Source organism: Lathyrus oleraceus, chromosome 2 (assembly GCF_024323335.1).
Source record: "Lathyrus oleraceus cultivar Zhongwan6 chromosome 2, CAAS_Psat_ZW6_1.0, whole genome shotgun sequence".
Classification (NCBI taxonomy): Eukaryota; Viridiplantae; Streptophyta; class Magnoliopsida; order Fabales; family Fabaceae; genus Lathyrus; species Lathyrus oleraceus.
Window position 1 is genome coordinate 62,717,339 of NC_066580.1, and position 60,948 is coordinate 62,778,286.

At 40.3% G+C, this 60,948-nt stretch overlaps 1 long non-coding RNA gene across 4 annotated transcripts; it reads right to left on the reverse strand.

The window, feature by feature from the left end:
• Positions 1 to 30,964: 30,964 nt before the first annotated feature.
• LOC127118098 (uncharacterized) lies at positions 30,965 to 59,176 on the reverse strand. Of its 4 annotated transcripts, none has more exons than XR_007802102.1 (4): positions 58,700 to 59,176; positions 31,645 to 31,755; positions 31,180 to 31,364; positions 30,965 to 31,103 (listed from the first exon to the last, which is right to left on the reverse strand). It is a non-coding gene; the product is annotated as an uncharacterized LOC127118098 (long non-coding RNA). The 4 variants fall into 4 exon arrangements; XR_007802104.1 differs by having other exon boundaries at positions 31,180 to 31,352; positions 31,629 to 31,755; XR_007802101.1 differs by having other exon boundaries at positions 31,629 to 31,755.
• Between the last annotated feature and the right edge of the window lie 1,772 nt (positions 59,177 to 60,948).

Genomic DNA, 60,948 nt, shown 5'->3' on the forward strand with positions numbered 1-60,948 from the left:
AGAGGAGGTCAAATGTGACTTGTTGGAAAAAACCCCACCAAATTTGGCCAAATGGTTTGAGAGATATGGCCTTTTGAAGTTCAAGAATTTCTGAAAATGATTTGATCATAACTTGCCAACCATACATGGGAATTGGGTGTTCTTGGACTTTTTGGAAATGGGAGAACAAGATCTTCAACTTTCATGTTGGGCAAAAATTCATTTGAAGCTTGTATCATGATGTAAGTTTGAGGATCAAGACTTTCCATTTTTGGCAGGTTTCAATTACAGGTCCAATTTCTATTTTTGGAAATTTCTGATCTGGCTTCAAATTCTTCAATGATGATGTTTGCCATGATATATGAGGCCTATATGGACATGAATGAGACCTCTCAAACCAATTTCCATCATCAAAACCATAAAATCAACCACAGTTGACCAAGTTTGACTTTTTAGGGTTTCTGACTGACTGTGCATTGACTGATGACTTCTGAACATCCAATCCTTGACCAAAACACTTCAAATGGATCCCTAAGTCATGTGAACATGTTGGACCAACCCTAAGGCCTTGGCTCCTTGAGAAATGCACTTGCTTGCTTGACTGACTGATCTCCTGACCAGTTTGACCTAATTCTCTTGATTGGCTTGCACTTGAGGCAAATAGGACAATGCAATGTTATGCAGTGGACCATGTTATGTTATGACCTAATATGAAAATGTGGGTACAATGATAGGTGCAAATTTGAGGTGCTACAGCTGCCCCTATTCAATCAGCTGGGAACCCGAATGGATGAGAGCAACGGCTGTCAGACTTTCAGGGTAAACAGGGATTGAATACCAAAGAACCGTAGAAATTTGCACTCTGCCGGATATGACACAAGGAGAACCACGTCATTTACCGATGACGCCTGCAATTGATAACTTCAGAAAGGCGAAACCATTTTACCGATGGTTAGAAACTGGAAACTCGATATTTACCGATATCAACTTCAGCAAGACCATTTACCGATGGCTGCTGGGAAACAACTTCTGATGTAAAAGGAAGCAAAACCATTTACCGATGGTGGCTTCAAAGAAACTTGACATTTACCGATATCAACTTCAACCCGACCATTTACCGATGGCTACTGCAACTGGGGATCTGATATTTACCGATATCGAAGAAAACGGGGCCATTTACCGATGGCGTCTCCACTTGGGGGGGAACAAAATCTTTGTGGTGTAATCGGACAAGACGTTTACCGACGACTTCTGGGGATCTTGATTTTATCAACAAGGAAACAAAGCATGACCAGACATTTACCGATGACTGGGATGAGACTCGACGTTTATCGACATCGAAAGATGATGTTTACCGACATCAAAACAAACGACCAGACATTTACCGATGACCGGGGAACACTTTACTAAGGGAAAAAACGAATATTTGCAACTGGAAACCAGATAGGACATTTACCGATGACTCTAATGGGGATCTCTAGCTGGGGATTATCAGACATTTACCGATGACTGCAGACAAGACTCGATGTTTACCGACATCGAAAGATGATGTTTACCGACATCAAAAAATGACCAGACATTTACCGATGACTGGGGAGAATAACCCGATGTTTACAGACACCGAAACAATGGTGTTTACCGACACCAAAAATGATGACCAGACATTTACTGATGACTGGAGAGAATACCCGATGTTTACAGACACCGAAACAATGGTGTTTACCGACACCAAAAATGATGACCAGACATTTACTGATGACTGGGGAGAATACCCGATGTTTACAGACACCGAAACAATGGTGTTTATCGACACCAAAAATGATGACCAGACATTTACTGATGACTGGGGAGAATACCCGATGTTTACAGACACCGAAACAATGGTGTTTACCGACACCAAACAAAGAAACACACGCGGGTGCTAGTATGACACTTACCGGTATCACAAGAACGACATCTTAGATATGTCAAGGCAAGGTTGACCACTTGCTGGGGGTCTCACTGGGGAGAAACAAACTTTCTGTCACCAACGGGTGAGGAAATAAACCTCTGTGGGGATATCAATCCTGAATGCTGTCAAGAGCAACTGTAGCAGACTTGCTGTGCTGATGTTGAATGAAATGATCCGCCTCTGCCGGGGATACGGTCTGGTGAGGTTAACATATGAATGCATATGTTTGAATTTTTCTATGGCGTAATGCTCCATATTGAATGGGAATGCTACGCAGTTTGAGGATGCAATGATTACTAAAATGCAAAAATGCAAAAAAAATGATGAAAAACTCCGGCCGGGGAGCCAAAACTGATTGGGTACTCCAACTCTGCGGGGAGACTCTGCAAGAAGAGCAACGACTTCTCACTCATGTTGGAGAATAGCACTGCTGCTGGGGGAGGGTAAACTCCGTTGGGGATATCCTTCAGTCCACAGATAGGATAAATGCTGGAGATAAATTTCAATGAAACTGCCTCACTCGGGGAGGAAATCGGCAAATACAGGCCTGCTGGGGATAGGCAATCCTTAGATCTGTTGGGGAATAGAAGGCACTATCCACAGACGTCTCCGCAGGGGAACATAGCTCTGATAGCTTCCAAACTTGCTTGGGGAAAATATCTGTTGAGGAAACGTCCTCACAGATGCCAATCCTGAAAAACAGCACAACAAAATGCCCCCAGGGGATACATGGACAAGATACGCTCAAGTGTCCTCAACATTCAAAATGATTTTCAAATGTTTCATCATCCTGCAAGTTATTGTTTAGCCTTCATGTTTTTATATGCAATGCTTATCAAAAATTCGGACATTTTTGCAAACAAAACAGTAAAAATAAAAACAAAAGAGCCATTTATCTGAATAACGACTTTTATTGATTGAAAATGCGCCTGAAAAGGCAAATACATTGGGAGGCAATTCCTAGAAAGAGGTAATTGCGCACAAAAGGAAAAATCTATCCTAATGGCAACGTGAACACGGCATCCACTATTTCCCAATTCTGTTATAACTCACAGATCATCAGTTTTCCTCCCAACTCCTTGCTTTCTGAGAAGAATGACTGGACGGATCACATCTTTCGAGATGGCAGATGACAAAGCTTGATGAAGTACAGACAACTCAGACTGTAGTCTTCGCTTTAATCCCTCTTTTGGCTGGATCGCCCTTTCGGGTTTTCAATCCACCGGGATACCCATTTTTGCCTAAGCCGCCCTTGCGGGTTTTCGACTTACCGGGTGTACAAATTCTTTTCATTTTATCCCTAATTTTTGCCCGAACCTTTTCTTTTCTGTTTTTTGGTTCGCCGGGATGCCCCTTTTTGCCTGGACTCTTTTTCTTTTTGTCCAGCGGGTCAATTTATGCGAAGTATTTTTTGACTACATCTGAGTTAACAGGAGACGGAAAATCTTCACCATCCATAGTTGTAAGCATCAAGGCTCCACCGGAGAATACCTTTTTCACAACATACGGACCTTCATAATTAGGAGTCCACTTGCCCCTGTTATCTGTACCGGGAGGGAGGATCCTCTTCAAAACTAGATCACCGATCTGATAGCTTCGAGGACGCACTTTCTGATCAAAGGCTCGCTTCATCCTTCGCTGATACAACTGTCCATGGCATACAGCTGCTAGCCGTCTCTCTTCGATAAGGCTCAACTCGTTAAACCTTGTTCGAATCCACTCGGCTTCGTCCAGCTTGACATCCAATAAAACTCTCAGAGAAGGAATCTCCACTTCAACAGGTAGGACAGCTTCCATACCATACACAAGGGAGTAAGGGGTTGCCCCGGTCGACGTACGTACTGAGGTACGGTACCCATGCAAAGCGAAAGGCAGCATCTCATGCCAATCCTTGTACGTAACGACCATCTTCTGCACAATCTTCTTGATATTCTTGTTCGCCGCTTCTACAGCACCATTCATCTTCGGTCTGTAAGGAGAAGAATTGTGATGTTCAATCTTGAAATCTTTACAAAGCTCTTTCATCATCTTGTTATTGAGATTCGAACCATTGTCAGTGATGATTCTCTCAGGAACTCCATAACGACATATGATTTCTTTCTTGATGAACCGGGTAACCACTTGTTTGGTAACGTTAGCATAGGAAGCTGCTTCCACCCATTTGGTGAAATAGTCAATCGCAACCAAGATGAAGCGATGTCCATTCGAAGCAGTAGGCTCAATCTTCCCAATCATATCAATGCCCCACATGGCAAACGGCCAAGGCGAATTCATGACATTCAGAGGGCTTGGTGGTACATGCACCTTATCAGCATAGATTTGACACTTATGGCACTTCCGAGCATACTTGAAACAATCGGATTCCATAGTCATCCAGTAATAACCCGCTCTCAACAATTTCTTAGCCATTGCATGTCCGCCGGCATGAGTACCGAAGGAACCTTCATGAACTTCCTGCATTAACATGTCCGCCTCGGGTCTGTCCACGCATCTGAGCAAGACCATGTCAAAGTTTCTCTTATACAGCACATCATCCTGATTCAAATAGAAGCTTCCAGCTAGCCTTCTCAGGGTTTTCTTGTCATTCTTCGACGCACCTTCAGGATACTCCTGAGTCTTGAGGAAGTTCTTGATGTCATAATACCACGGCTTCTCATCAATCACAACAGACTCGGCTGCAAACACATACGCAGGCCTCTCAAGTCGATTCACCGCAACATGTGGCACATGATTCCACCAATGAACTTTGATCATAGACGACAAAGTAGCCAAGGCATCAGCCATTTGATTCTCATCCCGGGGGACATGATACAACTTCACCTTCTTGAAGAACGTCAGTATTCTTCTGGTGTAATCTCTATACGGAATCAAATGCGGCTGATTCGTATTCCAATCTCCATTGACTTGATTGACCACTAGAGCGGAATCTCCAAATATATCAAGAGTTTTGATCCTCAGATCAATGGCTTCTTCTATCCCCATGATACAAGCCTCATACTCAGCTTCGTTGTTGGTGACGTCAAACGTCAATCTGGCAGAAAAAGGTATATGAGCACCTTTAGGATTGATCAATACTGCCCCAACACCGTTACCGTTCATATTCACAGCCCCATCAAACATCAGTGTCCATTTGTCATCCGGATCCGGTCCTTCCTCAACAAGAGGCTCTTCGCAATCTTTCATTTTAAGATACATGATGTCTTCATCAGGGAATTCAAACATCATAGGCTGATAATCTTCAATCGGTTGCTCGGCGAGGTAGTCTGACAGAACACTACCTTTGATGGCCTTTTGTGACGTGTACTGAATATCATATTCTGTTAGAATCATCTGCCAACGAGCAACGCGTCCGGTGAGAGCCGGTTTCTCAAAGATGTACTTCACTGGATCCATCTTAGAAATCAATAAGGTAGTATGGTTCAACATATACTGCCTCAGTCGGCGAGCAGCCCAGGCCAAAGCACAGCAAGTTTTCTTGAGCAGTGAATATCTTGTTTCACAGTCGGTAAACTTTTTGCTAAGGTAGTATATGGCATGCTCTTTTCAACCAGACTCGTCATGTTGTCCCAATACACACCCCATCGAGTTCTCAGTCACTGACAGGTACATTATCAGTGGTCTTCCTGGAACTGGAGGAATCAGAATTGGAGGTTTCTGTAAATACTCTTTAATCTTGTCAAAAGCTTTCTGACAATCATCATTCCACTTGATCGCCTGATTCTTTCTAAGCAGTTTGAAAATTGGTTCGCACGTGGCTGTTAGATGAGATATGAACCTTGCAATGTAGTTCAACCTCCCTAAAAACCCACGGACTTGCTTCTCCGTTTTTGGTTCAGGCATCTCTTGAATAGCTTTGACTTTCGCTGGATCGACCTCAATCCCTTTCTCACTGACAATGAAGCCTAAAAGCTTCCCTGATCTCACTCCAAACGTACACTTGTTCGGATTCAACCTCAGCTTGAACTTTCTCAACCGGTCAAACAGCTTCTGCAAATTAACCAGGTGCTCCTCTTCTGTCTGCGACTTCGCAATCATATCATCTACGTATACTTCAATTTCTTTGTGCATCATGTCATGAAAGAGAGTCGTCATTGCCCTTTGATAGGTAGCACCAGCATTCTTTAACCCAAATGGCATCACCTTATAGCAGAATGTGCCCCAAGGTGTAATGAATGTCGTCTTTTCCATGTCCTCTGGCGCCATCTTGATCTGATTATATCCGGAGAAACCATCCATGAAAGAGAATACCGAGGATTGAGCCGTATTATCAACCAATACATCAATGTGAGGTAATGGGAAATCATCTTTCGGACTCGCTCTATTCAAATCCCGGTAATCGACACACATTCTGACTTTGCCATCCTTCTTCGGCACAGGAACGATGTTGGCCACCCATGGGGGATAACTTGTAATAGCCAAAAAACCCGCATCCCACTGCTTCTGAACCTCTTCCTTGATCTTAGTTGCCATATCAGGACTCGTTCTACGAAGCTTCTGCTTGACCGAAGGACATCCTTCTCTAAGAGGTAATCGATGCACCACAATGTCTGTATCTAACCCAGGCATATCCTGATATGACCAGGCGAATATCTCCACATATTCTCTCAGCATCTCAATCAGCCTCCTCTTGACAGAGTCCTCTAAAGCAGCCCCAATATTGATTTCTCTTTTGGCGTCCTCAGTACCCAAATTAACAACCTCCAACTCCTCCTGATGAGGTTGGATGACCCTTTCCTCCTGCTTCAACAATCTGACCAATTCTGCAGGGAGTTCACAGTCTTCCTCACTCTCCTCTTCAGCTTGGTAGATGGGATTGTCGAAATCATACTGAGCCATAACAGAACTGTTCATAGTGAATGCCATAAGATCGCTTCTGCATGTTTAATGCTTTGTTTTAGAAAAAAGAGTTCAATAAAGTCACAAAAAACAAAAACATTGCCATTTTTATTGTTTTTGCAAAAGGATGAAAACAAAAAAAATAGAAAGACAGGGATCACAAAGTTTGATTTCAAAAAATGTCCTTCATTAATGATAATCATTAAAACATGATGAGGCCCTACAATGAATCACTACGCCTTGGGCAGAACGTAGGATTTTCATGCAAAATGACAAAACAACAGAAAATTACTCTGTCAGAAGAGTAACTTGAACCACTTCTTCAGCCGTCCAGTTGTTGATAGACCCCCCTGGTGCACACGGGCGAACCCAGTTGTCCAGATCACAATCACTGTCACAGTCTTCACTACCGGTCGCAGAGACGTCGCCATGATTCATCAGCCCAGCGCTGGTAAAGGTACTCGGACCCGCTTGACCATTCTGCTCTGCTTGGAGAGGCTCATAACCAACGCCAAATTTGTCTTCTTTGACAGGCAAATCCACCATCTTGCCCCAGCCTTCAGCTTTGCCAGAATCAACAACCTCCTTAGCCTGCTTGTAAGAAGTAATTGAAGCACCTGGCTTCCTCTGCTCAGCGTACGCCACTTTCTCAAGAGCCACAGTCTCAAACGCCTGACATAAGGTTTCGTGGATCTCGCCATCCACCTCAACATACTTGAACGAGGATAGATGACTCACCAGAATCTCTTCTTCACCGCACACAGTCACAATCTGACCGTTCCAAACATACTTGAGCTTTTGATGGAGAGTCGACGAGACTGCCCCTGCTGCATGAATCCATGGACGCCCCAATAAACAACTATAGGCGGGCTGGATGTCCATAACATAGAAGATGATATCGAATACCTCCGGACCTATCTTCACAGGCAAGGTAACTTCCCCACACACAGAACGTTTGGATCCGTCGAAAGCACGAACGATCAGGTCACTGGGAGTAAGCACAAACCCTTCCACATCAATCTTCTTCAGAATCTGCTTAGGCAGCACATTCAGCGACGACCCGGTGTCTACCAATACGTGAGACAACACTGCCCCCTTGCACTCCATGGTGATGTGCAAGGCTTTGTTATGGTTCCGCCCTTCAGGCGGTAAGTCCAGGTTGGTGAATCCTACACCATGCCTGGTGCTCACATTGGCCATCACACCCTCCAGTTGATTGACAGAAATCTCCTGAGGCACGTAAGCCAGATTCAACATCTTCAGCAAGGCATTACGGTGTGCCTCAGAGCACATCAACAGTGAAAGTATAGAAATCTTGGACGGAGTTTGATTCAACTGATCTACAATCTTGTAGTCACTCTTCTTGATTATCTTCATAAACCCCTCCACGTCCTTCTCAAATGTCCCCTCGGGCGCTTCCTTCTGGACAGGTTCTTCCTCAACCACAGCTTGCTTACCCTTTGCTTTGGCGAGAGCCTCAGCATTATTGTCCCTCAAAGGCTGCGGTGCGAACAGACGACCGCTTCTGGTAAAACCTCCTGGACCCCCTACATTATCCACAGCCGGACCAACAGTTGCAGGAACTCTATTCGGTAAACCAATTGTCACTGGAGCTTGATTCACTGGTCTCGTCTGACTTTCAGCCCTTCTGTAACTGCGGTGAGCATTATCATACTTCCACGGCACGGCTCTACTATTCTCAACAGCCCTTCTTCCAGACGCAACGATAGTAGTTGGAGCACTGATGGTTACAGGCACGGAAATGGTAACTGGGGTACCATTTGTTGTAGGTGCACTAACGACCCTTTGTCCACGTCCTTCAGACGGTTTAAAGTAAATGGTGATAGTTGACACTGTCCCACGATCTTTTACAGCCCTACTGAATTGCAAATAACCCTCATCCATCATACCCTGGATACCGGCCCTTAACTGGTCGCAACCATCCTCAGATTCTGCACAGCCCAAACAATCCTCATCACAGCCCGAGTAGACACCCCCATTCAGCAGACGGCCCTTCACAACTAGCAGAGAAGTCTGAACATCATCAATATTAACAACCAGATCCTCAGCTTCTTTCCCCTCAATATTGTTCACTCTATGCCCACTATGCTGAGGCATAGGGTTGTTTACGACGTTAGGCACTGGAGCGAAGTTGATCGCCTTGGCATCGATCAAATCTTGGACCTTGTGCTGGAGAGCCCGACACTTCTCAGTATGATGCCCTGGTGCCCCAGAGTGAAAGTCACAACGGACGTTGGCGTCGTACCCAGGAGGCAATACTGTAGGCGGAGCCATTGTACGCAACTCAACCATCCCCAACCTGAGTAGTTCAGGCAGCAGTTCGGCGTACGACATGGGTAGCGAATCAAAACGTCGATCAGGCATCCTTTGTCTGGGCTGATACGGACGTTGCTGTTGTTGTTGTTGTTGCGGTTGTTGAACTCTTTGTTGTTGTTGTTGACGAGGCTGAGGTGCCGGAATGGTCACTGCAGCAGCTTGACGGTATTCACCTCTGTTCTGATCTCTGCGGTGTTGAACAGCATTAGTTTCACCCTCTCTTCGACGAGGTGCCCCAGCAAACGGCTTCTTAGAAGAAGAGGAACCAGCATCTTGGATCTTCCCAGTTTTAATCAAGCTCTCAGTCCTCTCTCCACAAATGACAACATCAGAAAAACTACCGAATGGGCAGCTCCCCATCCGGTCCATAAACACACCCTGAAGAGTACCGATAAACATGTCTGTCAACTCCCTCTCCAGCATAGGGGGTTGAACTCTAGCAGCCAGTTCACGCCACCTCTGGGCGTACTCCTTGAAGCTCTCATTGGATTTCTGACAAAGACTCTGCAGCTGAGTCCGGCTCGGTGCCATGTCCATGTTGTGTTTGTATTGCCTCAAGAAGGCCTCACCCAGATCCCTCCAGCATCGGATCGAATCTCTCTTCAATTCCATGTACCAGTCCAAAGAAGCCCCAGATAGACTATCTTGGAAAAAATACATCCACATCTTTTCATCATCGGTATACGCAGAGATTTTTCGATAATAAGCCTGCACATGGGTGCGAGGGCAAGAAGTACCGTTGTATTTATCGAAGGACGGTGCTTTGAACTTGTAAGGGATTCTCAAACCTTCCACCAATCCCATATTGGTAACATCAAAACCGAGAGAATTCTGACATTCCATAGCTCGGATCTTCTCAGCAAGGGCATCAACTTTACGATCCCTCTCATCAACCCTTCCCAGAACACCTTCGTCTTCACTGAGCAGAGAGAACATATCCTCTTGTCTGTCAACAATCGGAACAGGATTACGGGCCGGGGCACGGACTGCTCTGGCATTAGCGGCATCTGGAACAATAGGTTGACCGTTGATTCGAATACCCCCCAACTCATCACCTGTAGCATAGTTGTTGATGGGTACAGCAGCAGCAACATTATTATCATTGACCGGGCCTCCCTCTGGTGGAGCATGGTTGACCGGTGGAATTGCAGCCTCTTGTCTCTGAACCATGGCTCGAAGTTCTTCTTGACCTTGTGCAACCCCTTGCATCATATTCATAAACTGGGCCATGTTAGCCTTCATCTCAGCCAACTCAGCTTGAACTTGATCCATACCTCTCTGTTGATTCAGTCTTGTTGAGTAGCGGTGCGGACGTTGATCAGCTATCCTGCCTGAACAGGAACCAAGAGTGAGAAGTCACGACCAAGAACACCTGTTATGCAAAATGATATGAGTATGGTGCTAATGATGCGTATGATGCACATGATATGTTCATTCCTCAGGCATTCAAAGAGCCTGAGTCATCCTCAAAAGATGGCAACCTGCAGCAAGAACAACATAGAAGCACAGAAACAACATACGCAAGAGTGATGAGTACAAGGTGAAACCAACAACCTCATCTATATGAGTAACAGGATCATACAACAAAGTCGACAAAGAAAGTCTAAACAATCGGAGTACAACAATGAATCCCATCCAACAAGCCTGGAGGTGATTCTCAACATACATATCAAAGATACAAGCTAAGACAAACGGCCTCCCGGAATGAGAGTCTTCAAGTACTGACACTGGTCTATCAACAGGTCACATTCTGAACATTCTGGCAAAAGAGTGATCTTCTCCTTCAGTTGTCGTCTAAGCTCTACCACTTCTCCTCCAAGGTGGTTCTCTGATGCCTGTCTCAAGTCTACTTCCTTCTTCAACTGGATGTCTTTATCTCTGAGTTGCTTCTCCAAGTCTCTGATCTTCTTCTGATAGCTGGCCTCAACCCTCTGCAGCCTCAAGCACTCCCGGTGTTCTGCATCTAACATGCTCTCCACCTCCTCGTAGGATCTCTTCTTGTTTCTCAGTCTGCTAGCATCTTCTTCTCGCACTCCTCTGAGTTGATGAGCCAAATTCAACCTATCAGCTTTGGCCTTGTACAGCTCCATCTAGGTATCTTGCTCCTTCTCTCTCAAACGGCGATTCTCCATCAAGGCTTGCTTGTAGTGCTCCGCAGGCACACTCTCAGCAAGGATCAAAGGTGGTTGCTCGTGCAACGGCTCCATCCTATCGTAGGGTAACAACAAAGTTTCTACTCTCTCCTTGACCCAATCAGTGTAATCGGGCATAGCAACGGCAAACTTCTTCCCTAAGACAGATCCATCCTTCACACCAATAGACCTCCAAGCTTTCCCTATCTGCTCCAATCTAGCCGGGTCACTCTGCTTCTCAAAATACACACTTTCAGCTACCTCAGCCTCAAGTGGTCTTCCCTTCATCACAAACCCCAACTGGCGAAAAGAAAGAACCGGGTTGTAATTGATGCAACCCCTAGTCCCTACGAGTGGCACATTACGGAATCCTCCACAGCTCATAATGACGTTACGCACATCCATCCGGTAAGATTGCCACCTGATATCATAGGAGGTAAGAGACATAACCCTCTGAGTCCACTTATGCGTGCTCTGAGCATCCACAAAAGGTCCACTGACTGGCAGAAGAGACAAGAACCATCTGAGCAAAAGCGGGAGACAACACTTGATAGCCCCACCCTTACCATGCCTACTGTGAATAGCATAGTAAGTGTCAGCTAAAAGAGTAGGAACTGGATTTCCTCCAATGAAAATACTGACTGCAGCATAGTCAACGAAATTTGGCATACTCGGAAACAAGACGATCCCATAGATCATGACGGCCAACTGAGCATGAAAGGCTTCCCAACTTCCCTTCTCTGCTTCTTCTCTAGCTACCCTCAACAGAAACTTCAAAGGCAATCCTACGACATCCCCACTGGACTTCCAACTATCACTGACTTCCTTGATACCCAAATGGAGAGCTCTGGCAACAACTCTGAAATCAACCTCCTTGGGCACATCCAAGAAAGGAACCTGATACCGGACCGGGACACTCAGCAGAATGGAGTACTCCTCAAGAGTAGGCGCCAACTGATAATCTTGAAAGGTGAAACAATGAAGCTCTGGGTCGTAGAACTGTAGAAGAGTCTGCAACGGTACCGGATCGACTACCATCTTCAACAGTGTCAGAATATCTCCATGCTGGTCAACAAACCCCTTCTGTTTACCACTGGTCATAAGGTTGCTCAACTCAATCAGAGACGTCAAAGGTTCACGGTGAAAGCTGTAGGAACAAGTCTTCCGCTTCAACTCTGGGACTGTTGCCATCTCTATCAGTGAACAAGCTCTGGAATGTACCTGAGAAATGATATGCATGCAGGGATTAGTTTTTTTTCTTTTCTTTTTCCCTTTTTTTTTTTTTTTTTTTTTTTTTTTTTGCGTTTCTTTTGAAAAATAAATATGCTATGATGCAAATGATGCAGACTGGACTGGTTGGCTGGGTCTCTCAGAACACAGGATCAAAACTTCGGCTTGAACTCGGAACCACAAATTCATCTGAAACCCAAAGTCATCTGAGACCCCAAAATTCTGAACCAATAGTCACCAACAGGATCACAAGTCACCAACAAGTCACCAACAAGTACCTGTAATAATGATCATTCCCTCCCCACTCACGGGTGTCATCTAGGCCAGGGTAAGGTCGAGAGAAACGCAGCATAAATAACCTTTCGCAGAACATCATCATATACACACCCGAAGTATGTAACGATAATATCCCACCAGGGTCTGAACTGCTCGTGATATCAATGTTCCGCTAAGTGGCGCAATACCACCCGCTTCCCATGAATCACTCTATTCCTAAGTATCCTAGATTTCACTCATGGCCTGGGTATTGGGCCTTTTACCTCATGTAACTCCCACCCCAACAGAGAGAAACAGACAACCAGCCAGATGAATAATGAATGTGAATGAATGCAAACATAAGTGCAAACATGAATGCAAACAATGAATAAATGAATGCAATAAATAACAGCAAAAGCAACCAAACCCTATCCTAGAGAGCGCTAGGAGAGACTCACTTAGGGAAGATGGACCAGCATAGGTCAACTTCTCTTATCTCCCCAGCAGAGTCGCCAGCTGTCGCATTACGCGAAAAACCGGCGGGAAACAAAGAACAACAGAGCCGCCACCGTGCGTTATTTATCCCAAAAGAGGGAAAGGAAACACTCAGAGTAAACCTGGAAAGAACATGGTCTCGCGACCAAAGAGAATGGGATCGGGAGTCGGTTATGCGAAGGGAAGGTATTAGCACCCCTACGCATCCGTCGTACTCGACGGGATCCACGCACAATAGGAAGGAAAATGGTTGCTAAAACACTGCTTAAACACACACACACTGGCTGAAAGAGACACAAGAAAACAGACAAGGCTGACTCGGCAGGATATCGTATCCTGGGCCTACTTAGTCTATCAGGCATAGACATCAGAGTCGAAGTAGTTCGGACTGGGGAAACGACACATGCTTGCTAGGATGTCGCATCCTATGCATACGTATCTTCTTGGACGAAGAAGAATCAGAGCATTCGTAGCTCGGCTGACACGCACACAAACAAACACAGGCAAAGGCAAACGTGGAGCCTGAATGCCAATCACTGGACTTACATCAGCATCCGAACCAAAACACACACAAAGAGGCAAACGTGGAGCCTGAACGCCAATCACTGGACTTACATCAGCATCCGAACCAACAAACCACACTGGAACCCAAATGCCACTCGATGGACTTACATCAGCTTCCAAGCACACAACAAGACAAAACAAAGACACAGGCGCCCGGAGAGATCTGCTCATCTCCTGCCTACGTACCTCATCTGGTATGAGGATCAGGGCGACGTAGTTCCCCTACAGAGGGATAAAGGACTAGCCTAACCAGATAACAGAGGGAGACACAACTAGGGAGACTACGACTCGAGCCTAGATGTTATCATGCAAAATCATCCCTAAGTTAAGGTTTCTAGCTAACTGGCACAGGGAGCCAGCCTATCCTAAACATGACTTGCACAGGAAGCAAGCCACACACACACTTAACTTGCACAGGAAGCAAGCCAAGCAAAACCTAACTTGCACAGGAAGCAAGTCTAAACTAAACCTAACTTGCACAGGAAGCAAGTCAAACAAACATACAAGCACAGGTAGCACACACTATATACAAACAAGGGCTCACACAAGGGTTAGGTTTTAGTCGAGGGGTCATATCAACCTCAACAAACAAACCTCTGGAACTGGGTAGATGTTGCTCTTAACCTTGACATTGAGAGCCAAGGTGAAGCAGATGAAGGGTGAGTGAAGATGAGACTTCACAGCTCTTATCCCTGGCCTGGGAGAGCTTAAGACAAGAATGTGTGGGTTCAGAAAGTGGGAACCCTTCTACACATTTGATACTGACTCAACTGTACAATTGTACAAGATCTTGGGTTTGTATCTGCAATGCATCAACACAGTGGTGTGAGCAAAGCAGATGACACACAGAATAGCAGGGGATAGGTTGCATATCCCTTGGGTTCTGCCAATTGCCTCTTCACTTAGGAGGACTTTGACTCTATGCAAGGACAAAATTAAACATCCACAAACATTGCCTCTTAAGGAGGACTTCAGACAGTTGCCTGGCCAAGTAACAGGCCAGGTCTTCCAGACTACATGAAGATTAGAAGTATACCTCAATGCAAGTTGCTATTAAAGCAAAGCAAAGCAAGTTCAAAGAACTAAGCAACTAATGGTACCTGAAATAGTCAAACAGATCAGTACACAATTCAAAAGTTAAAGCAACAGGAAGTAGGAATCAATAGTCAACACAAACAGGCAAATGTGCAAAGCACAAAGCTCAAGGCATATGAGCCAAGCAACCTACAAAACAAAGAGGTTAGCTCATGATAATCAAATGAACTCAATCAAATTGTAATGATCTCTTTGAAGCATTTGTAGCTTAACCTGAAAACATGAACTCAAACATAAGCCACAGGACCACTAGGGCAAGCCTAGGGTCAAAAGAGAATGAAAAAGTTAAAACAGCAAAGGGCAAGTATCCAAAATCATGTTCAAACAATCAAGAAACAAAACCAATTGGGTTCACATTCATATCAATCATCATCATCATTTCATGAACAATTTAGGTCAAAGTGTTGCAAACAGAAGCTCATAGAAGTCAACAGCAAGACTTAACTCAAAAGCAATCTTAAACATTTCCAAATATCACCAAATAAATCATGACCAATCACAACCCACAGCATGGTAAGCATGTCAAATTTCATCTCATTTGGACAAGTGGAAGGCAGTCAATGAAAATCAGAAAGTCAAATCAATTTTGAACATGCTCAAAGAAGTCAACCAAACATGCATCAACTTGAAAAATTCATAAATCAGTGATAGCATATGAGAAATGAATGGGACTAAAACCATGGCAAATATGAGGATGTCTAGTTATCTCATGTAAAATTTCATGTCCATCTAATAAAGTATGAGGATTTCACAAATGAAATGGGAACATGTGTCACAAAAAGTCAACATAAGACCAAACAGGGGAGAAAATCCCAAACAATTAGGAAATGCCACAAATAATTCCACAAAAAATCACATGTGAACTAGACATACTAGAGTAGGTTCATGAAAAACTTCACATCAATTGGAGGTCAAGAAGCATGGTATCAAAAATCATGAAGTTGCACATCAATGGTGTGACACAAATTGTCACACCCTAATTCAAAAAATCATAACTCACAAACCAGCAATGAGAAATTCACAAACTCTACACCAAAATCACCATGAATGTGTCTAGTTTAAGCACAAAATATTTGGGAGCCATTGGATAAAGTATCACTATTTCACAAATGTTTTGGCAAAGTGTACAAAATATGAGCACATGTCACAAACCCTAGCATCATTTAAAAAACATTCATGCAAAAATTCTGGAAAATACATGATAAAAAAACTAGAGATTGTGATGAACATGATACAAAAAATCCCATGAAATTTGGATTAAAATTGGATGCGCCATGATTTTTGTAAGATGATGTATCAAATTGAAATAAAAATGAAAAAAAACAACATCATTTAATGGGTCATGTGCCACGCTGATGGCAAACTTGTAAATAACCATGCCACTTAACCAAACGACCGCGTTTAGGGAACGGAAATGAAATAATGCTATTGGTCCATGTTAATGCAACAGTAACGATTCATGAAAGAAAACCCTAGCCCAGAAATCCGCAGGAAAATTCGCAACCAGCTCATGAAGGCCGCAAGTGAATCCGCAGGTAATGTGCAGTTCATGAACAGCATGAAGATCTTCATGATCTTCATGCGCGAAATCTCCAGAAAATTTCAACAATCCCAGAAACGCAATTTAAACACATGTTTACGAAGATCTAACAACCCTTAACACGAATCCACATGCGATTTATCTCAAAACAACAATAAAATGAAAAATCGATTGAATCTTGCCAAGCACATGAAATTTCAAAACCCTCGTTCTCTCTCATTTCTCAATGGTTTTTCACGATTTAAGTTTCATGGTGATCAGCATGGCATACTCTATCTAAGGCATGGCATAGTTTTAAGAATAGTGAAGATCGAAAACTCACCAAGATTGAAGGGCAGTCGTGATTTAGAGGTTCTTTGCTTGCAAATGCCCAAAACAGATGTACATGAAGCTTCTAAAAGATGGATTGAGGAAGAACTTTGGCTCAGTAGTGCTTGAAATGGCTCAACTCGAGGACTGCCATGGATGAGTTTTGGTGCAGCAGTGCTTGAAGATGATGTTACAGCTGGGAAACAGGGCTCCAAATAGCTTCCAAAGTGATGGAATGTGATGATAAAACCAAGCCAAGCTCGAGTCTTTTTGAGGTTTTTGGCAGAAAATCAAAAATGAAGAGAATGAGTTTTTGAGAGAGATGAGTTTTCTGTTGGTAAATGGTGGCTGCTGCTAGGGTTTTCAAGTGACAGAAAATGATGAATATATCTTCTGTTTAAGGGTACAAACCAAAGTTCATGAAAATGTGGAATGGAGTTGGTAAAAAAAGTGTACTTTTGGCCAATTTTCAAGCAAGTAGGTGATGGGTGTGTGTACTGCATGAAAATGGGCTTCCAACAAGTCTCAAATATCATTTCTGAACATATTCCAATGGCCAAAGTGATTACAAATGGTTATTTCAAAAAGTCAAAATTTCACTTCACTTGAAATTAATTCAACTAAGTCAAAAATTGCCATTTTGATCTATGATGTTTTGGTGAGTGATGGTTACATTTTTGGAAAGAGGAGGTCAAATGTGACTTGTTGGAAAAAACCCCACCAAATTTGGCCAAATGGTTTGAGAGATATGGCCTTTTGAAGTTCAAGAATTTCTGAAAATGATTTGATCATAACTTGCCAACCATACATGGGAATTGGGTGTTCTTGGACTTTTTGGAAATGGGAGAACAATATCTTCAACTTTCATGTTGGGCAAAAATTCATTTGAAGCTTGTATCATGATGTAAGTTTGAGGATCAAGACTTTCCATTTTTGGCAGGTTTCAATTACAGGTCCAATTTCTATTTTTGGAAATTTTTGATCTGGCTTCAAATTCTTCAATGATGATGTTTGCCATGATATATGAGGCCTATATGGACATGAATGAGACCTCTCAAACCAATTTCCATCATCAAAACCATAAAATCAACCACAGTTGACCAAGTTTGACTTTTTAGGGTTTCTGACTGACTGTGCATTGACTGATGACTTCTGAACATCCAATCCTTGACCAAAACACTTCAAATGGATCCCCAAGTCATGTGAACATGTTGGACCAACCCTAAGGCCTTGGCTCCTTGAGAAATGCAGTTGCTTGCTTGACTGACTGATCTCCTGACCAGTTTGACCTAATTCTCTTGATTGGCTTGCACTTGAGGCAAATAGGACAATGCAATGTTATGCAGTGGACCATGTTATGTTATGACCTAATATGAAAATGTATGTACAATGATAGGTGCAAATTTGAGGTGCTACAATACCAACAAAGGATGAAGAAAGCTTTTGATAAGAATGTCAGACTGCGTGTATTCAGAGAAGGTGACCTTGTGCTCAAGAAGATTGTATCTTTCAAACTAGATTATAGGGGAAAATTGACTCCTAATTATGAAGGCCCGTATGTTGTTAAGAGAGCCTTTACAGACGGTGATTTGATCCTTACAACTATGGATGGTGAAGAGTTCACTCGTCCAGTGAACACAAATGCAGTCAAGAAATACTTCGCCTAAAAAGGAAAGAACAACTCACTAAGTTGAAAACCCGAAAGGGAGGCTTAGGCAAAAATGAGCATCTCGGTGGATTGAAAACTTGAAACTGCATATTGATGATCTTTAGTTGTGAAGACATTCTTAAGTAAGTCGATCAATTCTGATTCATCATCCCCTTCGGAGACGCCAAGAGCAAAGTGGATATCAAAAGTTGGTAGAATGATTAGTGATCATTGTATTCAATATAGCCCTTTTCCATGTAAATTACCATTTTTTCAACTTTTGTATAGATTTATGGAGTCTTGTCATTTACAAACTACCATTCTATTAAATAAAGTCGAGCTTTTATCCAATTGTTTCTACTCTTGTTTATTTCAGCCAAATAGATTTAAATTTTATGAATGTCATTTTTGAAATTTAACTTTTAATCAAAATCATGTTTTTCTTAAATATATAAAAGCAGTTACTTTAAAAAGCATTTGAGCTCATTAAGAGGAATACCAACAGCGGTTTGAAGAGCGATAAGCCCTAAATGTGGAGCATTATTGGTTCGCCTCAAGCAGTTTGTGATTAGCCTCCATTGAGTTGTAGGCACATTATCCCGGAAGTTCGCATGGATTCGACAGATTTTACTTTCATGCAAGTCTCCCCTAACCTCTATTAGCCCTGATTCTGAGCAGGGTTATAGTTGTCCCCTACAGGGTTGTCTCCCATTTAATATGGTGTTGACCTAAAATTCCCCGCAGAGTTGATATAGCAGTTTCCTCAACGGATCCTCTCCTTTCTTTACCTGCCAGGGTTGAACCTTCGAGATGTTTGATCTATCTCCAGCAGTTGTTTCCCCCTTGTGAGGATTGGCTAGGAATTGTATCGATGATTCAAACCGTTGACATTTGTATCCTTTGTGATTGTTTTGTAAGCATAATCATCATATATACATATACATATACATTCATAAATTTCATTATTGCATTATTACACTTTGTGATTCATTATTTCCTTGATCATCTACTATGGTGGTACTCTTTCCCCATACAGATTTGGTTTGTCTGTCCTCTTTCAAATGTAGAGTGTCATCCCATTAAGTAGAAAGAGTTTAACCTTTCTCCTTTCGCCCATTGAGTTATTTCCTCGTGGAAGATTATTATTTCAGTTTCCTCCCTAGTTGATTATCTAAATGGAATCACTCCCCTTGAGTTATATCCTAATTGGGTAGAGTCTTTGATTGACCATTTCTTTCTAGTTCTTACCTAGATAGATGCTTTTGGTCCCCTTGTAAGACCCTACTTTTGACCCTAAGATCCCTCATGGCATCATATCATTTGCTTATTGCATTGCCTCAAGGATCATGGCATGTGTGGCTCCTTAACCCATGGGTTGGGACTTGTGTGAGTGGTTTGAGACCACCAAGAATGCTTGAATTGTATATAATTGCTTTTCTTATTTTTGTTTACTAAACTAAAGCACAAAAATATGTCACTAACTTGTTTTTGTTTTGAAGCTCAAGCAATCATGGGTGCCCTTGCTCCTAGGAGGCTCCTATACTCAATGAAGTGGCTAGATGAAGATGAAAGCAAGAATGACAATGGTTCCCAAAGCTCTATATCATCATATATGTCTCCCAAGTATATTAGTTTATCAATTTGATCAAGATAAACCGAGGGTCTTGAGGATTGTTTCCCAAGGAAACCCTAATTCAACTGTGCATTGATTGTGCCTTGCTCATGAAGCAACCTCAACCTATGATCAAATTTAATCAAGGGAAGTTATTTCATTCATAATTTTATGCATATATGAGCTTATGTGAGCATCCTTAATAATTCATTCATCAACATTTGAAGTTTGGACTTGAGAAGTTGACCACTCAATTCATCTGACCAAATTGAAATCCATTGAAATCTAACTTTTGATCTGTTTGTCAAATGAAGATGACCCCAAGATGAAACATGTTCTTAAGAACCATATGAACAATTTTCATGTTCATCCAAAATCCTTTTGAAACATGGAAGGTCATCATTCATTTCAAAACATTATAGGTCATTTTGACTGAAACCCTAATTTTAGGTCAACTTCCCAAGGAACTAACTCCTTAATTTTTTATGATTTTCAGGTGATACCAATTGAATTGGAAATCTTATAATGTCTACTTAAAATGTTATGTTGGAAAAATTTTCATAATCCTAAAAGAAACACATATGATAATACAAAACATTATAGGTCACTTTGGACCAAAGCCATTGAATCTTGAAAAAGTCCAACTTCAAGTGCCCATAAATTTCTCATAAAAAATCAAAATGATGAAAAATTGAAGTCCAAATTGATCACCTTGAAAAGATCTACAACGTTGATGTTGGAGGTTTTCCCATTTGAGGCTTGCATCATTGAAAAATAAGGGTTTGAAGTTGGTCACTTTTGGCAAATTTTTCAAAGGCATGTTTTGTACATCCAACTTCATGACCAGTTTTCACAATTTTCCAAACTCCAAATGGATTTTTGTCCAACATAACTTTTGTTCCTTATGTCAAGACCTTTCCAACCATTACGCACATCCCTATGTTTGGATTTTCTAAGAGTGACTTTCGAAGAGGGGAACATTTATGCCCAATTATGGAATTCATGATGAAGCTTCATGCACAAGCAATTGCAATGCAAACCACACGTCCAAATCAATTCATTATGCTATCAACTTGCAAAATCATCTGCTTTTGGGCCTCACATGCGCCTGTACAGGCCCATGCATGGAGGACCCAAAGCTTCATGCACACGGATTCCTCACCTCTTGCCATCAGCTTCAGCTATAAATACATGACCTACTTCATTTAAATATCATCCTAGAATCAACTTGAAGCTCTGCAGAATTGGAAACCTAACCCTACCAAAAGAATTCGCATTTTTGATTTCTCTCTTCAAGTTTGAATTTCAACAAAATCATTTGATCTTCAATACTAATTCCTTAGCCTTGCACTCATACCATACTTCAAGATCAAGCTGCAAGCAAGAATTGGAGTGGATCGTGCTCATCAAAGCTGCACTTCAAAGGTTTACATCTCAACTGTTTTGATCCATACCTCATTGCATGTTATGAATTACTTATGTTTGTTTGGTTCTTTGAAGTCCTCATGTGAGAGGCAAGCCAATGGTGGCTTTGATTTTATGAATTGTTGCATTTTAGATTTAACACCAGGATTTTCCATCTCAGATTTCTCCTTCCATAGAGATCTTAAGAGAAATCCAAGGTTACACGGGTGATGTACATCACCCCAGCTTTAATTTGGTATAAGGCACGTGTAATTTGGTTGAGGTTGCAAAACCTGCAACTGGTGGCCGGTTACTGTTGGCTCACCGAAGAAGATGGTGGTTTCCACCACCGTCCCCACGTGGAATTACCCTGGCCTTTGGATCCAACTGCCATGATCTAATATGAGCCATGCTTTCATTTGACTTTTTTTAATGCATTCTATTACGCGCTTGACTCGTGAACATAATGCGCGCGCGCCTCAGAGCCTTTGGATTGTCCACGTCAATTAATGAAGTGGATCCAACACTTCCTGATTTTTCTATTTTCTAATTTCTGTTTTATTTTTCTTTTATTCCGTTTATTTTCAAAAATTCATAACTCTTTTATTTGGAATCACAAAAATATGGGACCAATTGCAAAAAATTTCTTTTAAAATCTAGTTTCATAATCTAATTTCTAATTATTTTTGTGATTCCATTTATTATTTTTTGTGAATTATTTTGTTTTTATTAGTTTTTAATTCATTTTAAATACTTTTTTATATTAAAAAATTCCAAAAATATTTTCTTAACACATATGGATGATGATAAGTCTATGAAAAATATTCTCATCAATTTCTTAATTGATTTGAGATTTATTTGAGATTTTAATTCATTTGTGTTATATTTTAATGCTTTTAATTGATTTTAAAATAGTTTCTGTTTTCAAAAAATGTTGAGAAAATTTGTCAAACCTTGTTTGACCATGTTAGACTTATGATGATTCAATTGGACTTATCCAAGTTGATTTGAATTGAAGTTGAAGTTTGACCATACATTGTTCATTTTATTTTATGTATTATTTTAATTCCAAAAAATACCAAAAATATGTTTGACCTTTCTTGACTTCTAATCTTAATTTCACTTTTGTTTACCATTGATTGATGTTGATTTCATTCACATTTGATCATTGTGTTTTGTTTATGTCATTTGAATTTTCATTTTGTCCATTTCCATTTCATCTTCATCTTTTTCTTTTTTATTTTGGCCAATGAGTTAATGATTTGTGGTTAGCCTTGACATATGAGAGGCTTAACCTTCTTTGATCCAAATCAAATTCAACTTGATCAAAGATCAAGTGAATTGCTTTGTGTCCAAGATAGGTTGCTTCTTGGTCAAGCAAAAAACCTAAAATCAATACAAGGCCTTCCTTCATTTCTTTTGGCATGGCAAGTTATAGGAGCTTGGCTTACTAGTCATGATCTCTAACTTGTGTTTATTTGCATATAGTTTTATTGACCAGCCTCAGATAGGTGTGACTACTACATTAGTCCACTTACGATTGCTTAACATAGCGCTAAATTGCCTTATGGCACACTAACACTAACTACTAATTACTAATTTTAATTCAAGCATTTAATTCTTGCAATTTACTTTAATGCAATTTAATTTCTTGCTCATTTATTCATATTGTCTTTTCCCTTTGCTCATTTGAGCTCATGTTTATGTTTATGCCATTTTCCTTTTGCTCACTTGAGCCCATTATTGTATATAAATATATGGTTGCTTTGTGCTTATTTTGTGACTATTTGTGTGAACCCAATGCAAAAAGGAGAAAGGACTTAGAATTAGGACCTTACCTATGCTTAATGGAGTTCAAGAGCAACTAGGCCTCATGTCTTTAGAATGCTAAGTTTGTTAAAGAGCAACTAGGCCTCATGCCTTTAAAATGCTAAATCTTGAAAGTTGATTTGAAAGGACCTCTAATCTAAACTCATTCTTTGTTCATTCCTCTTATTGCATTGTAAACTTTTTGATTGTTTGTTCTTGTGTGATAGGGATTACAAATTTGAGATAGTAAGAAGGACCATTGTCATGAATAGTCAAGTTAAGAGAAAGACAAGCCAATGGAGATCCTAGGAGCTTGAATGTTTAATTGTTTTGATTGCTTGTTGCTTGCTAAATCCAAAGGAAATGAGCATCTTGAATCATCTTTATGATCTCAAGAAAGGAACTCCAAGGGTTTTATCTCTTCTCTCATCTTTTCATGTTTAGGACTAGCCATTCTCTTCTTCTCTCCACTCTAACCCAAACAAAACTCATTTTTGTGCAAACATTGACATTGTTTTTCAAAACTAGAAACCTAGGCCATATGCCTTTGATTTTTCAAACTCTTTTCACTAATACTTATTTTGAATGAACCTTAATTCATACTTTGACTTCATCTTTGTGAATACTTTTAACTTATAAATACAACTCACCTCAAGTTAATTTTGTGGTGTCAATGGCCACCTTTGTTAAAACCTTTTTTCATAAACATTAGCCATAGGTTCGAGTTATCATAGTGGTTGATGTAAACCTCACCTTATCCTTAGTGATTGGACTATAAGTCTTCCATACTTATTATAGGGTGGATACCACACTAGTATGTTAAAGCTCTCCTCACATGGTGGATTGTTAGTTTAGGTTGAGTTTTCTCCCTTTGATAACAAAAGACCTTAAGGCTTTTGATCAAATCAATTCATCTACTTATTTTGAGATTTTTACCCCGAACTACGAGGTTTTGATCCTACCTTTGTGATGGTACGTAGGCAATGGGTTTATCCATTCAAACAACAAAATTGTAAATAATTTGTATATTTATTTCCCATCTCCCCAATCGTGTTTGCATAAATATTTTCACAAATACCAACCTACAATGCACTTTGCAAAAAGGGCTCCCTTAGAGTACTAAGGATGTTTTGGGTGCTTAAAACCTTCCCATTGCATAACCAACCCCTTACCCAGATCTCTGACATTTTTATTAGTTTTTTATTTGATAAAACTTCTCGGTTTTTGTTCGCTTTTTAACCTTTCCTTTGGATAAATAGAAGTGCAGTGGCGACTCGAATTGTAAGATTTACTTTTGATTTAGTCAATAAATCATAAGGTAACGAATACCCCGCTATAGAAAAGTGGCGACTCTGCTGGGGAATTCCTGTCACTTCCTAGTGGGTTTAGCCTACTTTTTGCTTGTTGTATATTTATATTTATTTTGTGACATATTTTTGTGCAAATTTGGGATGACTGTATTGTTTGTAATGTATGAATTGCTTAACATATATCAATTGCTTGTGTGCTTGGTGGTCTCTTGTGAGATGAGTTCTATACCCTAACTCGAGTGCACTTATGATAGGAGAATGGCATAGTCTTGTTGACTTGTGTGGAGTTATTCCTTAGCAAGTTGAATTGCAAGCCCATTCACTTGGTGGAGGTCTTGTTGGGATCAATAATGTCACACGAGTAGTCGTGGTTAGGCATTAATCTTTCCAATATACACCTTAGAAGCCAAAGACCTTAGATTACCTAACCCATCTTGGCCTATTTTAGGACGTAGTGAGAAGGTCGTTCAAGTGTAAGATTTGATACGATTGTTACGCGATACTAAACCCATAAGAGTCTCTCTTGAGAATATTTTTGGAATACGAGTAGTCATTTATCTGATAACATCCGAAAGATGGGATGATGACTATGGGGAGCTCTTTTAGAACATGATCGTCAGGTTTAACCATAGTACACTCCCCTTGGATGGTTCTTAACCGAGACCCCATGCTCGTGACTTGCAACAAACCCTTGATTCGCGGTTGATCTGTTCTCGTATATCCTTAATATCAATGGAACTTGGGTGTTGATAAGGTGTAAACCATAATCCACCAAAATAGATGATTGATATTGAGGATGACTTGAGCCATCCCGTGACCTTTGTATGGTGTGACTTGCTTGATCATTGAGTTTGATTGTTGCATCCATGCATCCATGCATTCATTTGCATCCATATCATCAACAATGAGAAAATTTTCAAGGAACTTAAGAGGTCTATTTGCAAATTTTCAGACGTGGATAAGCAAAGAAGGAATACGAAGAGGTACAGATTCAGACAACCCGACTTGAAAGAGTTAAGGAGTTTGAAATCCTATGTATTAGATCCCTAAGAGTTCAAAGACCGCCATGGGAAGCTTCTGTCTATTCTTTCTACTTAGGGGGGTGAAGGTCTAATGAGGGTGCTGGTGCAGTTCTATGATCCCTTGTACCGTTGCTTCACTTTTCCGGATTTCCACCTTTTGCCTACACTTGAGGAGTATGCATATCTTGTGGGTGTACCTATCTTAGATCAGTTGTCGTTCAGTGGCTTGGAGAGAGTTCCTTCTACTCAAGATATTGCTGATCTGCTTCACATAAATGTATCTGATATTGGTGCTCATATGACTACAAAAGGTGGAATTCAAGGTCTCCCATCAGATTTTCTCATCGCCAAAGCTACTTTGTTTGGGAAGGCCATGAGTGAGGACGCCTTTGAAGCCATATTTGTACTTCTCATCTATGGGCTAGTGTTATTTCCCAACATCGACAATTTTGTGGATGTGAACGCTATTAGGATTTTCTCTACTCTTAATCCCATTCCTACTCTTACAGATGCCCCTATTTAAGGTCATTCTATCCGGAGAAGTGAAGGTTAAAATCTTCGTCTCGACGAGGTAGAATGGGCTTAAATAATAACAAAGAGACAAATTTTGGTCCCTAAGAGACCTCATAATGCGGATGTACGTATGCAAAACAAACGAACTCTGTGGGGATATGTGTCCACAAAGAGGAAAAGACATCCGGAGAAATTGACAATCCATAGGAATAATCATTCTATGGGGAAAAGACTCTACCAGGGATTAAAGGGATGAAGACGCATGAGCAGGTCACGACTCAAAGCTGGGGAAAAGAGTCTCCAAAGGGAATAAATCCGTTGGAAGGACTCGAGTTGACTCAAAGATGCATGTATTAGGGAATATGCCAACACAGCAAAAGGTGATCCATAACAGATACCTCGCTGGGGATGTCTAAAAAGACTCTCCTGGGGAAGCAGCGGGATGAGGTGTTACCGGTTACTGGGTAACAAGCTCAATAAGACATGTGATCTGATCACCGGTATAAGGGTGAGAGAACAACAAGCTCGGGAAGAATGAATATCTAAGACCGGTATAAGGGTGAGAGATATCAATCAACCAAATCATCTGAGGAAGACCCAAAAAGGTATATCTCAACTCAGGAAAATCTGACTCCACATGGGACCAAAGTCATAATAGGGAGTAGAAGGAAGGAACACCAGGGATACCGGTTACTGGGCATATAATAGGTGACCAACCAAAGCGTGAATTGGGGAATATTCCCAAAGCACTCATCATCCAAAAGGAGGGAAAAAAGCAAACTCGATTATGGGATGGACATTCAATTCTAAAACAGGGATGCGAATCTTACTCGACTGGGGAAGAACAAAAGGCTTCGACCAAAGAGTGCATGAGATATATTATCTATTACCGTCGGAACGTAGATAATATACTCGCATGGAAGATTATCCACAACTGGTTACTGGGTTAATAAAGGATAAATCGACCGAAAGAGAAAGGCATCGGGATACCAACACTAGGTATATAATGATGACCAGTCAAGGGGAGCGACCAACATTACCGGCAAACGGTAGATGAAAGAGGGCCCGTTGGGGATAAAATTGCTTAATCAGAGCAATTATCCAACGGAATGAGGGAATATCAATACCGAATATTGGATAATGATAACCTTCGAAGAGGGGATTACATCTACCGGATACAGGGTAGAAAACCAAAGAAATAGGACTTACAACTACCGGTATAAGGGTAGAAGGCCACAAAAGAGTAACCGTCATCAACTAGGATGAACAACAATGGTTAACTCTGCCAAGGGGAGAAAATAGGGTTTACAACTACCGGTATAAGGGTAGAAAACCACATACTCCGCTGAGGATAAAAGTAGGATTTACAACTACCGGTATAAAGGTAGAAAACCACAAACTCCGCTGAGGATAAAAGTAGGATTTACAACTACTGGTATAAGGGTAGAACACCACAGAAGAGTAACCGTCATCAACTAGGATGAACAATCAATGGTTAACTCTGCAAAGGGGGGAAAATAGGGTTTACAACTACCGGTATAAGGGTAGAACACCACAGAAGAGTAACCGTCATTAACTAGGATGAACAACAATGGTTAACTCTGCCAAGGGGAGAAAATAGGGTTTACAACTACCGATATAAGGGTAAAAAACCATAAACTCCGCTGGGGATAAGATAGGGTTTACAACTACCGGTATAAGGGTAGAAAACCACAAACTCCGTTGGGGATAAGATGAATGATTGCCGGCTACTGAGCAATTATTCACTTATACCACGAGGAAACACCAGAGACAGTTACAAGAGGCCAATTTAGGATCAAACCAAAAATGCAAACTGAATCGAGACGCATCCTAATGAGGATATAACTCAATAGGGAAACCCATCCCAATATATGTGTTGGGAGGAAGCAAAAACAACTGTCATCCACGAGGATATAACTCAGTGGGGAGTGCAGAAGGAAAGATAAAAACTTTCTGCTTAAGGGGCTGACTCTATATTGAGAGATCAGACACACACATCTGCTTGGGGAATGTATATCACCAATTAGCAGAGGATAACAAACAATAGATATATGGCAAAGAATGCAACATGAATATCTTAATGTTATGATTATGCATATATATGCGCGGTTTATGTATGATGAATGCTGACAAACAGACATTTCTAACACACATAGGATCCAGGAATCGACCACCCGGTACTACCCCTCAAGAGGGAAAGCCAAGATCACCAGAGACCAAATGATCTGCCGGAGATCGGAGATACCAGGGAACAACAAAAATCTCTGCAGGGGAGGAATCAATAATCATCCCGGCCGGGGATAGGAGTTATAATGAGACCACTTCCACCACATGAGCCGCTCTACTGGGGAGTCTATCCGCTGGATAAAGGGATTATGGGGGTCAACCACCAAAAACGAATCTTCTAGAGAGGACACATCTGCCGAGGAGGAAAGATATCAGGAAATCACAAAATCTCTGCGGGGGGTGAATCAATAATCATCCCGACCGGGAAAAAAAGTTCATTGCACAGGCAGAAACTGCCACAAAAGCAACTCTACTGGGGAATCCATCTGAGGGAGATAAGGGGGAACTGGTGATCAAACACCAAGTACCAAACTCACCAAGGACATCTGTTGAGGAGGAAAGATTGCTGCTCTGCTGGAGAAATGAAGGTTAAAATCTTCAACAAGCACTCTACTTGGAGAGATAAACCACAACAAAGTTCTGGAGGAAGAGGATACAGTCATGCCAGGAATATGAACAAATGTCTTACCTTGTTGGGGATCATACCACCCTTGGGAGAGAACTGAGGATCTCCTAAGTATCTTTTATCATTGTGAATGTCCACTTTGTTTAAAAAACAAGTTATGAAAAATTCATTTATTTAAAACAATGATATTTTCTCAATTAAAACATGCAAAATATTTGTTGAATAGAAACAAATAGGAGTGCATATAATTGGATAAAGGCTCAAATTTATTTGATGGAATGGTAGCCCGCAAATGGCGAGACTCCATAGATCTTTACAAATTTGAAATTGGTGATATATATTGGAAAAGGGCTACATTGAACATAATGATCATTTCTCCACCAATTCTGAATTCGATGTATTCAAAGCTTCGATTGACGATGAATGAACAAGAATCTCTGACGGATGACAGATGTAGAACAAAGTCTTGTCAGGATGCAGTTACTTGCCAAATCCCTAATTTTTGCCTAGATTGCCCCAGGATGAGGTACTCAATCTAGCGGGATGCAAATATTCATTTTTTATGTCTCTAACTTTTGCCTGGATCGCCCTTTCGGGTTTTCAATCCACCGAGACGCTCATTTTTGCCTAAGTCGCCCTTTCGGGTTTTCAACTTAGAGAGCTATTCCGTTTTTATTTTTAGGCAAAGTATTTCTTGACTGCCATCTGAATTCACAGGACGAGTGAAATCCTCCCTATCGATAGTTGTAAGTATCAAAGCACCGCCTGAAAAGGCTCTCTTAACAACATATGGACCTTCATAGTTTGGAGTCCACTTGCCCCTGGAATCGGGCGCGAAAGACAAGACTTTCTTGAGCACGAGGTTGCCTTCTCGGAACACACTAGGCTTGACCTTCTTATCAAAATCTTTCTTCATTCTCTGCTGATACAACTGACCATGGCACATGGCAGTCAATCTCTTTTCTTCAATCAAGTTCAGCTGGTCATAACGACTCTGAACCCATTCAGCATCGGTCAACTTAACCTCCATCAAGACTCTCATTGATGGGATCTCCACCTCTACTGGGAGTACGGCCTCCATGCCATAAACAAGAGAGAAAGGGGTTGCCCCTGTTGAAGTGCGGACAGATGTACGATATCCATGTAGAGTAAATGGCAGCATCTCATGCCAATCTTTATACGTAACAACCATCTTCTGGATAATCTTCTTGATATTCTTATTAGGAGCTTCAACAGCCCCATTCATCTTGGGTCTATAAGGAGAAGAATTATGATTTGCAATCTTGAACTTGTCATACCCCAATTTTGTCCAAGCATTTTCATTTCATCTTATCATTAACCATATTTGCATTTCTTCTCCATTTAGAATAACTCACCACATTTCCATTTTATTTATTTATTTATTTTTGCTTTTTTATACAAATTATGTACATTGTTCTTCAAATTCAAATTTAGTCACTAGTAGCATGGATTGATTACTGTACGCCTTCATGGCCCACCCAAAGGGGACCTAAACCGTTCAAAAGCTTTTCACCAAATTTGGCTTCATCAAGCCATGTGAAGTTCATAGTATCATGCCATAAACAACCACTATGCCTAACAAAGCCACAAACCAAGCACCTTTCATGATTACTTCATAAGTTGTTCAAACCCAAATGTCAATCATTTTTCATAACATAGGTAGGTTTTACAAGGGCTCAAATCCAAACTGTTTGTTTTAAGTAGGATAGGATTTCAATTACAAACAAGCAACCCAAACCGTTATTCATTTTACCTACTTAAGATAACAACTTTACATGAAAAATATACTAAGCAATACAATTTGAAAACAAATGCCATAAACTGCAGAATGAAAAAACAGCAACAACATGTCGTAACACCCAAAAGCCGGTTGCGGATGCAACTCAGAGTATTCCTCCCACAGCAGGCCATGTTGCAGACCTTTGCAACATGATTGTCCTTTGATGGCATGATGGTTAACAACTCCAAGACAGATGACTCAGTTCCATAATGCTGATATCGATAAACAGGATAAGCATTTGGACGGTAGCAGAGATTCTAACAGCTTTTTGAGGTGCCAAGAATAAGTTACAGCGGCAAGACCATTGCATTACGAGTCATCAATTAAAGATGGGATCAGTTCAAATAACATAATGTTACACTAGAACCTGTTACACTAGAACCTGTTACAAAACCATGACACTAGAACCTGTTACAAAACCATGACAGATGCTGAACCATGACAAAAAGAAACCCGTTACCAAACCAGCCAACCTTGACCAAATACTCGATCTAGAAACTGCACAAACCACTACTGCATCATATCAGCAAGACAACCAAGACTGTAACCTGCAAAATGTAGAGCTCGCATTAATACAACATCAAGCCAATAACAGATGTAGTGAGACAAAGAAGAGCATAATACATTTCGGAACAAAGGCATAGGAAAAGCCGTGAGAAACATGCTGCCAAATGCACCGTCATAAGCAAACTCATATTATCCATAACTTACAATCCCACACCATGAAGACGTGAACTAAGAAACAAAGCATTTCCAACATATGTTCACAAACCGAATTATAGTATGCATCTATCAACCTACAGTACAACCTGCAAATCATTATTTTGATCAAGAAACAACACATGACAGACCATGAAAAAATACCAAGATTGAAACTCAAAGCAGCCATGAGAATCAATAACATTACAAGAAGAAACATACTATCCAAGTTACATTCAAAACTCAAGGTCCATGACAGGGTAACAGGGAACAGAACCACATAGACAACCCGAGAAAGAATCTAATTGAAACTATTAGAACAAGGACGTAAGAGGAAGCACTATGTTCAAAAGCTACAAATCCAAAGAGTCTACCTGGTATCCATGCTACCTTAAAGGAAAACAGAGTTGATACATACTGGCAGGGCATATCCTTACAAGGCTGGGATTTTCCTCATGTATTTATCATGGGCCTCCATGATCCGCTTACCATCTTGTGCAGCTACAAACAGAAAACATGGAAATTATTAGAATCACCATAGTCTAAATCAAACAGTTCTTTTAAGTCCTCACATCATCTAAAAAACCAGAGGAATACCAGGAAGAAGTGTTTTGAATCAAAGATTAAAGTCATGCCTCAGTTAAAGTTAAATTTTACAACGATAAAAATTGAATTTCTACCACAACATTTACATGTCTTACAGCAGTAATAACTCAACGAGAAACTCAAACAAAAGACCATGCATTGTTAAAGGATTTCACTACAGACAAATTCTCCATAATTTCCATGATTCTACCCCCAAACAAATCGGTCCCCACACAATCTCAGGAGGATCTCACCCAACGGAATTGATTTTATGCACCCTGCCAGCACACAATCCGGACCTGGTGCAAAAACCTAGTCAGTCTCTCTATAAATAAGTCGGTCCCAATCATTGAAAGGGGATCCTATCGTCACTCTGCGGATTTTTCCTCACAACCCTACCAAGAAAACTCATTATTAAAAGAACCTTGGCAGAGTTCACATCAGAAATCTGTACAAGGCGAGTTTAACCCGTTGGTCTATTTCCGTCAAGAAAAGCGACCGGACAGAAGGAAGAACAGAAGTAGTAGAAAAAGGAAGAACAGAAGTGTAGCGGTGTATTCATTACCTTTAGATTTATTGACTAAATCAAAAGCAAATCATACAAAGATAGAGTCTCCACCGCACTTCTATTTATCCAAAGGAGTGGCTAGAAAGCGAACAAAAGCCTAAGAAGTTTTACAAAGAAAACTAATAAAAAGGGTACAGAGATCTGGGTAAGGGGGTAATTATGTTGTGGGAAGGTGTTAGGCACCCACAACATCCTAGGTACTCCTAGGGAACCCTTTTCACAACTTGTTACAAAAAGAATAGTTTATGAAAATATTTATTGTGAAAACATGAGGGAAGAGGTGAGAAAAGAATGTACAAATTTCATTATTTTTGTGTTTGGATGGAAGAATCCATTGCCTACGTACCATTGAAGGATCAAAACCTCGTAGTTCGGCTAAAAGATTTCCAAAAAGATGAGTGGATTGATTTTAAACAAAAGCTCTAAGGTCTTTCATTATCAAAGGGAGAACACTCAACCTAAACCAACAATCCACCATGTGAGGATGGCTTCAACATACTAGTGAGGGGTTAACCCTATAATAAGTATGGAAGACTTATGATCAACTCACTAAGGATGCGGTGAGATTCACATCAACCACTAAGATAATTCAAATCTATGGCTAATGCATGAAAACTTATCAAGAAGTAGACAAGAGCCACAGAAACAATTGAGTGGGTTGAATTAACCGATTAGAGTATTCACAAAGTATGATCAAAGTAGGAATTAAGTTCGATTACAATGATTGTTAATGAAAAGATTTTGCAAAAGTCAAAGGCATATGGCCTAGGTTTCTAATTTGAAAAAGAGAATCAGAAGTTTGCACAATTTTGGTTTTTTGGTTTAAAAATGAAAAGGGTTCAAAGTTAAACAAAGATCATGGATAAGGGACAAAGCCACAAACAGGAATTCCTTTATCAAGATCATAGGAATGATCCAAGTAAGTTCCTTTGGAATCAGGCAACAAAAAGCATAAACAAACAATCAAGCTCATGAAAGAACAAAAGCTGGAAATGGATTGCCAATAAATGGTCTTACATCCAACTCCGAAAACGGAACGGGAAACGGAGTGCCAATAAATGGTCTTACGTCCAACTCCACAAAGCAACGTGGGAAATAGATAGCTAGTCAATGGTCTTACATCTAACTCCACAAAAGAAACTGGAAACAGATAGCCAATCAATGGTCTTACATCTGACTCACAGAAGAAAAAAAAAAGGAAATCGAGTGCCAATCAATGGTCTTATATCCAGCTCCACAAAACAAATAAAATAGGATATGGAGTGCCAATCAATGGTCTTATATCCAGCTCCCCAAAAGGAACAGGAAACAGATAGCAAATCAATGGTCTTACATCTGACTCACAGAAGAAATAAAACAAGAAATGGAGTGCCAATCAATGGTCTTACGTCCAACTCCACAAAACAAATAAAAAAGGATATGGAGTGCCAATCAAAGGTCTTATATCCAGCTCCCCAAAATGAACAGGAAACAGATAGTCAATCAATGGTCTTACATCTGACTCCTCCAACAAAGCAAATAACAAGTGCAAAACAAATATGCAAAAGCAATATGCAAAAGTACGCAGTCACATCAATCAATTAGCACACTCTATACACAAGCAAGAGGCTCAATCAAAGTTGGGCTTTAGTCAAGGGGTCATATCAACCTTGACAAACAAGCCAATACTGTTATGGGTGTTAAGGCTCTTAACCTCTGACATTGACCGTCAGGGTGAGCGGATGAAATGGGAAATGAGGATTAGACCTCATAGCTCTTAACCTTGGCCTGGGTGAGCTTGAATCAAAGAAGGTGTGGGACTCCAGAATGAGGAACTCTATTCCACATGACTGACTCTACATACAATGATCTTGGGTTAGGTTCAAGAGTCTCAGCACGTAGTGCGAGCATAATGAACGACTCAAACGATTAGCAGGGGATTGATTACTAATCCCTTCTATCTGCCAATTGCCTCTTCACTTAGGAGGACTTGAAGTACAAGGCACAAATATAAACAAGCACAAACATTGCCTCCTAAGGAGGACTTCAGCCAAATGCCTGCCAAAAGAAACGACAGGGCTTCCAGACTACATGGAGACAAGAAGTTACCTAAGTGGTATGCCAACCACAAGCAAACAGAGCTCAAGTAATGAGCTAAAGCGACTAATGTACCTGTGTGAAAAGCTAAACAATCAGTATTCACATTCAGACAAACAATCAACAGACAAACAACAGTGGTTTCCCATATACACAACATGCAAGTCATAAAAGGCACTCATTCAAATGAGTCCACCACCAAAAGACCTACAACACAATCAACATTAGTTAAACAAATCAAAATTTCATCTCAAGCAAGGAGATCACATCATCCATTTAGAATTAATTCCTTGAACCTGAAATGCAAAGCTCAAAATGTGAGTACAAACCACTAGTGCAAAGACTAGGGTCAAAGGTAAGGCAAAAAGTCAAAACAGCAATCAATATTCAACATGAAGCTCATTTATTCAAGTAAGAACATGTCCTAAAAAGGACCAAGTCAAAAACATTAAGCAAAGTCATCAATTAACCATGATAAGGCAAAGGCAATTACAAAGCACACAATTGGACATCAAGAATAAAAATTCCACATTAAAACAGAAATGAATCAAACAAACATGAAATATTTTATGTGCACACAACATGTTAAACACAATCATCATGCCAAAAATTATAATCAGAGGAGCTCATTTGACATGGCAATGAAAATGAACAAGTATGACATCAAAAGGTGTGACACACATTGTCACACGATGCATCCATGTGTCTAAAACAGAGAAGGAATGTGCTGAAAATGCCAAATAAGATCTCACACATTATGTAACATGTTAGGAATCAGCATACCAAATTTCAAAGCAATTGGCCAATGTATGAGTATTTCACATCAATTTGAATGAAGCATGGTACATTTGCATACATGTTCAAATAATTCAACACAATTAAAAATCCAGAAATGATAAAAATCAGAAAACCACATCATAAAATAATAGACACTTCAAGGAACATGTAGGAAAAAAATTGGAAATATTTGGATTAGCATGCTATTTTTTATGTTTTTTTTTGAATTAACATGAACAAATATGAAATAATATGCATCATGAAGTAAAATGAAATATGACTTGGAAATGGGAACAACATCCAGCCAGACTCGAACCCTGTACAGGGAGGTTACCAGCACGCCTAACATCAAAACACGGTCGTTTTGGCAATGAGGAATTAAAATGAAAAAAAAGAAATGCTCACGTATGGAATCGAACACAGGATACAACGGCTATGGGCGCATGTACAGTAAAATGAAAAGCATGAACCAGAAACCCTAGGCGCGACGGAGGGAGCGGTGGTTTCCACCGTCTTCTTCATGGAGACGGTGGCGCTAAAGTGTACGTCCAATTTTTTTTTTATAGAAATACACATGGCATACATCATTGGAAAGCTCTCGTCAAGCACAACACGGATCTAACATTAATTTGGCCTAAAGCTCCATGATTTAAGAGAATCGAATAGAAACATATTTGACATTCAAACTTTAATTCAAGATATCTCATACAATTCTTCACCATTTCAAATTCTGTTTACATCAGCATGCTCAGCAGTGAAAACTCCACACAATCATGGAAATAGAATGGAGAATTAAGAGTCTCGAATTCAAACCTTCTTGAAGACCAGTCAATGGAAACTGTGGATTCAAGGCCTGGCAATTGTTCAAATTTGCTCTATCAACCTTGTTATGAAGTCTGATGCACGAATCAATGCTTGGAAAGGCTTGGATCTAGCTTAATCTTCAAGCTCCATGTTCATCTTCATGAGCTTGATGTGCTTGATCTTGGCTCGAATTCTTCAAATAAATGCTTGAATCTTCATCAACAACACTCAACAAACCAGAATATGCAAGAAAATTGCTATGTTATATGGAGAATTTTGAAGTTTGAGATGAGAGAAAATTTGGAGGGAAAACTCAAATCTAGATCTAGAATGTGTTGTTCTCCACAATTCTATTATGATTAAGGCTTTATATGACATGTTAATCACCCTGAAAAATTAATTAGGCAATGGCTAATTGTAATTAGTAAGAATAAGGTGCATGACCAAAAATGGAAAATTGTGTGGTGCATGGCAAATTTGAACGTGAACAGTATCATGTGGAGGTGTATTTTCACTTAAAACCATCTCATGCACATAATTGGATTGCAAATAAGTTCATAAGATGCACCATATTTGAATTTGGTATTTTCCCTCTAAAATGTTCATGAATGAGCCAATGGTCATGTGATGAAATTTCATGCAATGCAATGATGGATTTGGAAAATATGAATCATAAGGAGCATAATGCAAAAAGAGACACTCAAATTGGAGCTTTGAATCAAAAGTTATGGCATTTTGAAGTTCCATGCGCATATTGCAATCATTTCGCCATATCTTCTCAACCATTCATCAGATGCTCATGATCTTGGACTTTTTGGAAACGGGAGAGAAAGATCTTCAACTTTCATGTTGGACAAAAATTCATTTGAAGCTTATTTAATGTTGGAAAGTCAAGTTGAATTTGATCTAAAAACTTGCCATTTTTGGAAACTTGAAATTATAGGTCACTTTCCATTTTGGAAAACTTTTGATTTGACTTCAAATTCTTCAATATATATGTTTGACATGATGAATAAGCTTTGTTGGAACATGAATGGGATGAAGAAATTCAATTTCCCAGTTTAAAACCCACAGTTGACTTTTCAGTTGACTGCATTGTCCTCAGATGACCTGAAATATGTTCTGATGAACTTGGGCCTTTGCCACTTGTATAATTGGTCTCAAAATGGAACCATAGCTCTTATAAGCTCTATAAAATGATCAAATGATCCTCATCTCAAGGAGAATGCCTCATCTCTTGTACCATGGATTCACCTGATGCCTTGACCTGTGCTTGCTTAAGCTACAAAACAAAAGGTTAGATGACATATTTTTGTACTTCTTGGTTAATAAACAAATGAGAAAAGCAATGATATACAATGCAAACATGCTTGGTGATCAAGAACCACTCTAAGGAAAGATCCCACCCACAAGTAAAGGAAGCTAAGATACTCAATGATCCTTGAGCTTATGCAATGAGATGCTATGATGCCATGAGGGATCTTAGGGTCAAAAATTGGGTCTTACAGATGCCCCTATTTAAGGTCATTCTAGCCGGAGAAGTGAAGGTTAAAATCTTCATCTCGACGCGGTAGAATGGGCTTAAATAATAACAAAGAGACAAATTTTGGTCCCTAAGAGACCTCATAATGCAAATGTATGTATGTAAAACAGACAACTCTGTGGGAGATATCCACAAAGAAGAAAAGAAATCAGGAGAACAAACAATCCCTCGGAGTAATACACTCACCAGGAATAGAGACTCTAACTGGACTCACATAGAGATAAGAGAGAAAGTGTGAACAGGTCACGACTCAAAACTAGAGACTCTCTTGGGGAAAAAAGGAAGAATGCGTGAGCAGGTCACGACTTGAAACTGGGAAAAAATTAAAAAAAGGGAAGAAATCCAATGGAAAGACTCAAACTGAGGAAAACTTCGGATAAAAATCCGGACTCGGACTGGGGAAAGGTCTGAACAACACGTCCCTGCCAGGGAAAATGCATGTATTGGGGAAAACGCCAACACAGCAGCAACAAAACACAAGGGATACTCCATCGGGGTTGTCTAGAAAAGACTCCTGGGGAAGCAAAAAGAGTGAGACGTTACCGGTTACTGGGTAACAAACTCGAAGAGACATGTGATCTGAACACCGGTTACTGGGTGAAAGAACAACAAGCTCCGGAAGAATGAATATCTAAGACCGGTATACAGGTGAGAGATATCAATCAACCAAAACATCTGAGGAAGACCTGAAAAAGGTATATTTCAACTCAGGAAAATCTGACTCCACGGGGGACCAAGGTCATAATAGGGAGCAGAAGAGGAAGGAACACAAGGGATACCGGTTACTGGGTATATAATAGGTGACCGACCAAGGCGTGAATTGGTTTTTACTTCCAAAACACTCATCATCCTGAAGAGAGCTAAAAAAGCAAATCTTGTTAAAGGATGGACATTTTATTCCACAAGGAATACAAATCTTACTCAACTAGGGAAGGACAGAAGGCTTCGAGCGAAGAGTGCATGAGATATATTATCTATTACCGTCAGAACGTAGATAATAAACTCGCATGGACGATTATCCACAACTGGTTACTAGGTTAAGCGGATAAAAAGATCGAAAAAGGAGGGAGCACCAGGGATACCGGTTACTGGGTATATAATAGGTGACCAACCAAAACGTGAATTGGATTTCACTTCCAAAACACTCATCATCCGAAAAGGAGGGCTGACAAAGCGAACTCAATTTACTGGATGGATATTCGATTTCACAAAGGAAAATACGAATCTTACTCAGTTGGGGAAACAACCAAAGGCTTCAACCAAAGAGTGCATGAGATATATTATCTATTACCGTCAGAACATAGATAATAAACTCACATGGAAGATTATCCACAACCGGTTACTGGGTTAGGCGGATAAAACGACCGAAAAAGGAGGGAACACCAGGGATACCGGTTACTGGGTATATAATAGGTGACCGACCAAAAGGAGAAACAATCATTACCAACAAAGGATAAATGAGAGATGACTCACAGGGGATAAATTGCAAGCACACGACAATTATCCAAACAAAAGGGGGGAACATCAACATCGAATACTGGATGAAGATAACCGCAACGAGGGGATTATATCTACCGAATACGGGGTAGAAAACCACGGAAAAGAACATTCGATTCCAAAACAGGAAATACGAATCTTACTCGACTGGGAAAGACCAAAAGGTTTCGACAGAAGAGTGTATGAGATATATTATATATTACCGTCAGAACGTAGATAATATACTCGCATGGAACGATTATCCACAACCGATTACTGGGTTAGAGGATAAATCGACTGAAAAGAGAGGACATCGGGATACCTGATTAGGTATATAATGATGACCAATCAAAGGGGCAACAAACATTACCAACCAATGGTAAATGAAAGAAGACCACGCTGGGGATAAAATTGCTTACTCAGAGCAAATATCCAACAGAGGGAGGGTATATCAAGACCGAATACTGGGTAATGATAACCGTCAAGAGAGAGGGGATTACATCTACCGAATACGGGGTAGAAAACCACGGAAGAGTAACCGTCATCACCAAGGATGAACAATAAAGGTTAACTCTGCACAGGAGAGAGATAGGGTTTACAACTACCGGATACCGGGTAGAAGACCAACGGACTCAGTTGAGGGCAAAAGAGTAGGATTTACAACTACCAGATACTGGGTAGAAGACCATAAACTTTGATTGGGAACAACCGAAAGATAGGATTTACAACTACCGATTACTGGGTAGAAAACCACCAATTCTTGCTGAGGAACAAAAGGTTTACAAATACCACTCACTGGGTACATAACCACAGACTCCGCAAAGAGGGGAAAAGGTATACCGGATTTTACAACTATCGGTTACTGGGTAGAAAACCACAAAGATAGGACTTATAACTACCGGTTACTGGGTAGAAAGCCACAAAATCCGCCATCAAACAGGATAAATCATAAAGGTTACCTCTGCTAGGGGATGAAATTAGGATTTACGACTACCGGTTATTGGGTAGAAAACCATAAAGATAGGACTTACAACTACCGGTTACTGGATAGAGGCCACAAAATCCGCCATCAAACAGGATGAACCACAAAGGTTACTTCTACTAGGGGATGAAAGTAGGATTTATAACTACCGGTTACTGGGTAGAAAACCATAAAGATAGGACTTACAACTACCGGTTACTGGGTAGAAGCCAACAAACTCTGATGGGGAATAAGATGAACTATTGCCGGTTACTGGGAAATTTATTCATTTATACCACAGGGAAGCACAAAAGACAGTCACAAAGGAGCCAATTTAGGGTAGAACCAAAAAGGCAAACTGAATCAAGACTCATCCTAATGAGGAAATAACTCACTAGGGAAACCCATTCCAATATATGATGGGGGGGAAACGGAAACAACCATCATCCATGAGGATATAGCTCAGTGGGGAGATGCAAAAGGAAAAGGTAAACACTTACTGCTTAAGGGGCTGACTCTATATGGAGAGATCAGACACACCCATCTGCTTGGGGAGATCTACTAGAGAGATCTAAATCACCAATTAGCAGGAGACAACAATCAAAAGATATATGGCAAAAATGCAACATAAATATCTGAAAGTTATGATTATGCGTAATGCATGATTTATGTATGATGAATGCTGACAAAACACACATGTCTAACACACATAGGTCCAGGAATCAACCGCCCGGTACTACACCCTCAAAAAGGAAGGCCAAAATCACCAGAGAGCAAGAGAATCTGCTGGAGAAAGGAGATATCAAAATCTCTGCAGGGGAGGAAGAACAACCAACCCAGCTAAGGAAACATCCAAGGAGAACATATCTATCCCGGATCAGAGATATAAGGCAAACACAAGATCTCTAGGGATGAATCAATCAGTCAATTTGGCTGAGGAGAAATGCATCACACGGGCAAAAACTGCCACCAAAGCAATTATACTGGCGATCTTACTGGGGAAATAAGCGAGATAAATCCTCAGTCAATCTGGTTGGGGACGAAACGTCCAATGCACAGGTAGAAACTACCATAAGAGCAACGTTGCTAAAGAAACCAGGAATATCCCAACTCTACGGGGAGAGTGTACAACCAATCCAGCTGAAGGAGAACTGCACTACACGGACAAAAACTGCCACCAAAGCAATTCTACTGACGACTTCACTGAGGAACACAAGAGGAAACTGGTGATCACACCAAGTACCAAGCCTGCTGAGGAGAGAAAATCTTTGCTTTGGAGAGACACAGAGGTTCACCATACCAACCCTGGTAGGGATCAGAGATCCAGGAACAACCATATCTCTGATGGGGATAACTCGGCATAGATAAGGCTCATCATGCCAACAACTCCGCTAGGGATTCTTCCGAGGAAATCTGGGGATCAACCACCAAACACTGAATCTTCCAGGGAAAATCACACCTGTTGAGGAAAAAAGAATCCTGCTCTGCCAGAGAGATGAAGGTTAAAATCTTCAACGAGCACTCTACTTGGGAATGGCCCATAACAGGGTTCAGCAAATAGCACTCTACTGAGGATAAACCACCAAAAGTGTTCAAACGGCACTCTACTGGGAAATAAACCACAATAGGGCTCGGAAGAAGAATAATATGCTGCCGGAGTAATGAAGATGAACAATCTTCAACCAAGCATTCCACTCGACGACCTCACTGGGGAGAAACCACTAGGAGGTTCAAAATAGCACTCTACTGGGATACACCACAATAGGGCTAGGAAGAAGATACAGTCAATGCCAAGGATATGAACAAATGTCTTACCCTGTTGGAAATCATGCTACCCTTGGGAGAGCACCGAGAATCTCTTGAGTATCCTTCTGTCATTGTGATTATTCGCTTTGTTTAAAAACAGTTTTTTTATGAAAAATTTAGTTTTTAAACAATGACGTTTTATCAATTAAAACATGCAAAACATTTGTTGAATAGAAACAAATAAGAGTGCAAATAATTGGATAAAAGCTCAAATTTATTTGATGGAATGGTAGCCTGCAAATGGCAAGACTCCATAGATCTGTACAAGTTTGAAATTGGTGATATATAATGGAAAAGGGCTACATTGAACATAATGACCATTTCTCCACCAATTCCGAATTCGATGTATTCGAAGCTTCAGTTGACGACGAATCAAGAATCTCTGGCAGATGACAGATGTAGAACACAGTCTTGTCAGGATGCAGTTACTTGCCAAATCCCTAATTTTTGCCTAGATTGCCCCAGGGTGAGGTACTCAATCTAGCGGGATGCGAATACTTGTTTTTTTTGTTTTTTTTATGTCTCTAATTTTTGCCTGGATCGCCCTTTCGGGTTTTCAATCCACCGAGACGCTCATTTTTGCCTAAGCTGCCCTTTTGGGTTTTCAACTTAGCGAGCTATTCTGTTTTTATTTTTAGGCAAAGTATTTCTTGACTGCATCTGAATTCACAGGACGAGTGAAATCCTCCCCATCCATTGTTGTAAGAATCAAAGCACCGCCTAAAAAGGCTCTCTTGACAACATATGGACCTTCATAGTTTGGAGTCCACATGCCCCTGGAATCGGGCGCGAAAGACAAGACTTTCTTGAGCACAAGGTCACCTTCTCGGAACACTGGAGGCTTGACCTTCTTATCAAAGGCTTTCTTCATCCTTTGCTGATATAACTGACCATGACACATGGCAGTCAATCGCTTCTCTTCGATCAAATTCAGCTAGTCGTAACGACTCTGAATCCATTCAGCAATCAGTCAACTTGGGGTTTGAGGGTACCATTTTTCTTTTATTATTTCTTTTTTTTTATTTTGATTTTATTTTTCACCCTCTCTTTTTTTTATTACATTTGTAATGCCCCAGTTTGACTGTTTGTTGGGTTCTTAAGATGCAGCTGAATGATCTGCTTTTCATTGCTCAAGTGTACGAGAAATCTCATCAGGAATCCCTTCAACATCATCTTCCTCTGCCTCGAATACAGGGAATTCAAAATTGGGATATGGCGTTGGATCATTATGTTCAATGGGTTTAAGAATCAACCTTCATAATGATTTTGGATATAAAAAGCTTTTTAGAAAACAAACAAGACAATCATTATGCAGATGAAAAGATAGATTTTATTCTTGTTTTTAGGGTTTTTTGTGATCACCAATTTCATGCAAAAAGTGAAAAGGGAAAACAAATGGAAAAACAAACATTTAATATGAATTTATTGAATGAAAACATCATTGTATTTATGTTTGCCAACAATGTCATCACTTCTCCTTTTGGCATGGGAGAAGGGTTTTTAAACAAAGTGATTATTACTTTGATTTATGGATAACTGTAGGAACATCCAGAGCGACCCAATTGTGGCAGATCCCTCCAGGGATGACAAAGTTGTCTGAATCCTCTGCATCTTCTTCCAGAATAGCAGCATCATCTTCGTCCTGACCATTGTGGATGAAACCTTCACTCTTGAACAACCCTTTCTCATTGAAGACCCCAGAAGAATAGCCAATGCTAGCCCGGGACTTGTTGTCTTCAAGCTCAATCATTTTTCCTAAGCCAGCAATTGCACCACATTCAATGGCCAATTTCGCATCTCGATAGGAAGCAAATGAAGGAGTTCTCTTCTCAACAGGCTCAGCTATAGATAAAGCTTGGAAAGGAGTTCCAACTTCATCCTCAGCATCTATGTATGAGAAGGAAGACAAGTGGCTAACCAGGAGAGCCTTTTCTCCCCCTTCCACAACCAGTTTCTTGTTCTTAACAAATTTCAGCTTCTGGTGTAGGGTGGATGTCACGGCACCAGCCTCGTGAATCCATGGTCTGCCTAGGAGACAACTATATGATGGGTGAATATCCATAACCTGGAAGGTAATCTGGAAATCACTTGGTCCAATTTTGATAGGGAGATCAACTTCCCCAATCACGGTCTTACGCGACCCATCAAAAGCTTTCACAACAACTCCACTCTGCCTTATGGGAGGCCCTTGATATGACAATCTCGAGAGAGTGGATTTCGGCAATACATTCAGAGATGACCCAGTGTCCACCAGCACGTTGGACATAGCGTCGTTCTTGCAATTCAAGGATATGTGTAAAGCCATGTTGTGGTCTCTTCCCTCCTCAGGGAGATCAGCGTCACAGAAACTCAAAGTGTTACAAGCAGTAATGTTTGCAACAATGTTGTCAAACTGTTCAATCGTGACATCATGATCAACATAAGCCAGGTCCAAAACTTTCTACAGAGCCTCCCTATGGGGTTTTGAATTCAGAAGCAACGATAACACGGAGATCTTGGACGACGTTTGTAGAAGCTGATCTACAATATTGTACTCACTCTTCTTGATGAGCTTCAGCATCTCATCACAGTCTTCATTCAGAATGCCACTCGGGCCAACAGAAGAAGTAGGAGTCTTTTGTACAGAGGAGGATTTAACAACAGGTGTCGGGTTCGGAGCATTCACTGCATTCCCAACCGGACGCTCAGCAACATCAGTCATAGCCTGAGGCTTCGGCGCTGAAAACACACGACCACTACGGGTCAATCCGCTCACATCAGCTATATTCACAACAGATGGAGAAGGCAACGGCACTTCTTTCCCACCTTCAACAGCAACAACATTATAGCGGAAAGGAATTACCTTATCAGACGAATACGGCACGGGGCCGGCAGGCTTGATAATCAGGGCAGGAGAAACCTTCTTCTTGCTACCATCACATTTAATGATAACAGGTTCAGGTACTCGAAACACTGGAGAAATAACGTTGACTTCTGGCTCATCTTCGTCAACATTCCGGTTCTGAAGAATCTCAATTGTTCCTTCGTCCAGCAATTCCTGAAGATCTCTGCGCACTAGGCGACAACCCAATCTGTTGACAGAACAGATTCTGCACTTATCATGATCGTGCTCCAGATGACTGTATTCACACAGCAAACAATGCAACTCAACAAGCGATTGTCGAATATGGCTGACATATTTGACCTTGTATTTGCCAGGGCAACCCTGGACCATGTTAACAGACTTCCCATGCTCGGGCAATGGGTTATTTTTAACATTAGGACCGACGTCCCCAAAGCACAGAATTCCGCACCTCATAAGGTCTTGAACCTTAGTCTTCAGCGGAAAGCAGTTGTCCACATTGTGGCCGGGAGCACCCGAATGATACACACAATGTTGATCAGGCTTGTACCACCATTGAGGGTTAGCAGGTATAGCCGGTGGGTCTCTTGGAGTAATCAATTTCCGCTATATCAAAGAGGGATACAGCTCTGCATATGACATAGGAATCGGATCTAAAGTGATCTTCTTCCTTTCATAACTCGTACTAGCTTGATTACTATTGCGAGGCTGGTAGGCCTGCTGTTGAGGACGATGTTGTTGTTGATATTGCTGAGTTGATTGCTGATTGTTGTGTTGCTGATATTGAGAATTATCTCTGAAAACAGGTGTTATATGAGCCACCTGGTGCTGGTTACCGGCTGGACGCGCGGTCTTCCTCTTGGCATAGGGTCTTCTGGTCTTCACATGGGATTGCACAGCATGTGCCTCTCCATCTTTCTTCTTGGTAAACGCCCCATAACGTTTAGTAGAAGAGCCTTCGTCTTTGGATAACCGACCTTCACGGACTCCTTCCTCTAGTCGCATCCCCATGTTCACCATCTCAGTGAAATCAGAAGGAGCGCTAGCAATCATCCGCTCGTAATAGAATGAACTCAAGGTCTTCAGAAAGATCTTGGTCATTTCCTTCTCTTCTAGCGGAGGAGTAATCTGAGCTGCCAGCTCTCGCCACCTCTGGGCGTACTCTTTAAATGTCTCTTTGTCCTTCTGGGACATGGCTCTGAGCTGATCCCGATCGGGAGCCATATCCATGTTGTATTTGTACTACTTGACGAAGGCTTCGCCAAGATCGTTGAAGGAACGGATGTTCGCACTGTCCAGACTCATGTACCAACACAGTGCGGCACCGGACAGACTGTCCTGAAAATAATGAATGAGCAGCTGATCATTATCCGTTTGAGTAGACATTTTCCTGGCATACATGACCATGTGGCTGAGCGGGCAAGTGTTCCCCTTGTACTTCTCAAAGTCTGGGACCTTGAATTTGACAGGTATTTTAACATTGGGAACTAAACAAAGCTCGGCGGCAGATTTCCCAAAGAGGTCCTTTCCTCGAAGATTCTTTAATTCCTTGCGGAGTTCAAGAAATTGGTCATTCATCGCATCCATCTTCTCATTGACATCTGGGCCCTCGGACGACTCAGAATGATAGATGGTGTCGTCTACCCTAGGAATGGTATGCACGACAGGAGGAGGAACAGCAAGGACCGGGCTAGATGCCGGCACAGAAGCAAACGTCGGAGCGGGAAGCTCGGGCATAAAGTTGGGAGGCATCCCCCACGGAAACCCGGACGGCATGGCTGTTGGCACGAAGTGTGCACTGGCAGCTGGAACAGTAGAGGAGACAACCTCGGAGATAACTATCCTCTGGGGAGGAGTTGCAGGCGTCGGGGAAGACTGATTCTGAGCTGCCAGGAAAGATTCCATCAAAGCACTCAGTCTGGCGACTTCCTCTTTGAGTTCACGGTTCTCTTGCTCAAGGTGATCCATCAATCTGGAAGAGTTGGCTCTGGTGAAGTACCGGTGAGTCAGCTTGTCTTCAAAATAAATGAATAGCACACAGTCAGATCAGAGGACAAGAGACCGGAACAAAACCTGCTTATGCATATGATGCATGTAATGTTTGTGCATATGATTTGTTTTTATTTCAAAGGAACTCTAGGGTTTTATTTGCAAACTTTGAAATATTAAACATTTTATCGCATATGGAAAACATCTCATCAAATATATTTGAGAAAAGAAGTACAACATTGTCAAACATATTACAAGAGAAAAGGAAAATAATTATCCTATGGATCCCTATAAACAGACAATCTGATACTCAAGGTATAGGACGATAAGATGCTCGAAGCTTCTTCACTTCCCTCTCATATGCTGCTTCCATATCTGCTTTCTCTTTGGCGAGTCGATCATACCTCCTTTTCCAGAACTTGGAAGACTGAGGAAGTAGAGAAGTCCATGCATCATTTGGATCATCAATGACTTAATGCTCGAGGAACTCAATCAGAGCGTCCTTCTCCTTGATTTGCCGAAGCAACTCTTCTCTTTCACGGATCCAGGCACGTGAAAGGTCTTCGTCTCTCAACTTCTCTACTCCTTAATTAGGGAGGGTTGAAGGCCCAGCCACAATCAAAGGTGTAGGTCTCGGATAATCATAAGGCATGAGATACTCAGATGCTCTCTTCCTTACCCAAGCTGTATACGGCTCCAAAGCAATGCAATTCTTCGGACCCAACTCGTTTCTACCCTTCTTGTGAATCTTGCGCCAAGCGCGAACCATTCTTCTCTTCAAGCCTTGGGGATCTTTACCCTCCTGAAAGAACACACCTTCTAACAAAATGTTATTAGGTTTATCCTTTAGGGGGAACCCAAGCTGACGACGTGCTAGCACAGGGTTGTAGCTAATCCCACCACATGTACCAAGAAGAGGCACATTGGAGAATTCACCACAAGAGTCGATAACCTGCACTCCATCATATGCACGATCATACCAAGAGATATCATCATTAGTGAGAGACATAAGTATCGTAGACCACCGTAGACATCCTTTGTTCTCCTTGAAGGCAACCGTCTGAGGCAAGTGCGAAATAAACCACTTGTACAACAGAGGCAAATAGCACACAATAGCGCCACCACCCTTTGCATTCCTCATATGCAAAGAGACATAGGCATCACCCAACAGATTCGGAACGGGATTAAGAGCAAAGTAGATCCTAATGGCGTTCACATCCACAAATTTGTTGATTTTGGGGAATAATACCAATCCATAGATGAGAAGTACAAATATGGCTTCAAAGGCATCCTCACTCATGGCCTTCCCAAAAACAGTAGCTTGAGCGATGAGGAACTCAGAAGGGAGACCTTGAATTCCACCTTTGGTAGTCATATGAGCACGAACCAAGGATTCATCTATGTGCAACATGTCAGCTATCTCTTGAGAAGTAGGAATACTCTCCAAGCCACTGAACGGCATCTGATCCATAGTAGGAATACCCACAAGATGAGCATACTCCTCAAGGGTAGGCAAAAGCTAAAAGTCTAGAAAAGTGAAGCAGCGATATAGAGGATCATAAAACTGCACCAGAGTACCCATCAATCCTTCATCCACCTGAGTAGTCAGAAGCGGAAGAAGCTTCCCAAAGCGAGCTTTGAAACCCAAGGGATGTAGCACATAGGATGTCAGATTCCTTAACTCTTTCAGATCGGGTTGTCTGAAGTTGTACTTCTTTGTATGCCTTTTTTGTCTTTCCATATCTGAAAATTTTGCAAATAAACCCCTTAAGTTCCTTGAAAATTTTCTTTTTCTCTGATGATATGGATGCAAACGGATGCATGAATGCAACAATCACACTCAAGGATCAATCAAAGCACACTAAGCAAAGGTCATGGGATGGTTCATATTATCCCTAATATCAATCATCCATTTTGGTGGATTATGGTTTTCACCTTATCAACACCCAAGTTCCATTGATATTAACGATATATGAACTGGCTCAACCATCCTTAATATCAATCATCCATTTTGGTGGATTATGGTTTACACCTTATCAACACCCAAGTTCCATTGATATTAACGATAGTTGAACAGATCAACCATGAATCACGGGTTTGTTGTGAGTCACGAGCATGGAGTCTCGGTTAAGAACCACCCGAAGGGAGTGTACTATGGTTTAAACCTGCCGAACATGTTCCACAAGAGGTTTCCATAGTCATCATCCCATCTTTCGAATATTATCGGAGGAACGAATACTCGTATTCCAAAAATATTCTCAAGAGAGACTCTTATGAGTGTAGTATCACGTAACAATCGCATCAAATCTGACATTTGAACGACCTCCGCACTACGTCCTAAAATAGGCCAAGATGGGTTTGGTAAACTAAGGTTCTTGGCTTCTATGGTACACATTGAAAGAATAATGTCTAACCACAAATAACTCGTGTGACATTATTAATCCAACATGACCTCCACCAAGTGAATGGGCTCGCAAGTCAACTTGCTAAGGAATAACTCCACACAAGTCGACGAGACTATGCCATTCTCCTATCATAAGTGCACTCGAGTTAGGGTATAGAACTCATCTCACAAAGATCACCAAAGCATGCAAGCAATTGATATATCAAGCAAATCAATCATTACAAACAATACAGTAATCCCAAATTTGCACAAAAATATGTCATAAACAAATATATCACAACAAGTGTGAAAAGTTGGCAAACCCACTAGGAAGATCTTCATTTTCCCCAGCAGAGTCGCCACTTTTCAGTAGCGGTGTATTCATTACTTTTAGATTTATTGACTAAATCAAAAGCAAAGCATACAAAGATAGAGTCGCCACCGCACTTCTATTTATCCAAAGGAATGGCTAGAAAGCGAACAAAAGCCTAAGAAGTTTTACAAAGAAAACTAATAAAAAGGGTACAGAGATCTGGGTAAGGGGGTAATTATGTTGTGGGAAGGTGTTAGGCACCCACAACATCCTAGGTACTCCTAGGGAACCCTTTTCACAACTTGTTGCAAAAAGTATTGTTTATGAAAATATTTATTATGCAAACATGAGGGAAGAGGTGAGAAAAGAATGTACAAATTTTATTATTTTTGTGTTTGGATGGAAGAATCCATTGCCTACGTACCAGTGAAGGATCAAAACCTCGTAGTTCGGCTAAAAGATTTCCAAAAAGATGAGTGGATTGATTTTAAACAAAAGCTCTAAGGTCTTTCGTTATCAAAGGGAGAACACTCAACCTAAACCAACAATCCACCATGTGAGGATGGCTTCAACATACTAGTGAGCGGTTAACCCTATAATAAGTATGGAAGACTTATGATCAACTCACTAAGGATGCGGGGAGATTCACATCAACCACTAAGATAATTCAGATCTATGGCTAATGCATGAAAACTTATCAAGAAGTGGACAAGAGCCACAGAAACAATTGAGTGGGTTGAATTAACCGATTAGAGTATTCACAAAGTATGATCAAAGTAGGAGTTAAGTTCGATTACAATGATTGTTAATGAAAAGATTTTGCAAAAGTCAAAGGCATATGGCCTAGGTTTCTAATTTGAAAAAGAGAATCAGAAGTTTGCACAATTTTGGTTTTTTGGTTTAAAAATGAAAAGGGTTCAAAGTTAAACAAAGATCATGGATAAGGGACAAAGCCACAAACAGGAATTTCTTTCTCAAGATCATAGGAATGATCCAAGTAAGTTCCTTTGGAATCAGGCAACAAAAAGCAATATGCAAAAGCAATATGCAAAAGTACGCAGTCACATCAATCAATTAGCACACTCTATACACAAGCAAGAGGCTCAATCAAAGTTGGGCTTTAGTCAAGGGGTCATATCAACCTTGACAAACAAGCCAATACTGTTATGGGTGTTAAGGCTCTTAACCTCTGACATTGACCGTCAGGGTGAGCGGATGAAATGGGAAATGAGGATTAGACCTCATAGCTCTTAACCCTGGCCTGGGTGAGCTTGAATCAAAGAAGGTGTGGGAGTCCAGAATGAGGAACTCTATTCCACATGATTGACTCTACATACAATGATCTTGGGTTAGGTTCAAGAGTCTCAGCACGTAGTGCGAGCATAATGAACGACTCAAACGATTAGCATAGGATTGATTACTAATCCCTTCTATCTTCCAATTGCCTCTTCACTTAGGAGGACTTGAAGTACAAGGCACAAATATAAACAAGCACAAACATTGCCTCTTAAGGAGGACTTCAGCCAAATGTCTGCCAAAAGAAACGACAGGGCTTCCAGACTACATGGAGACAAGAAGTTACCTAAGTGGTATGCCAACCACAAGCAAAGCAAAGCTCAAGTAATGAGCTAAAGCGACTTACCTGTGTGAAAAGCTAAACAATCAGTATTCACATTCAGACAAACAATCAACAGACAAACAACTGTGGTTTCCCATATACACAACATGCAAGTCATAAAAGGCACTCATTCAAATGAGTCCACCACCAAAAGACCTACAACACAATCAACATTAGTTAAACAAAGAAAAATTGCATCTCAAGCAAGGAGATCACATCATCCATTTAGAATTGATTGCTTGAACCTGAAATGCAAAGCTCAAAATGTGAGTACAAACCACTAGTGCAAAGACTAGGGTCAAAGGTAAGGCAAAAAGTCAAAACAGCAATCAATATTCAACATGAAGCTCATTTATTCAAGCAAGAACATGTCCTAAAAAGGACCAAGTCAAAAGCATTAAGCAAAGTCATCAATTAACCATGATAAGGCAAAGGCAATTACAAAGCACACAATTGGACATCAAGAATAAAAATTCCACATTAAAACAGAAATGAATCAAACAAACATGAAAATTTTTATGTGCACACAACATATTAAACACAATCATCATGCCAAAAATTATAATCAGAGGAGCTCATTTGACATGGCAATGAAAATGAACAAGTATGACATCAAAAGGTGTGACACACATTCTCACACCATGCATCCATGTGTCTAAAACAGAGAAGGAATGTGCTAAAAATGCCAAATAAAATCTCACACATCATCTAACATGTTAGGAATCAGCATACCAAATTTCAAAGCAATTGGCCAATGTATGAGTATTTCACATCAATTTGAATGAAGCATGGTACATTTGCATACATGTTCAAATAATTCAACACAATTAAAAATCCAAAAATGATAAAAATCAAAAAATCACATCATAAAATAATAGACACTTCAAGGAACATGTAGGAAAAAAATTGGAATTATTTGGATTAGCATGCTATTTTTTATGATTTTTTTTGAATTAACATGAACAAATATGAAATAATATGCATCATGAAGTAAAATGAAATATGACTTGGAAATGGGAACAACATCCAGCCAGACTCGAACCCTGTACAGGGAGGTTACCAGCGCGCCTAGCATCAAAACACGGTCGTTTTGGCAATGAGGAATTAAAATGAAAAAAAAGAAACGCTCACGTATGGAATCGAACACAGGATACAACGGCTATGGGCGCATGTACAGTAAAATGAAAAGCATGAACCAGAAACCCTAGGCGCGGCGGAGGGAGCGGTGGTTTCCACCGTCTTCTTCATGGAGACGGTGGCGCTATAATGTACGTCCAATTTTTTTTTGCAGAAATACACATGGCATACATCATTGGAAAGCTCTCGTCAAGCACAACACGGATCTAACATTAATTTGGCCTAAAGCTCCATGATTTAAGAGAATCAAACAGAAACATATTTGACATTCAAACTTTAATTCAAGATATCTCATGCAATTCTTCAACATTTCAAATTCTATTTACATCAGCATGCTCAGCAGTGAAAACTCCACACAATCATGGAAATAGAATGGAGAATTAAGAGTCTCGAATTCAAACCTTCTTGAAGAGCAGTCAATGGAAACTGTGGATTCAAGGCCTGGCAATTGTTCAAATCTGCTCTATCAACCTTGTTATGAAGTCTGATGCACGAATCAATGCTTGGAAAGGCTTGGATCTAGCTTAATCTTCAAGCTCTATGTTCATCTTCATGAGCTTGATGTGTGTAGCACCTCAAATTTTCACCTCCCATTTGTATATACATTTTCATTTTAGGTCATTAACATTGCATTGTCATTGCATAGTCCATTATATGTCATCAAGCAAGACTGGTTAGAAGATTCAACTGTGCAAGGCAACAAGAGCATTGTCTATGAGATCAAAGCCCTAGGGTGATTCCCATGAGTTCACATGAATCAAGGATCATTTTGAAGTGATTTTGCCTAGTGTTGAAGGCTCAGAATTCATCAGTCCATGTGCAAATCATCTGAGACCCTGAAAAGTCAACAGAAGTCAACTATCAAGTCAACTATGGATTTGGAGGTGGGAAGTGGTTAGAGATGCCTCATTCTTGTGTGAACAAGTCTCATTTGACATTTCAAACATCAACATTGAAGAATTTGAAGTCAGATCAAAACTTTCCAAAAATAGCAAGTGACCTGTAATTTGAACTTTCCAAAAATGGAAAGGTTTTGGACCAACTTCAACTCAAGATTACATCATCAATAAAGCTTCAAATGAAATTTTGTCCAACATCAAAGTTGAAGATATTTCTCTCCCATTTCCAAAAAGTCCAAGATCATGAATTTCTCATGTGTGGTTGAGGAGATATGGTTCAATCATGGAAAAATGTGGTTTAAACTTCAAATGAGCATAACTTTCAAACCAAAACTCCAATTTGAGTGGTTCTTTTTGCACATTGATCCTTATAACATGTATTTTCCAAGCATACTATCACATGGCATGAAATCTCATTTGCATGCCATTGGTTCATTCATGAGGATTTTGGGAAGAAATTGTATAACTTCATTTTGGTTGAACATATGCATACAAAATCAATTCAAAAGTGTGCATGGAATGTTTTTAAGGCATTTTGGACCTTGCACATGCACTGTTCACGTGCATGGAGGTGCATGGAGAGAAAATATATCATTTTTTGCTCTTACACCTTAAAAGTAATTAACCTCATTTGCATTTGCCCTAAACCATTCCTAAACATGATTAGCATGGAGTATATATGCTTAATCATAACTGTTTTCATCAGATTGAACATTCTAGATCTAGATTCAACCAAATTCTCAAAATTTTCTCTCACTATTTTTCCCAAAATTCTTCAAACCTAAACACTTTCTTTTGCTCAATTCATCATCATGAAGTGTTGTTGAGCACATTTGGACCAAGATTCAAGAGAAATCATGGCTGTATTGTTCATGTTCATAACTTGGAGCATCCATGGCAATTGAAGATTGAGCAAGATTCGTGTGCATTCAAGCTTCCAGTTCATCATCATTTACTTCCCTAAGCACATTGGAGAAGGATTGAAGCATTGCCAAGCCTTGTAACACGTGATTCCAGCTACTGTTCATCAAGAGGTTACATTTTCGACCTCTTTAATTTTGCAAATCATTATGCTAGTTGTGTAGTTCATTGATTGGTGGAAATTCTGGAACAAAAATGGAGTGATTTGGTGCTATATTTGCAAAGATCCATGTGATTAAAGTTTTGATGTTGATATTTGATTCCTTCGATCCAAGCATGTTATGTTGTTTTAGTGAAAATTAATCTTGAATCCTTGTTGTATGTGGCCTGGCGAATTGATTGATGTAGAAATTATGGAATTCTGGACATGTTTATGAAATCTGGAAAATTCTGGATGAAGATCTTCATGATCTTCATCGTGTTCTTCATTTTCCAGTTTTGCTGGAGTTTTTCCTGCGAAATTTGCCACAAAACGCATGAGGTTTCCTGCGGAACGCATGCGTGTTACCTGCGGATTTTTGAATCCATGCATAGCGCGCCAGGTTAGGGTTAGGTCCAAAACACAGTCGTTTTGCAAGCAAGCGCTAGGTAGTTTGAATTTGGCACCGGTTCGAGCCAGGCTGATGGCATTTTGCATGTTACCTTGTATTTTCTCACCATTTCCTTCATATTTTCATGCATTGTCCATTTTTAATTTTTAATTTTTCTATTAACTTCTAAAATTCATTTAAAATTGAAAAATCAACCAAATGATCTCCAATTTTTTGCATTATGTTCCTCATTCTATCTAGTTTTTTATGATTATCAAAATGCAAGTTGTGCCTGGCCTGGAAAATATTTTGTCTAAGGAGTTTGAACATGTATCCTTACTTGACCTTGCCTTGGTTATCATGTTGTGAAATGCTGGTCTTTGATCCAATGAATGTGAAATTTTGCATGCTATAACTAGACACATTGCTTGAGATTTTGGTGTTGATTTGGTATTTTTATCAATTACCATTTTTGTTTTATGATCATGCTAATTTGGTGTGACAATTTGTGTCACACCTTGTGATGTTCAACTTGAATGATGTGTTTGCCATGCCAAATGATATCCTATGCTCCTGATTTTTTTTGTGATGCATGTTATAGATGTTGTGATTGATCATGATTTTTGTTGGAATTATTTGAATCATTTCTGATTTAATTGAGATTTTTCATTCTGGTTGGTCACATTTGAGCTTTAAAATTGCCTTGAACTTCATTTGATCATAAAATGCTTGTGGCTTATCCAATGCTTCTTAATTTTTGCATACTATTTCTAGACATGTTGGGTGTTGTTCTGGCCTTGGTTTGAGGTTTTTACCATGATCCATACCTGTTTTATGCCTATGCTAACTTGGTGTGACAATTTGTGTCACACATGTGCTTGTCTTGACTTATGCTATGTGATTGCCATGCCTAATGATGTCCAATGCCTTTAATTTTTTGTGTGATGATCATGTTGTATGTCCTGTTTACTCATGAATCTTGCCAAGATTATTTGAATCATTTTTTATTTAATGTGCATTTATTTCTTCTGATGTCACAATGTGGTCATAATTTGCATACCTTGCCATGTTTGGTTCATGAAATGCTTTTGGTTAATGATATTGATATGAGACCTTTTGGAATGTGTCAAGGTGTGATTGAAGTTAATTCATGTTAAATTTCATGTTCTGTTTTGAATGTTTGACCTGCTTTTGACCCTAGGCTTTGACCTAGTGGTTTGGACTCACTGTTTGGATTGTGGATTTCAGGGTAAGAAGTACATTGCCATGGTTGGATTGGTCCACTCATTTGAGTTGATTAATTGGTTGATGATTGGCTAACCTTGTGTTGTTTTGTAGGTTGATACCAATTCATTTGTGTTTGAGCTTGTGCCTTGCACCTTGTTGCCTGATGCTTTGACTATATGTCTGATTGTATGGTTGACTGTTGTCTGTCTGTCTGTTTGAATTGTGTACTGATTGGTTTAGATTTTTTCAGGTACCTAAGTTGCTTTGAGTTCTTTTGAACTTGCTTTTGCTTTGCTTGGTTGCTTAACCATTGAGGTATAACTCTCTGACTTCATGTAGTCTGGAAGACCTGTCCTGTTATGTGGGCAGGCACCTGTTTGAAGCCCTCCTTAAGAGGCCATGCTTGTGAATGTTTAATTTTGTGCCAAGCAGGAAAAGTCCTCTTATGAGGCAATTGGTAGATAAAATAGATGTGCAATCCATCTCCTGCTATTCAGTGTGTCATCCACTTTGCTCACACCATGTGTTGATGCATTGTGGATAATAGCCCAAGATCTTTGTTGTGTCAGTCATATGTGGAGAAGAGTTCCTACATTCTGAACTCCCACACTTTCATTTGTATGAAGCTCTCCCAGGCTAGGGATAAGAGCTGTGAGGTCTTACCCTCACTTCCCATTTCATCTGCTTCACCCTAACTCTCAATGTTAGGGTTAAGAGCTAACTACACCCGATTCCAGTTGGCTTGTGTTTCACAACCTAACCTTGTATGAGCCCATTTGTTTGCATATAGTGTGTGTGCTTGCTTTTTGTGCTTGTATGACTTTGCTTGTGCTGTTTAGGATAGCTTGCTCCCTGTGCAAGTTATATAGAAACCTTAACATAGGGATAGTATGCATGATAACTTCTAGGCTCGAGTCGTAGTCTCCCTAGTAGTTTGTGTCGTGTGCTTGGAGTCTGATGTAAGTCCAGCGATTGGCATTTGGTTTCCAGTGTGTGTTTGTTGGTTCGGAGTCTGATGTAAGTCCAGCGATTGGCATTCGGTTTCCAGGTTTGCCTGTTTGGGTGGAGTCTGACATAAGTCCAGCGATTGGCAGTCGGTTTCCTGTGTGGTTTTGTTTGGCGTGCGTTAGCCGAGCTACGAGTGCTCTGATTCTTCTCCAGTCAGAAAAGATACGTATGCATAGGATGCGACATCCTAGCGAGCACGTTTCCCCCGTCCCGAACTACGTCGACTCTGATGTCTGTGCCTGACAGACTACGTAGGCCCAGAATGCGATATCCTGCCGAGTTAGTTTCTTTTGTCTTTCTTGTGTTTCCTTCCAGCCTTGTGTGGTTTGTGAGCAGTTTCTAGAAACCTTATCCTTTCTTTTGTGCGTGGATCCCGTCGAGTACGACGGATGCGTAGGGGTGCTAATACCTTCCCTTCGCATAACCGACTCCCGATCCCATCTTTCTCTGGTCGTGAGACCATGTCTTTTCCAGGTTTACTTCGAGCGTTTCCTTTCCCTCCTTTGGGATAAATAACGCACGGTGGCGGCTCTGTTGTATCGTTTTCCCGCCGGTTTTTCGCGTAATGCGACAATGTGCTTGATCTTGGCTCGAATTCTTAAAATAAATGCTTGAATCTTCATCAACAACACTCAACAAACCAGAATATGCAAGAAAATTGCTATGTTATGTGGAGAATTTTGAAGTTTGAGATGAGAGAAAATTTGGAGGGAAAACTCAAATCTAGATCTAGAATGTGTTGTTCTCCATAATTCTGTTATGATTAAGGCTTTATATGACATGTTAATCACCCTGAAAAATTAGTTAGGCAATGGCTAATTGTAATTAGTGAGAATAAGGTGCATGACCAAAAATGGAAAATTGTGTGGTGCATGGCAAATTTGAACGTGAACAGTACCATGTGGAGGTGTATTTTCACTTAAAACCATCTCATGCACATAATTGGATTGGAAATAAGTTCATAAGATGCACCAAATTTGAATTTGGTATTTTCCCTCCAAAATGTTCATGAATGAGCCAATGGTCATGTGATGAAATTTCATGCAATTCAATGATGGATTTGGAAAATATGAATCATAAGGAGCATAATGCAAAAAGAGGCACTCAAATTGGAGCTTTGAATCAAAAGTTATGGCATTTTGAAGTTCCATGCACACATTGCAATCATTTGGCCATATCTTCTCAACCATTCATCGGATGCTCATGATCTTGGACTTTTTGGAAATGGGAGAGAAAGATCTTCAACTTTCATGTTGGACAAAAATTCATTTGAAGCTTCTTTGATGTTGGAAAGTCAAGTTGAATTTGATCCAAAAACTTGCCATTTTTGGAAACATGAAATTATAGGTCACTTTCCATTTTGGGAAAGTTTTGATTTGACTTCAAATTATTCAATATAGATGTTTGACATGATGAATAAGCTTTGTTGGAACATGAATGGGATGAAGAAATTCAATTTCCCAGTTCAAAACCCACAGTTGACTTTTCAATTGACTGCATTGTCCTCAGATGACCTGAAATATGTTCTGATGAACTTGGGCCTTTGCCACTTGATGAATTGGTCTCAAAATGGAACCATATATATTATAAGCTCTATAAAATGATCAAATGATCCTCATCTCAAGGAGAATGCCTCATCTCTTGTACCATGGATTCACCTGATGCCTTGACTTGTGCTTGCTTAAGCTACAAAACAAAAGGTTAGATGACATATTTTTGTACTTCTTAGTTAGTAAACAAATGATAAAAGCAATGATATACAATGCAAACATGCTTGGTGATCAAGAACCACTCTAAGGAAAGATCCCGCCAACAAGTAAAGGAAGCTAACATACTCAATGATCCTTGAGCTTATGCAATGAGATGCTATGATGCCATGAGGGATCTTAGGGTCAAAAATTGGGTCTTACAAGAAGTAGTAGAAAAAAGGGAGAACGGGTAAAAGAGTTGAGGAAGAACAAACGGACCAAAGGAGCACTTACTTGAGGTAAAAAAATGTTGTCCGCCATAATCTTGTCGGAGTTGCAGAATTCCAGCGAGATCTTATACCTTTTATTTTAAGCTTAAAAAGTGTTAAGGCTCCATCTGTTCATTGATTGCATGTATGCTTGATGATTGTCGAAGTTTGTTTTGTTACATTTGATTTGGTCTGTGAGAAAACATGTCGTGTTTATGGAGATGATGATGGATCTAATGTTGAAATCACTTGCCTAAAGCTTATTTATATCAATCGTTCTTGGTTCATCGGTTGAGATTTTCTTTGATTGGGGTTTGGGATTTGTTTTTGTTTGGGAGATTTTGGGCTAGTTCGGATTTGGGGTTGAGGATAGGTTTTCGCTTTGATGAACAGGTGGGAGGTTCATCAGAGCCGCCATCAGGACCACCGTGGGGTTTTGTCTAAGGTTTGAAAGGTAGACGAAGAGAGATAGGTTTGAGGCAAGAAATAATTATATCAGTCTTATTGCTGTTACCAAAAGGATTCACTGATTCCACTTCTTTTTTTTTAAAATATTAATTAAAAATAATTTAATGTTATTGTGAGATAATGTTGAAACATGTTCCCAAGAAAATCCACACGCTGCTATAATGATCATTAGTCATTACTTCCACATGTCCCATTATTAGGAAGGCCAAAGGCCATTGGAATAATGAATGTTCAGGCAGCTGTACAGCTTCCCGCCGTCCGCCAAGCAAGCGATTGGAGTATTGGGTCAGGCTTAAGGCCCACCCCTAAATCTTGATGTTTGTTTTCTGATTTTCCTTTAATACAAAAATGAGTCTTGGGCCTTAGGGCCCATTACGGGATACTTGCTGTTTGGACCCCAATCTTGGGCATGTTGTGGTTCGATTCTCCATTTGGGCTTCAGCCCATTTATTTTATTCCTGCACCCAAGTTTTTTTAAATTTATTCTTTTTTTACTTTTGTTATCTCATTATTTTCTTAACTTGATTTTGATCATTGTTATTATTAATTTGTACTTTACATATTCATTTCTTCTGAATATTATGATTAAAGGAGTAATTGATTTATTAAAATAAATAAGTGCTCCATTCATTACGTATTTTATTATTAAATTAAGTTTTGATTAAATACCAAATACTCTTATCTAAACCCTATTAGTTTCATGAAATCGGATTAAAAAAACCTTTTAATTTTAAACTATGGATGAAAAGGGGAATAGTGAGCATCCGCTTCATATCTCTCGATTATTCGAATAATTGGCGTTCGCCAAATTGCTCGAATTTTCGTCATTCAATTAGAACCCTAAAAAACTTACAAATTCAAATCATTTTTCAAATCATTTAACTTCAAAAGAATTTTCTCTTAATATAAATTTTGGGATGAAAAGGAGATAGGAAGCGTACGCTTCACTATTTCTCAAGCACTCGAATAATTGGCGTACGCCATATTGCGCGAGTTCTTGTCACCCGATTAAATCTTAAATCACACAATTTCAAATCACCTTTCGAAATCAAATATAATTTCCAAATTATTCAAACCATAACACTTCAAATCATAATATTTCAAATCATTTCTACAAATTCCAAATCCTTTTTATTCCATATTTCAGATGAAAAAAGGGATAGGAGGCGTATGCCTCACTATGTTTCGATTATTCGAATAATTGGCGTACGCCACATTGCTCGAATCTTCGTCATCAGATTAAAACACAATCGAATAAATTCAAATCATATTTCATATCAAATACAATTTCACAGAAAACAAACTTTACAACTTAAACTTCAATAGAGAATGGGAGGCGTACGCCTCACCATTCCTTGATTATTTGAATAATTGGCGTACGCCACATTGCTCAAATCATCTTTCGATCCAAACCTACCAATTCAAATACAAATTATTTTCGCAAATCACATACAAACATATAAACATATCTTTTACAATTTAAACCTCGGGTGATAAGAGATAGGAGGCGTACGCCTCACAATCTCTCGATTATTTGAATAATTGGCGTACGCCATATTGCACAAATTATCGACTTCCGACTAAAACACGCTAAATAAACTTGGATAAAGGAATAAGTGGCGTACGCCTTATTATTCCTTGAATAAGCAAGTAGGAGGCGTACGCCTCACTACCGTGCATATTCAACATCCACAAACAAACTTTCAAAATAATTCGAACGAAAAAGGAGTAGAAGGCGATCGCCTTGTTATTCCTCGAAATAATTGGACGATTGGTGTACACCATATTGCTCAACCTTTCGTCGTT